The sequence below is a fragment of the Trichosurus vulpecula genome, chromosome 2 (genome assembly GCF_011100635.1).
Source record: "Trichosurus vulpecula isolate mTriVul1 chromosome 2, mTriVul1.pri, whole genome shotgun sequence".
Taxonomy (NCBI): domain Eukaryota; kingdom Metazoa; phylum Chordata; class Mammalia; order Diprotodontia; family Phalangeridae; genus Trichosurus; species Trichosurus vulpecula.
Genome location: NC_050574.1, coordinates 83420145 through 83492233, shown reverse-complemented (window position 1 = coordinate 83492233; position 72089 = coordinate 83420145). Strand labels below are relative to the sequence as shown.

Below are 72089 nucleotides of genomic sequence, written 5' to 3'. Positions count from 1 at the left end.
TGCTTGTCATTGGGGTTGACTTGCTCTGCATTGGCCTCTCTTATACACTCATTGCACGCGCGGTCCTCCGACTCTCATCTCGTGAAGCCAGGGCTAAAGCCCTGGGAACCTGTGGCTCCCACATCTGTGTCATCCTCATCTCCTATACACCTGCCCTCTTTTCTTTCTTTACCCATCGCTTTGGCCGCCATGTCCCACTTCACATCCACATTCTCCTGGCAAATGTTTACCTGCTCTTCCCACCAGCTCTCAACCCCATTGTCTATGGTGTAAAGACCAAAGAGATCCGAGATCGAGTAGTTAGAGTCTTCTTGAGAGTCCAGAGTTCTGGGGACAAAGGACTAGGGTGACGTGGAGGGAGGTGGTTAGATAACTAGACATCAACATCCCTAAGAGGAGACACTTCCAAAAGCTCAGGGAAAGCAATGAGTAAGATCAAATTTTGATATGAGTAAGAAACACCTTCCCAAGAGCCAGCTAGGCCGTTCCAGCAAACCCAGGTCATAATCATTGTCCAAGGGCTCACTCCCCTACCTCTCTTTCCTTTCTAGGAAAGAACACATAGGGTAGGTTCCCCATCTCTACCCCAGATTACCCTCAGTCGTTGGTGTCATTGCTTTACAGAGGGACTCGCTCTCATACACTGAACTGTGACATCATTTATTTGAATAATTGTATACAGTTTGCCTATTTCTCCGGACATGAGCTCTAGATATCTACCTTTCTCCTTTGATCCATATAATCTTCACCTGGATTTCAACTTCATGCTTCTACTGCTACATCTCCGAGAAGTCCACTCCTCTGCTCTCCTACCAGTCATCTATGCTCCACGGCTTCAATTTCTTTACTGTCTCTACCAGCAGAAATTTTCTGATGGGAATCATCCAATGTGGTTGCAAAATCATTAGTCAAAGAATAACAGAGCTGAACACATTCTTAGAGTCTATTGAGTGGTCTCATTTTATAGATGAAGAAGCTAAATGACTTGCCCAAGGTCACTCAGAAACTTATGGGTAGAGAGTCAGGACTATACTCTAGATCACCTACAACATGAAACAACAGAAATGCTATCAGTGAGAATTCAACTAGTCTAGCTCTTCCTATCTGGAATGAGGTCATTGTTCTCCATTGGACTGTTTGTATTTACTTCCCCGATTTCCCACCCCCCCCCCATTCCCTCCCATCCATCTTTTCCAGGTGTGGGTTTCTTAGGTATGTCTGTCCTGCTCTTTCATAGATGTCAGGTGTCAAGGGAATACTACCAAAGCTTAGCATGTCTGTGGGATGTTTGAAGCCAAGGAGAGAAAAATTAGGACAGATCATCAATGGCCACAAAATTCTCATTTTTCAGCTTTAATTTATTAGCCTCCTAAGGTTCTAATTCACTCTGAAGTCACATCCTTCCTAACTTACATAAACATACATATAGATGTGCATTCATCCACACACATCCACAGTGCATACCTGTACAAGGAAAGAAGGAAGGAAAAGAAGAATTTATTAAGTGTTTACAATTTGTCAGTTGTGTAGATTGCAATACACACAGTCAGTGAATCGCCACCACATTCATTCTTTGAAGGTACCAAAAAAATCAGATATACTTTATTTTCATTAAACTATCTAGGAAACTTATTTCCCTCAGTCTTTACAGAGAGTCAAAAAGGCTTCTTAAAATAAAGAAGTTTTATTCCCTCCTCACTGTTTTTTTTTTCTCTCTTGGTGTTGATGTCACTGCTCTATCTGGTCTTACATTAGCTTGATTTGTCTTTCTTGTTTATTTTAACCCAACATCCAGAAATGCCTCAGTGTACATAGAATCTGGTCACCAAGAATTCAGTCTTTTTTAACTTTTCTGTGTGTGGTGAGACTGAAGTTTTTCTGATAGTCAAAGTACCTAAGCCAGGTTTTTTTTTCTTCCTTTCTTTCAGCAGATATAAATAAGAAATTAATAATAATAATTTGGGTTACAAAGGCAGAGAATAAATGTTCCTCTTCATCTTCACTTTAGTTGAGATTTGGGGAATGAAAGGGCTTTCATAGCCCAATGTTCTCATAACTCTTGCGCTTTTAATTTTTGTTTTTTGCAGTTTTTTCCCTAAACACAAGGGAGTTAAATGAGAGCTATAGTAATTTCTAACCTTAGTCATGTAATTTTTAGGGACAATGAATGCTGAATCAGCTCAAGATTCAAGCAGTTAAAAGAATAGATTTAACTTTAGCTGGAGTCATTCTAATTTAACTAGGTGAATATGTACTAAAAGAAATGTCAGTCTCCTCACTTTACCCTAACACAGAGAGAATGAGATGATCAGCAGGTGACTCTGAGATGAAGAAGTCCAGAGAGAGAATCAATGACTATGAAAATAGCTGAGAGACACTGAGCAAAGATGATGCACCTAGAATAAAGCAGAGATTTAATTCCCATTATTTAGGATTCTAGAGTTTTGGTTTTGAGCACTGATCAGAAAGTCTTAATCTTGTGATGCCTTTTCTGGGGATCCACATGTGAAAGGAGATACAACTATGATTCAGCCCCTGACACCAGGGTGGGCTTCTATTGAGTGCTGGGACTGGGCCCATAAGCAAACAAATCCAAAGGAAGGGGGTCCACAGAGCACTCTGGAGGCCTGGGAAGGTTTACAATGTATCTGAGTGAGAACACAGGGATCACTCAGCTGTGATTTTGGTGATGGTGAAGATGATGATGATGATGATAATGACAATGATGATTCCTTTACTGATAACTATCACAATCCAATTCTATCCTTGGATTTCATGAAATCCTCCACTGAAGAGCTACTTGGAAGCTTCCCTCTCTCCGAAACTTTCCACATTCTATGGACACTAGTTCATGTTAATACTATATCATCTCAAATATGGTTTAGCTCCATTATCATAGGACTATCAATATCAAGTGAGACCAATTAGAGATGAACACCTAAGTTTTTGCCGCTCATGCAATATCCAAATGGAATCTTTAATCTTCATGAGGTTCTTCAGATACAACTGTCTATAAGAGACATGCTAATTTCCCCAGAATTCTATAGGAAATCCTTAATGAGATCCACAGTTTCTTAAAAGATTATCTCTGATGGTACACATAATACATAATAGTGGTGGTGATGATGTTGGTGCTGGTGGGTGGTAGTGGTGGTGATGAAGGTGCTGGCGGTGAAGATGAAGACATTTCATGCTCCTAATTTTAAAAAATGTTCTTCCATCAAAAGAACTTTGTGATTTATGTAGCGCAGATGCTCTTTAACATTTTATAGAAAGGAAAACAGTACCTACATCAATAAAAGTATGGTTATCAGTTACAGAGCCATTAAAAAGGATAGATGAAATTCAGCCCCACTTCTTACTCCAAACCACATGCACTTTGTCCTTAAGAGGGAAAACATCAAAATTTTAAATTTGGTTTAACTATAATCTTCTATTTTGCCTTGTATGATCACTTGCACCCTTGTTTGTGTTAACAATTCCACCTCTTTAAAGGAATGTAATGGAATGTTTTTGTCTTGTGAGGAAAAAAAATGAATATGATGACTTCTTAGATACTCAGGAATGCATATGTAAATTAATCCATTGTGAAGTAAGAACTGGGAAAGGAATACATGTAATGAGTACAATAATGTAAATAGAATAATGATAACAACAAATCACAATTGAATGCTATATATTTATGACAAAATTTGGCTGCAAGAAAAAGATTCTCTGCAGAGGTGAAGTTTGTGTGTGGAATGATAAATGTAATGATGATTTGGTTGTCATATTTATTTTGCTCAGCTCTTTTTCTTTTCCATTTTTTTCCCCTTCTGCTATAAGAGGTAGTTCTCAGGTAGGGGAAGATGGAGAGACATATGAGAATATATAGGCTATGTAAGCAAAAAAAAATCAATAAATATTTAAGAAAGAATGAAAAAAATAAAAAATAGCTATAGCTTCTGTAGCACTTTTACAGTTTGCAAAGCACTTCATAAATAGTTTCTCATTTCATCTTCACAACCACCCTGGGAGGTAGGTGCTATAATCTTCATTTTACCTATGAGGAAACTGAGACAGAGTCATACAGCTAGTCAATGTCCAAGGCAAGATTTGAATTCAGCTCTTCTAGATTCTAGTTCCACACTTGATATGCAAGAAGAACTCTTAGAACTCTTAGATATGGTTACAAAAGGTGTCTCCTTCTATTCTTTTCTATTTTTTTGAAATGGCACAATCTTTTCAAGTCAGGCTACATGTCTATTCTGAGTGTATGTGTGTATGTGTGTGTGTGTGTGTGTGTGTGTGTTTAACTAGTACCAAATAGCTTTGTGTTTCATATCATTGTTTAAAATAGCCAGTAATGTCTCTGCCTTCATTTTTATTTCTTCCTTTTGCTGTATTTTAAGAAACTAGACATTTTCCACTTCAACTGAATTTTATTTTTTTTCTATTTCTATCAAATATATACATGGTAAATCGACAGATACAGCAGTAAACCTGTCCACTAACTTAAATGGTAAAATTGATTATATTATGTTGCCATAGCTCAACCATGACCAGAAACTGTCTCTCCATTGAGTTATCTTCCACCACTTCTATAAAAAATAATTTTTACTTGTAATATATATCTTTCACATGTCTAGTGAAATTAGTTCCATGATGTTTATGGATTTTGTAGTTCTTTTGAATGTAATTTTTATCATTGTTTCTTCCTTATAAATTTTGTGGGTTTATTTTATATCCTACTACTTTCCTGAATCTATCAATTATGTCAATGAGGGCTTTTGGCGATTATCTAGGGTTTTCTAAGTAGCCAGCTGCTTTCCTCCATCTAGCCACTATGTGTTCATGAGTGCTTCTGTTTCTTTTGTATTTGTTCTTTCCTGCTTTTAGGTGAATGAGTGTCCTGAAATGGAATTTTCTAGGAAACTACTTTATGAGTTTGGTAGATCTTGATGTTCAATCCAGGGATCCCTTCAGAGGTTCCACTGGTGACTGAAATTGATATCACAGTCCATCAAAATGGTAGTGGCCAATGACAGAAGAAGTCCCTGAAGAAAGATGTAGAAAGACTGTCAGATAAGGCACTTGGAACTTGAGGGATGGTGATTCTCTTATGATGGAGCAAAGTAGACTCTAGAAAGTTACTTATCTATGGAGCCTGAGATGTTTAAAAGGTTTGAGAGACATAATTGAGGGGTAATTAGTTATTTTATTAATAATGCTAGCATTTTAATAAAAAAGGTGAGTGGCATTCTCCAATGCCAAAGACAATCATGACAGCAGATTCATAGCTTATATGCCCTGGGAAGAGTGCTGTTCCTGAGAGTGGCAATCAACTCAGGGTTATCTATAGAATAATTGGGGTAGAAAATCTGGGAATCCACACTATGAGTATGGGTGTTGGAGAAATGAGCCCAAGGAGGAGAGGGGTGTTATATTCATTGTATCTTGTAAAGAATCCCATACTATTATGATTGATTGTCCTTGGAATGTGATTTCTTTCTTTCTCATGTGCTTGCTAATTTATTGTTTCATGCTGTAATTGGGATGTTTGATTGGGATGTGTTTGATGAACCTTGCATTTGTGTTGGTATACCATAGGTTTTCTAGAGTTATATTTTGCTATTTGTTTCCAATATTTCTGGGCAGGATTCTGGTATGATTTCTTAAAAGACACAATTCATATTTTTCTGAAAGACCTGTGATGTTGATGTTATTTTTCTCATCTGATCTTCAAGCAAGCATTGAGCACAGGAACACCAGGCTGATGAGCAAATATGTAGTTATCGTTTTTCTGCCAAAATTACTTTCTGTGGGTTCCTTTGATTTTCCCCTTTCTGTCATTGTGATTATTTCTCTATCTGGGAACATTCTTTTCCTGATATTCTTATTGAAGAAGGGAAAATTGTAGGGTATGTCATAATATATTTAAATAATTCAGAACTGGTAGAGTGATGACCTCACAAATATCCATCACTCATTCTATGCCACTTCCAAACGAAGTTTCTGGTTGCATGGCCCTGGGAATAATGCTCCATAATGCTCTGCTTAATAGTCTTATCGCACTTGGATAAAGGTACAAGTCATATCCTTTTCAAATTTTCAGATGTTGCATTATGAGGAGATACACCTAACTCATTAGTGATGGAGTCAAGATACAAAAATACTAGGATAAGCTAAGGCATTAGATTAAACATAATAAAATTGATTTAATAGAAATAAACAAAGTATTTCATTTAGGTTTTCAAAAACCCATTACAATTTCAAGATGGGAGAAGAATAGATATATATACATACATATACAAATATATTTAAATACACTTATACAAATATATGTGTATACATATAAAACATACATGAATTTATGTAGGAAAAGGATTTAGGGGTAGTTCTGGTGTAATGGAAGTTCAATTTGATTCAAAAGTGTACCTCACCAGCCAAAAAAAGTCAATGTGATTATAGGCTACGTTAAGAAAGGCTTAGTTTCTAGGATAATTTTATAATTATTCTTGCCTCTTTGCTCTTCATAGAACACATACGGAATGTTGAACTCAGCTCTCAATGCCACCATTGGTTGAAGAAGGTACACACACACATGCGCACACGCGCGCGCATGTGTGTGTGTGTGTGTGTGTGTGTGTATGTGTGTGTGTGTGTTATCTCATAGAAGAGACTGAGTGAGCATATGATAGCTTTTTTTAAACATTTGTACTGAGCTGACACGTGGAAGAAGGATTCAACATTTTCTTAATCCAAGAGGGCAGAACTAGAAGTAATGGACTAAAATTTCAGAGTCAGGTTTAATCTTGATGTAAGAGAAGATTTCCTAAAATCAGAGGTATACAAATGTGGAATGGTTCAGGAGATAGGAAGCACTGATAAATGTACGAGATATAGCCCTTGTATATGTTGTAGAGGATGCTCTTTTTCATATTGACTAAATGGCCTTTCTAGTTCCTTCCAACTCTAAAATCCTATTATTCTTCAGCTACTGCTTTTCACCTTCTCCCTCCTTCTGGCTAGGTAGTTATTAATAATTGCTGTCATTTAAATAATGTTTTAAAAATTACAAAATACATGCTTTACATATATTAACTCAACTGATCCTCACAACAATCTAGTATGATAGTTGTAATTATCATCCCCATTTTACAGATGAAAAAGCTGAGACTAGAGAAGATAAATGGCTTGCCCATCATCACACAGATACTAAGTCTCAGAGCAGTTTTTGATCTCAAGTCTTCCTGATTCTAAGTCCCATCTTTTATCCATTGTCTCATCTAGTAACCTTAAGACACAAATAATACTACCATCACTCTGGTGCTTCCCATAAAAGTTCTTTTAGAATAGAAGAGAATGATACCATAATTTTTCATTTTGATATTGTATTTATTCAGGAAATACTGTTCCAATGTACTAGCAGGGCTTATAGTTATACAAAAGGAATAACTTCATAATTGTAAATTATTAGTTTAAGAAGAAACTATGAGATGACTATAGTGGCTTGTCGTCAAAATGCAAAATTCTATCAAAGCCATATCTCTCTGTATTTTCTCTCTTGTTGGTTTTGTGGATGTAGAAAAATAAGGGCTATATTCCTTTTGGTTTAGTCAGAGTATTTGAAGACAATACTGAATAGGAAATGTGAAGTATATAAGGCATCATAGCTTTCTGGTGGACTAATGAATTTAAGAGCATGCCAATTTCTGAAATGTTTGTTTTTTTAAATCCATCATCTCATCATTAGAAATAATATTTTAGTAAGGACTTGAGATCATGAAAGGACTTTATTTCTTAGTCTCACCCATTTTAATAGAGGATGTTTTCCGCAATGGAACCTAAAACCTCCACTGTCCTGAAACATCCCCATGGGACAGAACTGAGGGACCTTACAAAATCAAAGATAAGAAGACCCTAGAGACAAGACTTTGGAAGGAGGAGAAATAGTTACCTTTATGTTTTCTGAGGTCATTTCAATGAAGAACACAAAGAAGTCGTGCCAGACTGAATCTAAACTCCACATCTCTACACACCCAGAAGTTTCAAGTATTTGAAATAATCCCAATACAAAGGGAGAGTTGAATTTGACAGCAGAACTACATGCTATGGAAAAGAATAGGAAAAGAAGCTTGCATTTGAATGTCTCAGAAATGTGTGTTTTGAAGAGCTCCACTTGAATTCTGAATTGGGAAAAAGAGGTAAAGAAAAAGAGGAAGAGGAAGAAGAAGATGGCAGCATGGAAAGGAAGTGAGATGAGGGAGACGTGGGAGGAGAAGAGATGAGAGAGAGAGAAAGCAAGAAAGAGGGACAGGTAGACAAATAGATGTAGACACAGAGATATAGATCCAGAGAAAGACTGAGGCAGAGAGACAGACAGAGAGGCAGGGAGAAACAGAGAGATATTGAATCCTGTCTGCACCTGGGACCTGGGAGATGACTTTCATATAATGGATCTATTTTTCTATTCTCTCCTGGCAATCAACTACAATGACATTGTGGAAAAGTTCCACCTAATGAAACACAAACCCCAGTTCTTTTCAGGTGCTCACAGTAACAGGTACAGAGTTGGTTCAGTCAGCATTGCAAGCTAAAAATAGATTTAAACTTTTGCATTATCCTTCTGGGGTGATTTTAGCCAGGAGTAAACAATCACAGTGAGGTAAGAGCATATGCAAAAGTTATGGAGGATGGGCACAAGAAAACTTCTAAAGTTTGAAAATGGGGTAGCTAGGTGGCACAGTGAGTAGAGCACCGGCCCTGGAGTCCGGAGGACCTGAGTTCAAATCCAGCCTCAGACACTTAGCACAAGTACTAGCTGTGTGACCTTGGGCAAGTCACTTAACCCCAATTACCTTGCCAAAAAATATTTTTTTAAAAAAAGTTTGAAAATGAAAGGTGATGACTTGTTTTTTTCCCCAGTGTTTTGATATGCAACTGGTAGTATAGACATATTGCTATTTAAAGTGCTGAACTCATGATCAAAACCACAAAATTTATTTTACATTACTTATCCTCTGTAAAAGTCATTGATTTAGGGTAAGAAAAAAGCTAAAATAACTTTTATACCATATTTGCTTTTAGATGTCATATTCTGGAATAAAGTTGGGCAAATGATTCAAAGCAGTTTATGAACTCAAATCTCAAACTTCAAATGTTAAATGAAATCAAAGATAGATGGAAAGATATAGATAGATATAGGTGTATATGTGCATAGTGTGTTAATGCATGTAGGTGTACTTGCATATATGTGTGTGTGTGTAGATATATATATATATATATACATATATGTGTGTGTGTGTGTGTGTGTGTATGGGTGCATATATATTCAATTTAGAACTACTAAGCAGCTTCCACTGGGTGTCTCCACTGAATGGATGGAAATATAATCTTTAAAGGAAAAAAATAAATTCTGTTTTTCTGTATTTTGAAGTAAGCCACATATGCATTGTCCAAATCAGCAGCTATGCTACATTAATCCTGAGGAGAGACCGATGATTTGGGTGATGGTAGTGAAACATTAGCACCCTGATTCAGCATTAAATATAGAACAGTGAGAAAAATTCAAAATTTTGTAAATTTTTTCATAACACTTTCCCTTCCCCTATTTCATCCCCCATTGTAGCACTATCCTTCCCATTATCCCTTTTGTTGTTTGTCTTGGTCTGATATACAAGATGAGTCTGCAAAAACCTCTTGATCCTTGTTAGCATTTTTAAAAGAAAACTAATACAAGCTATGCTGTATTTCAAGGCCATGCAGAATGGCTTGCACTCATTGCACCCAAACAGTGGTTTGTGCCCAGTATTTACACATTAAAGTATTTGCTAACTATGAAGAAATTCTGTACCAAAATTTTTAGTGAAAGTCAGTTTAATCATTTACTGTGACATTATACCAGTGGTTATACCTGAGTGAGGTATTTTAATTAAATATGTTTTATTTTTCTGAAATAACATGTTAAAACAATTTTGAAACTTCTTTTTTTTAAGTTTTGAATTCTAAATTATATCCCTCTCCTCACCCCTGCCTTTGATGGTAAGCAATATAGGTTATACATATGCAATCATGTAATTAGTCATTTTGAACAAGAACATTCGAATAACAGAAAAAGAATGAAAGTGGAAAAATACCATGCATCAGCTTGTATTCAAATAACATCAGCTCTTTCTTTGGTGTTGGATAGTATGCTTCCTCATTAGTCCTTTGAGATTTTCTTGGATCACTGAATTGCTGAGACAAGCTAAGTCATTCAAAGTTCTTCATTGTACAAAGCTGTCACTACTGTGCACAACATTCTCTTTGTTCTTTTCATTTCACTTTACATCAATTCATGGAAGTCTTTCCAGGTTTTTATGAAATCATCCTTTCTTATATTTTGTTATAGTACAATAATATTCATCACACTCATATACCACAGCTTGCTTGACCATTCCCCAATTAATGGGAGTCCTTTCAGTTTCCATTTCTTGGCCACCACAAAATGAGCTGAGAAATATATATATATATATATACACACACACATACATATACATATTTACCAATAGGTCCTTTTCCCCTTTTTTGACATCTTCGAGATACAGACCTAGAACTGTTATTGCTGGATCCAAGGTTATGCATAGTTTTATAGCCCTTTGGGCTAAGTTCCGCATTGCTATCCAGAGTGGTTGGATCAGTTCATAGCTCCAACAACAGTGCATTAGTGTGCCAGTTTTCTCACATTACCTCCAATAGCCATCGTTTCTTTGTCATATTAGTCAATCTGATAGATGTGAGGTGGTACCTCAGAGTTGTTTTAATTTGAAATTCAGTTGAATGAGCTTCTTGATTGGGAAGGTCCCGATGTCAATGAAATCACAGGTCCACTTCCTATCCTTGTTCTTCCAAGGATGTGCATGATTGAGTCATAGAATTCCAGAGTGAGTAATTAAAATTAAAGGTTAACCACAGATCAATGGAGAAGAATGTACTGGGTGGGCTATAATCCATTTACAATGAAAAAATATGTGTAGAAGCTGCGATGATGTGGTCATCAGAAAAAAATGGATCAGTAGCATAATAGCCATGGAAAAACTATGGACAGACAAGTCATTTGCTTACCTGATATCTACACATCAGGATAACTGGAAGAAAACATCCAGTACCTTGTGTGGATACCCTGTGGAGGATTTACAGACAAGAGTTTTACAGGATGAACTCATGTAGGCTGATTTTGTTCTGCATCATTGAACAACATACTCACACTACTGAGAAAACAGATAATCTGAAGTATTAGAGTTTAGTATTCTTTGGGACGTATGCAGTGTAAATGGATTTAGATGGATACCATTCCATGCTTGGGTTATGATATACAAAGGGGAGGCTGGGACATAGTTCAAAGAGAAACAATTTGAGTTGACTAAATAACACAAACCCAAAGGTCAAGAAAGTGTTCTTTGTCATACTAGCACTAGTTGTTATTTAAGCTTGAAGAGGATGAGTCAGGAAAAGGACTATCTCCATATTCTCTTTTTGTTTTCGTAAACTTTTGGATTATTTGACATGTTATAGCGAATTTGAGTTTGTGTTTCTTACTGATTGATATTGTGCTTGCAGTGTAGGGCAGGGGAGAGTGACAATAGCATATGAAAGAACTAGATTTTTTATACATTCCCCCCTGGATGCATTTGTTACAGAATCCTTCATACTAAATTCTTCTTTCATCCATTTTTATGCTTAATGTTTTCTTGTATTACCTTGTTCCCATCCCTAGGGCATCCCCACTGCCATGTGGAAACTGTAGCGGGCTCCAAAATTTAGTATTCATGTATAGCATATGTGGGGACTTTTTCTTCACATATACTGAAATTACTTTGTGGGGGAGGAATCTAAGCCCTAAGATGCAATTTTACCAGCCATTTGAAATATTTGAAATATAAGCCCATGAACTATACATATGAACTAGTCCATACACTCCCTATTCCTCAAATATGCACTTTAAAAGCAAACCCACACATTCTAAGAGCCACAGACATTGTAGATTTACTTGCATTTAATCACTCACTTGTACGATTCTCTTGTTCTCATTCTCACATTAGACTTCTAAGCTGCAGACAGCTGGATGGGCAGTGGATAGGGCACTGGTCCTGGAGTCAGGAGGAACTCAGTTCAAATCCAGCCTCAAGTACTTACTAGCTGTGTGATCCTGGACCTGTCACATAACCATGATTACCTCCAAAAAAATTATAATACCATTCTTTACAAATACTTGATCACTGCTCCATGTTATGACTTTTTTGTATCTAGGTACTTATCCTTTAGCTATACCTATTCTACTGATTAAAGATATCGTGAGAGAATCCTGATCTGAATATGCTGGAGCCAGCTCTAACAAGTGTTTTCAGTGTGGGCTTTTACATGCTGGGAATTGGCAAATGAGACAAATCAGACCTTGATTTATTGTTTTCTTTATTGCCTAGCCTTAAGAAAGTGTTAATAATACAGATTGAACTTAAAAGTGAGTGTGCGTATATTTTTTAAAGAGCCTGATTGTTAAAGATTTATTGTTCTTGAGCTCAGCAGTGGTGCAGTAGAAAGGCTTGGAGAAAGAAAGCATCATCAGACTGGAGACCTATTGACTGGAGGCTATCAATATTAACTACTGCTACTGCTGCTGCTGCTGCTACTGCTGCTACTACTACTAAATTATATAGCACTTTAAGATCTGCAAAATACTTCACATCCATTATCTCATTTGAGCCTCACAATGCACTTGATCCTGATCGATATTTTCTTATCCAGGGGATAATTTACGATATCTGGATGATGATAAGTCAGTTTCTTTCCTTCGGGTCATAGCTGTTTCTATACAAAGTTCTATTGACATAAAGGATTTAATAAGACAAAATAAAATTTGCTGCTTCTTCTCTGTCCCTGCTGCATAAAAATGCTTCCACTGGATTGAAATTTTCCCCTTCTTTCTCTACACACATTCAGAGGACTCTGATTCCCTGAGAGCTATCCACAAACTTCCCCAATCCCGAGCAGAGGTATAACTAGTAATTATGCCTTAGGAGAAATTAAGTTGATGTGGGAGAGATCCAAGGACATTTTAAGGCCCTTACCAGGGAAACCAAAACTCCTCATGAAGTGGAGGGGCAGCATGGTAGGATTGCCTGTAGAGAAGTTTTTCTGGAGTGGAGCTACCATTTTGGGTGAATGCAAGCCATTTGATTGTTTCTGATTTTAACTAATTATTCATGCTAATCAGTTTGTAAGCTCAAGTGTTCCTAAACTGATGGGGTGCCCTCTACATTTTCACATTGGGAGGCAAACCACCATCACCATTGCCTAGTTACAGCTCTTTTCTTGTGCCAGTATGTTAAACTTATACAAATTTATTGGGATTTCATAACTTTCAATAGAACTAAAGATAAAATGAACTTACTGACCATGATAACATTTCCTATTTATCATTCCCTTTCTAGAAAAACGCCACCTCTGCAAGCTGTAGATTTATTATCCCATTACCAAAATGCAAGACATCAACAGAACCACTCTGACACCACCCTCATTCATTCTAAATGGGATTCCAGGATTAGAGGACATGCATGATTGGATCTCTCTTCCATTCTGCACCATGTACGTGGTAGCCATGGTAGGGAACTGTGGCCTTATCTACCTCATCTGCTATGAGGATACACTGCATCGGCCTATGTACTACTTCCTGGCCATGCTCTCTTTGTCTGATATTGTTATGTGCACCACTACTCTCCCCAATGCATTCTGTATCTTCTGGTTCAATCTCAAAGTAATTAACTTCAATGCCTGTCTGGCACAGATGTTCTTTGTCCACACATTCACTGTGATGGAATCTGGGGTCCTTGTGCTCATGGCTCTGGACCGCTATGTGGCCATCTGTTATCCTTTGAGATATACCACCATTCTTACCAACTCCATCATCACCAAGGCTGGGATCATGAACTTATTTCGGGGTGTGATGATCGTCTTCCCAATTCTTGTCTTTATCAAGCAGCTGCCCTACTGTCATGGGAACACCATTCCCCACACTTATTGTGACCACATGACCGTGGCCAAAGTCTCATGTGGCAACATCAAGATCAATGCTATTTATGGTGTGACAGTTGTCATCCTAATCGGAAGTTTTGACATCATCTGCATTACAGTCTCCTACACCAAGATTCTCCGGGCTGTTGTCAGCCTGTCATCAGCTGATGCACGACAGAAAGCATTTGGGACATGCACAGCTCACATTGGTGCCATTGTCTTTTCATATGCCCCTGCTTTCTTCTCCTTTCTAACCCATCGATTTGGGAGCCATACTATTCCCCCTTCTATTCATGTCATTGTATCCAACCTTTACCTGATCCTACCCCCTACCATGAACCCTATTATCTATGGTGTGAAAACAAAACAAATCCGAGAGTGTGTTTTAAGGCTCTTTTCAGGATCAAAGGAGAAATCTCATAGTATTTCCTTAAAAATCCACTAGAAAATCCAAGGAATAAAATATCTCTGACAAGTGAGAGGAATGACCCACCCTAAAACCCATAATCTCTCAACTCCAAGCTTGGCATGGATAGTGCCATGTGTCCAGTGAAAGAGCACATAGAATACTTTGCAGCCCTGAACCTTCCAAGGGTATATCCATTGGTCCATTCTGAATGTTTATGCTATAACGTACTCATCCAGCCCCATCCTCTCTGCTGATCTCCAATCTCAAATCTCCAACTACCTAGCAGATATCTAGAACTGGATTCTGGTAGGCATCTTAAACTCAACATGTCCAAAACTTGGCATCTTTTCCCTACTCCCAAAAGCAATACTCTGCTCCCAGCCTCTTGACTCCTCTTTATCACTCATTCCCCACAGATGGACTGTTACCAAAGTTCATTGATTTCACATTTGCAGTATCTTGTAAATATGCCCTTTTCTCTTTGGATACTACCATCACCCTGGTGTAAGTCCTCATCTCATCATGCCTGGACTCTTACAATAGCCTGTTGGGTATTCCACCTGCCATATGTTTCTCTCCACCCTTGTCCATTCAGGTGACAAAGTGATTTTCCTAATGTGCACATTTGACCATATCAAACCCCTTCTCAATAAGCTCCAGTAGCTTCCTGTCACATCCTGGATTAAATATACCATCCTTTGCTTGCTGTTCAAATCCCTTCATAACCTAGTCCTCTCCTTACCTTTCCAGTTTTCTTATACTTTATTACTCTACTCCTACTCTTTGATCCAGTGACATTGGCCTCCTGGTTGTAACCTGAACAAGATACTCCATCTTTCAGCTCTAGATATTTGCTTCCATTGTCTCCCATGCCTGAGATATTCTTCCTTCTATCTCTGCCTACTGGCTTTGCTGGCTTCCTTCAAGACCCAGTTAAAATCCTACCTTATACAAGAATCCTTTCCCAAGCCCTCTTAATTGTCTTCCCTCTTCTGGTTATATTTTTTTTAATTTATCCTGTATATAGTTTGCTTGTGCATAGATGTTTGCATATCATCTCCCTCACCACATTGTGAGGTCCTTAAGGGCAAGGACTCTCTTTTATCTTTCTCTGCATCTCCAGCACCAAATACAGTGTTTAGCACATAATAGGTGTTTAATATGCTTATTGACTGACTGACTGGAAAAGGAGGTCTAATTGGACATCTATCTATGAAACCCTTGCTGCTTTTAATCCTGTATAGGGCACTGCTTCTGTCTGTGTGCTGTGGCTAGGTCTCCATGGGAAAAGCCATGTGGATAATTAAGGTATATATCAAAAGAATTTACTAAGGGAACACAATATAGTGAAAGAAAAAGGTCTAGGTCCAAAGATCCCAGATTACCCATCTACATCGAATTATTTTATGTGATAATTACAAAGTTCTGTACTGTAATTTGCTCATAAAGTTTTCTGTTATCCCTGCATTTCCCAGCTTCCTCATTTTATTTGATCTCCATTTCTCCTCATTTTAAACTACTTAGATTCTTTTAAAATTTCCATATTTGTCAAGTTCGACTGTCACAAACACCTTATTATTTGCCTATGTGTGCCACATATTATAAAGAGGAGTACTTTCATCCAGTTCAAATTTTCATTTTACTTATGCCTTACTAATTCCTTCAAAATTTGAGTACAAATTATTAACCTTTCACATTGGAGCTCAACCCCATGGACACTAAGTGTGTTTTCCACATTTTTGTCCTATTCTAGTAGGAAAGAAGATCGAGTGAAGACCAGAGAGATCCATAAAGAAATAACCATAGAGCAGAGACAAGACCAGAAACTTGAGAGTGGACTTTAGTTTCTTGGGGGTAAGGAGTAAAGCCTCTTAGAGAACACCATGCGTTGCATGCAGAAGGGGGCAGGTAGGTAGAAACAGTAGCAAGTCTCCTGGTCTAAGAGATGGCTTTGAGCAGTGGTAGTGTCAACAATTTCTAGATTTCATGTTGCTGAGCCCAGCCCTGGAACGACAGTGGCTAAGTCTCTCCACTGTTTTATGGCCTTTGGATTGTTAAACCTGAAAATTTGGTTGAAGGAAACAACAGAGCTAGGTGATAGAAAAATCCATGTTGTTTATTATTTTCCCTTAAAGCATAGCTAAGCTAGCTTACTTGTACATACAAGGAGTCAGAGCATAAGCTCTGGCTGTCTGAACAAAGGAATGAGAGAACTTATATACGTTATTTTAGCAGAGCTAGCAAGCCTGTATTACCTCATTTTTTATGACCCCCATCTATGTTTAACCATGAGATAAGAAGAGGATTTTCCTTAATGGAAAGAATGTTGACAAAGGTCAGTTAATATTAAGCAAGGTAGTCTCTCTTGGGTTTAGGGTCTCATCCTTTAATGGCTTACTTAATGGCTTACCACTGTTGACAGTGGTAAGGGTATTTCCTGAGCAAACTTTTAGAGAGAACAAAGAAGCCCAGGTCCTGGATCTTCATCCAGTTACTCATTAATTCAGGCTCTGGGTCTGGTTGAAATTAAAAATGATATAAAATAGTATAATAATTTCCACAGGATTCACCTCATTGTGGCCATCCATAATCTCTGGATTATGGTCAGGTTGAAGGGAATCCCAGAAACCTAAAAGAAGAGTTAATCACACTACAGGGGAAATGTGGACTTTTGATGTGCAGAGATCTTGGACCCAGTCTGCTGGAGAATATCCAGGATTCTATCATCTGGTCTTCTCTAGTGAGTAGATTGGCTTTCTTGGATAAAAGGATTTTCCTATTCAGTGCTAGGATCCTGGAGAGAAGGGTAATTAACATGCATCCTTGGGGCTTGAGGAAAAGCTGGAGCCACCATGGGGAGCAAACCTGGACCTTGCCTTCTACTACCAAGTCATCTACTAGATTATCCAAATTATGTATAAAGACCCTGAAACCTCTAAACTAGATTATGTGTTCTCCAAGAATAGAAAGAATTATATGTTAAAGGAAAATGTACAAATGTAAACAAACTATGATTGCTACTATAAAATATAATACATCCAAAATATAAATATTTTACCTCCCTCTCATCATTAACCTATCCGCTCAGCACACACTCACCTATACATTTATTCATCCGTTGAGGATTATTTAGTCCCTGTTGTGAGGAGAACCCTGTGTTAGGCAACATACCAGCCACTGGTGATACCAAGGCAAAAACTAAATGGTCATTTCTTTAAAGTATTTTGCATCCTGCTACGGAGATACAACATATATATGTATAGAAATATAACATAAACACAGATAATAATATGCAGAATATATACAAAGTAAGCATAACATGATTTACAGGCAAGAGGAACACTAAATACTGGGAAGATCAGCAAAGATGGGAGGCAGCATGATATAATGGAAAGATTCCTAGCTCCGGATTCAGAAGACCTAGGTTCAAATCCCACCTCCCACCTATGTGACTTTGGGAAAGTCACTTAATCCCTCTGGACCTCAGTTTCTGTATCTTTAATATGAGGGGGTTAGACTATAGGCTCTCTGGGATCTGCCAACCAGCTTTATATCAATAATCCCATGATCCTATGAAAGGTTTCTTATACTTTGTGGGTATTTGACTTCAAGGTTCTACAATGGCCAGTTTTCCCTACTTCTGCCTTCTCCACATGCCAAGCTTTGGAAATTGGAATTGTAATTGCCTCTTCAGACAGAAGTTTTCCCAAGAAAAAAGAAGGAACACTTCAGAAAGCAATGGGGATTCAGATGATGTTAAAAGGGCAGGCAGCTCTATCAGCTGGCAGAAACCCTCTTTAGATGGTCAGTTTCTAAATGGTGAAACATGTGGTTCCACATTAATCTGCTGAAGTCGGATAAGTGGCTAAAGTAATACTGTGCCATCTGAATTAGGCTATTTTTGGAAAATTTCTCCTTTAGCTTTTGAGACACTCTAGGGAATGTTGCTTTATCCCTAATTTTCCATTTTGCTTTCTACATAATTTTGCTATCATTTGTATAGTTTCCTTTCTGCATAATTTTCCACATCATCAGAAGGAAGTTAAATCATATATTTTCACATCAATTCCTTCTGCTTTTTCTGTGACTTTCAAAAGTTCATAAAAATCTGTTTCTTAACAAACCTGATTTGTAACAAACTTTTATTGGTAATAACTAAAACCTAAAACACTTAGACTGACATTTAAACTCCACCATCAGCACCTGACCTCTCAGTCTAATCTAATCCTAAGCCCCTTCACACACCAGTTTATCAAGACTACTCAGAAACACAGAATTCAGGAATAGAAGTGACCTCAGGGAAAATTTTGTCTGCTTCCTATTAGACTAAGAACTCCCCTCCATTGAAGGACCGCAATGATGGAGAACCCACTAAGTCCCAAAGCAGCTAATCTCCTTTTGGATAGCTATAACTATCCAAACAAAGCTAAATGTCTTTGCAGCTCTAGCCATTGTTCCTAGTTCTGCCCTCTGGGGCCAAGTGGAATAAATCTACTGTATTTCACCACATAATCATTGCCAGTGCATAATGGCAGCACCCTGTTTTTGGTGGTGTTGTTTTTCAGTCCAAAAATTGGTTTATAACCTTTCATTGCATAATCATCACACAGCAGAATGTTGTTTATCACACCACTTAAAAGGTAAACAGAGCAGCAATGTATTCATTAGTGGCATATTGATATGAATTTATCTACCACACATTGTGAGCCATGAGCCTAGAATTCTCAGGGAATGTGCATTGTCAGTATATTTCCAAAAGCCAACTTGTGTGGTTTGTTCAGAGTGCTATAGTGCTAACAGTATTGTCACTAAACCCAATGAAGAGCCATAGGTTAGGCGCAAGGGAAGCAGACAGGCAAATGAAGCTGCCATGACTAAGTCACCCGATACGGTAAGACTCGCACCTTCTAGTGCTAGCAATTTGTGAAGCACTTCTTTCTGATTATGGGTTTAATCTTGTACCAATGCCAGTTTTGTAATAAATTACTTTTTAAGTAATACCAGAACAATTTTAAAAACTTCATATAATGAAGTTTTCATATACTTCACTTTTTTGCAAAAAAAAAAATTGACATAAAATCTGCAATGGTGATCGGCGAAATATGGTAATCCCTCTTTCACATAACAGACCTTCAAATATTTGATGACCACTGTGATCTCCATCTCTTATTACTCAAGCATTCTCATTTTTAGTCTAAATATTTTCAGCTTTTTTAACTTATTTTTGTTCGGCAGAATCTCAAGGCTAATCAACACGCTGGCCACCCTCTTCAAGAAACAACCTTCTCCAACCCCCCGAAGTCAAATCAATGTCCTTTCTAAAACTGAACTAAGACTTAAACACTCCAGGTATACTTGCAAAGTATAGCAGGATTATCCCCATCCTTATCCTGGACACCATGATGCTCTTAATGTTGTCTAAGAGGCCTTTATATTTTTTGATTGCCATTGTGAACAGCTTTGGATCCGCTATTACTTACTCTTAGTTCTTTTTCACATGGATAGCTTACTGTCTAACTATCTCCAATTATCTTTTTAATACAAAGTGAGTTGAATTTTTAAATATAGGCTTTGAATTTTTGCACAGGTGGGAAATGTACAAACCTGTGAATTCATTAGGATAGGAAATTCTTGGTATGGAAACCTCCTTTCATTGATGAAGACGGGGATCAAACCTATAACTTTATTTCTAAAGCAGAGACCTGGTTCTATCCTTCCTTCAATAAAAAATTTTCAGTCTCTAATTCCAATGTCAGAGAAAAAACTCTAATAATGGCCATGGCTAAAACTATGTGTCTCATTCTACTCGTTTAGTTCATCACTTCTCTGGGAGGAGATAGGTAGCCTTCTTCATTCTTCCCCTTCTGGAATTATGGTTGATCATTGAGTTGATTAGAGTTTTAAAATCTTTCAAACTTGTTCATTTTCCTAATGTTGTTCCAATGTGAATCGCTCTCCTGTTTCTGCTCAATTTGCTCTTTACCAGTTTATATGAGGTTTCCTAGGTCTCTCTGAAACTGCCCCCTTTGTCATTTCTTGAAATACAATTATATTTTATTACAATCCTACCATAATATGTTCAGCATACCCCAATTAATGGGTATCTCCTTGGTTTCCAGTTATTTATCACTGCAAAAAGAATTACTCTAAATATTTTTTATACAAATAGAACCCCTTCCTCTTATATTTCATTGGAAGTATAGGCCTAGTAGTGGTATCACTGGGAATGCACAGTATTGTAACTTTTTTGCCTATTTCTAAATCGTTTTTTCAGAATGGCTACATCAATTCACAGCTCCACCAACAGGACATGAATGTGCTTGTTTTCCTATAGCTCCTTCAACAACCATTTTTCTTTTGTTTTTCTTTGTTTATTTTTGTCAACTTTGCCAATCAGATGGAATTAAGGTAGAACCTCAGAGTTGCTTTAATTTGAATCTCTTTAACTATTTTTTTATTTGGATAAATATATTCAAATGGCTATACACAGATTGGATTCTATGTCTTGAAAACTGTCTGTTCATTGGTCATATTTCATTTGGGAAATAGAGTCAGTAATTATGATGTTTATTTAAGTTTAGGATAGTTGGAATAGCAGGAGTTTCCCAGGTGTAATTAATAAAATTTCAATAAACTGGGTGGGCTTGAGAGCTAATTGGTTAATTAAAAAGACAGAGATTACAATTTTAGTGATTTGTAAAGAAGTATTGGTACCTGCCCTTTGCCTTAGAATCTTGCTCTAAACCACTTGACTAGGAAACCTTAATTTCTGCTCTTGTATCTCTTTTATAACATTTTTATGCCATTTCTCTTATGCCATTTTTGGTTAGTAATGTGTTTTATTCATCCCATTTTCTTGTAGCACCCTTCCCAAAATACTATAGGAATCATCATCCCTTTGCTTGTAGGGGTGCAGCTGCAATTTCCCTCTACCCCTGACTTCTCAGCTTCTGACAGCTCTGCATCATTTGTGCAAAAATAAAAACTAGTATTTATATGGCCCTCTCAAGTTTCCCAAGTGTAGCGCCAATGCGATACCCACAGTGGCTACAGCGGTTTTGAATATGCCAGCATAGTTCTGAATCATAAAATGCAACAGACTCTCTTCATGGAAGACAGAACTAAAACATTTATTCCAACACCAGAAAGCCAAATCCATCATAGCAACATAGAAATCTATACACATTATCAATGCAGAGAGCACCAACACCCCCAAGCCTTCCCTCTGTTAGGGCCTTCCCACAAAAGAACTCCCTTAAGCAAAATCACTCCATCTCTCACTCACACTAATTCCTCTGCCTGCTCTCTCCTTCCCAGCTCTGACTGCTCTGTCTCACTTCCTGCACCACCCCTTCCTGCTCTACCATTCAGCAAGCTCCTCCCAACACAGGCTCATGTGACTCAGACTCACATGACTCAGCCTCATGTGACTCAGCAGGTCACATGGGCTTGTTAATAGATGGGAAAGATCTTCCTATTTTTATTAACATAACACCAAGTAAATTTTTACGTCCCTTATTTTATGTATGTATTCGATACTTACAACAACCCTATGAGATAATTGCTATTGTTACTTTCATTTTACGCAAGAGGCTACAAAATCCCAATGAGGTTATTTGACTTGTCCAGGATTTACACAACTATTAAGTGTCTGAGGCAAGATTTGAATTCAGGTCTTCTTGATTTGAAATACTGCACCTACCTGGCAACTTCCCATTGTGTTTCCCCCAAAAAAGACATGATTCACTTATTGGGGCTCATGGGATTTTGTCTGTGATGCATCATTTAACCTCCCCTACTTTCTCTTCTTCTGATTCTTGAAATTCCCCCTTAATCTTGACCCTGTTAAGGTTCTTTTTATGCCATGATGGGAGACATTTTGTTCTTTCTTTTTCCTTTATAATTTCTCTTTTAAATCTCTGTCTTTCTGTGTTTCTGTTTCTGTCTGCCTTTCTGTCTGTCTCTATAACTCTTACTCTCTCTCTCTTTGTCTCTCCGTCTCTGCCTCTTTCTCTTTCTCTCTCTCTGCCTCTCTCTCTGTCACTGTCTCTGTCTCTCTGCCTCTCTGTCACTGTCTCTGTCTCTCTGTCTCTGTCTCTCTCCCTCTCTCTCTCTCTCTCTCTCTCTCTGTCTGTCTCTCTCTCTCTCTTTCTCTCCAACACTATAACTAGACCTAGGATTTCATTTCTATAGGGCACCTCTTAGAGAGTAAATTTTTACCAATGCAGACTGGCACCTGTTTTGCAACATATAGTTGTAGAGTTTTCTGATAACACAGATATCAAGTAGCATGCTCAGGATCATATATTCAATATGTATCAGTGGCAAAAGTTGAACCTAGGTCTTCTTGACTCAGGGGCCAGTTCACTATCAATTACATCATCATTACACCATCCTGCCTCTCTTTTCTTTATAATTGTATTGATTGCTTGTCTTCCATGGCTAGTAGCTGGCTGTTTTCTGGTTACATAATCCACTTTACATTTTGTTCTGGAATACCTCAAAAATCTCTCTTTTGTTGAATGACCACATTTTGTCATTGATGATTAATAATAGATTTGCAGACTGTATCATTTCTAGTTGCAACTTGAGCTCCTCTGTATTTTGGAAGACAACATTCCATTTCTTTCCCCAATTTCTTGTGAATACACAATTGTGGTTTTCTATTTTCCTTCATATTTGTTTTTTTTTCTTTTTATGAACAATTTTTATTGAAGATTTTCATCATCTTTGAAAACAAAACACTGATACACAGTGACTCTCAGTGCCTTGTCACAAAGGCACAGTCCTTTCTCCTTTCGATCTGGACTTTCCTTTTCCTATTTGTACATGATTTCAAATCAACCTTATAAGTTACACAGCATATTTTTCTGCTTGTGAGATTCTCATTTTGTTGTCAAGTAAAAACAGTGATTACTTTTACCTATTGTGGTATGAATTTGCAGTGAGGCTTTGAGGCCAGAATTATAAGTCACATGTTTTAGAAATTGTTTGTACAGTGTATGCATTTAAGGGATAGAATTAAATACACTACATCAGTTCCTGAAAATTTGGGATATTTCCTTCCTCCCCAAAATTTCCCTGAGATACTATGATATCTTCTATTAACAGTTAAAGGGATGATGGGAATAGAGTATATATGATGGACTCTGCTAATGTGGTAAAGGAGAAACTGGCCTACTTGAATATTAATGAAAAGTTTATCTTTGAGTCAAGACAATCAAAAAAGCATATCTGGAGAATCAAAACATAAAAGGTCTTATTTTAAATATATCCATAACTTAAATACAAAACAAAATAAGGCCCACGGAGATTTACAGGTCTCAGGTTAGTATCTGATTGTCATAATAATTTTAAGAACTTCCAAGAAAGCTGCTAAGAGGTACTGCCATGACTCTATTGTGCAGCTTTCTCTATGTATACAGCTACATTATTTCCACAAACAATTATAATTTTAAAAATTTAAATTTAAACCCAATTCTTGCTATGTTCAGACTTTCATCTAAGATGTTACTAAGATCATGATCAGGAATAATCTTTAGGAGTTAGCATATTCCTATCTAGTAGAACACACTGATACTGATAAATTCAAGGACATTCAATGAGTGTTATTGAAATTAAGGACCCAAATATTCGAGTGTTTAAGAGAAATTACAGCAAACACTCTATATTCTTTGTCTTTCTTTTCTCTGACTGGACTTAAGTCAAGGAGAAAAGATTCATTATCCAGTTTGCACTCGGGCTCTGCCTGGCTCACAGTTTATACACAGAAACTATTGCTTGGATTAAGAAACTTCACTGTGAGACTTGAGATATAATGGTTTGGAAAGTTTCCTTAGCTTCTCCTGGGTTTGAAGTCCACGACTCTGTAGGGGAGTGAGGGCCATTGGAGGCAGGTGAGTTGGCCTTGGATATGGGATCTGATAATGCAATCCGATTTCAATTCCTACTGTACATTCATCTATACATTGTTTAATTAGTTCTGAATCTGTAAGATTTTTGTTTTTCTGGAACAACGTTCTGGCTTCATTTATAATGTACTGCTTTTCTCTGATAGTGTCCTCCATCTGCCCCGATGCCGCATGCCACCTCCTCGCAGGCCTGAAAATCCTGCAGTACAGACTGAGAACTTCTTGTCGGGTGGCTGTTGTCATCTAAGGAGTTAGGCCACATCAGGACCTTTAATTTTAGGGGACAGGAGAGGAAGTATGGCAGGCTGGGCAAAATTTCTTTGGGTTTATGTTCTCAGCATCTGCTTCTGTATCCACAAAGCAAAGTTCTCAGCACTCCCTGCCTCCAACCCTAGCGAGCCAACCGCGCTCTCCATCGGCCAGAGTAGACCACCTTCACCTCTTACACTTGCACTGTGTCCATCACGCCTGCCCACCCCCCCACCCCCCACAGTGCGAAGGAGGGGAGGAGGGAGTGTCGGCAGTCCCGCAGAGCCCTTTTCCTTCATATTTGAAGATTTTCTCCCTTCTGCTTATAAAATTTATTGTTTCAAGTCAATCAATCTACTGGATTTATTATGTAGTGGACCAATTGTTATATTTAACCAATACTTATATTGGAGTTTGAAACATATTGTATCCTTTTCTAATTGTGATCTATGAATTCTCACTACTTCCATATTCAGAAGGTCTGGACAGTTTTCTTGTAATATTTACTGCATTGTGGTAATAAGTTTGTTTTTTCCTTTGTTTTCTTTCTGCTTATTTTTTGGGGAAATAGATGGTCTTTATTACTGATTTGTTATTTTCAATGTCAGTACCTTGACTTCAATTTTCTTGCTTTTTCTGTCTTCCTCTAAAAAAATGTTCTACTTCTGTATTTTTGGCTTCTAAATATGTTAGTGATTTTCTCATAGCTTCTATTTCTTTTGAGAAATTCTACAGCATTTGTTTTTCTATATTGATATTTGTTTTTAAATTCTATGATATCCTCTTATAAGTCAAACCTGCTTCTCAGTAGTTCATGTATCTGTATGTCTTCATTTTTCTTTGTTTTTCTATGAAATTAATGTACTCCTAAAATAGAAAGATTAACATCCTATACAATTATCATATTATCATTTTTACCTTTTTTGTAATTTGTCTAACTTTTTACTTCAGAACTTATTCAGTATCTCATTTGTTACATATATTTATTAATGATAGAATTTTATTGATAATGGTAACTTGAATTTCAATATATAGTAGTTTATTGTCTCTCTTAAGTGTATGAACTCTCATGCAAGTATTCAACATCTTTCTTTTTATCATTGTCTTATGTATAGTAAATTTTATTTTAGCCCTTAAGTTTTACTCTATGTTTCTTAATTTTTCAAATGCATTCTTTGCTGTGCAGCAAATTATTGGGTTTTGTTTTCTATAGATCCTTCCATGCTCTCAAGCTTATTTTTTATTTTGAGAATTTATAATTCTTGTTTATTTTTTTAACATCACATTTTTTCTTTTGTTTTATAGACAATTATATTTAAATGTCTTCTTTAATCTCTTATAATTGAGCAGTAGCCCTAAACTATAAAAGTTAATTTTCCTTTTGGCTGAAGGATTTTCTCTTGTCTACTTAAAATCCTTGTTGTTTGAGAGTTGATTTATGAAATTCAACTATCACATTCTGTATTTTGGAATTTGCCTCTCCTGATATATTCTATCAATCAATATTTTATTCTTTTTTAGTACTTATGAGTAATTATCTTATTTTATTTACTTCTTTTTGGGATTAAAGCTTTCTAATTCATTACATTTTTCAAATACTATGAGCTTTAAGCAATTCTGTGCATATCATATTCAATATTAGTCACTTTGGCATGTATAGAAGTCATGTGTTATATTTTGGTTGAGCTAAGGTGGCAAAATGGATAGACTGTAGGGCTTGCAATCAAAAAGACCCGTGTTCAAATCTTAGCATAAATACTTAATAGCTTGTACCCTTGGACAAGTCACCTAATCTCTCTGTGTCAGTTTCCTCTTCTATCATTAGGATAATAATATTACCTACCTCACATGTTAAAGCACATGTAAAGTAATTTACAAACCTTAAATCACCATATAAATGGTAGCTATCATCATCATCATCATCATTAGAAGATAACTTGGCAGAACGGAAATGGAAGTACCCAAGAATTCAAAGTTAGAGGACCTGGGATCAATTCTGAACTTGCATATGCACTGTCAAATGTGAATGTTGGGAAGTCATTTAAGCTTTATTTGGACATTGTTTTCCTCATCTGTAAAGGGAGGGCACTGGAGACGATTACCTTTGAGTTTCCTCTCAGATCTAGATCCATGATCATATGATCTATGAGAGTGTCCTAAAATATTTTGCTTTGGAGCTTCCAGGGGCGGAGCCAAGATGGCAGCAGGAAACCAGAGACTAGCGTGAGCTCCCTGCCGAGTCCCTCCAAAAACCCATAAAAAACGGCTCTGAACCAATTCTAGAACTGCAGAACCCACAAAAACAGCAGAGGGAAGCAGAGGTCCAGCCCAGGACGGCCTGGATGGTCTCTGGGTGAGGTCTATCTGACATGGAGCTGGGAACTGAGATCTGGGAATGGAGTGGAGCAGAGCCCAGCATGAGCTGCACGGACCAACCAGACCAGGAGCCGGGCGGTGCATGCCTTAGCGCCCTGAATCACTGAGCTGCGGCAGTTACCAGACCTCTCAACCCACAAACACCAAAGACATCAGAGAAGGTTAGTGGGAAAAGCTGTGGGAGTAGAAGGAGTTCCCAGTTCAGCTACCAGCCCCGGGGACAGCAGAGGTGGGGCAGCTACAGCTGCTGTTGCTTCTGACCCCAGGCCCACCTGGTGGGAGGAATTAAGTGGCAGATCAGAGCAGGAGTGCACAGCCTGCTGAAGATTTAAGCCCAGTCTGGGTTGGGGGTTCTTGGGGAAGGAGTAGTGCTGGTGTGGCAGAGCTGGCACCTCCCCCCCAAACATGGAACATAGAACTCTGTAGTCTACAAGCAGTCATACCCCACTGAAAAACTCAAGGGTCAAGTCAGTTGGTTGGGAATATGGCCAGGCAGCGAAAACATACCCAGATTCAGTCTCAGACTTTGCATTCTTTCTTTGGTGACAAAGAAGACCAAAACATACAGACAGAAGAAGTTAACAAAGTCAAAGAGCCTACAACCGAAGACTCCAAGAAAAACATGAACTGGTCCCAGGCCATGGAAAAGCTCAAAAAGGATTTGGAAAAGCAAGTTAGAGAAGTAGAGGAAAAATTGAGAAAAGAAATGAGAAGGATGTGAGAAAACTATGAAAAACAAGTCAATGACTTGCTAAAGGAGACCCAAAAAAATACTGAAAAATACACTGAAGAAAACAACACCTTAAAAAATAGACTAACTCAAATGTCAAAAGAGCTTCAAAAAGCCAATGAGGAGAAGAATGCCTTGAAAGGCAGAATTAGCCAAATGGAAAAGGAGGTCCAATGGACTACTGAAGAAAATACTACCTTAAAAATTAGATTGGAGCAAGTGGAAGATACTGACTTGATGAGAAATCAAGATATTGTAAAATAGAACCAAAGGAATGAAAAAATGGAAGACAATGTGAAATATCTCATTGGAAAAACCACTGACCTGGAAAATAGATCCAGGACAGATAATTTAAAAATTATTGGACTACCTGAAAGCCATGATCAAAAAAAGAGCCTAGCTATCATCTTTCAAGAAATAATCAAGGAGAACTGCCCTGATATTCTAGAGCCACAGGGCAAAATAGAAATTGAAAGAATCCATCGATCACCTCCTCAAATAGATCCCAAAAAGAAATCTCCTAGGAATATTGTCGCCAAATTCCAGAGCTCCCAGATCAAGGAGAAAATACTGAAAGCAGCCAGAAAGAAACAATTTGAGTATTGTGAAAACACAATCAGAATAATACAAGATCTGGCAGCTTCTACATTAAGAGATCAAAGGGCTTGGAATACAATATTCCGGAGGTCAATGGAGCTAGGATTAAAACCTAGAATCACCTACCCAGCAAAACTGAGTATTATGCTCCAAGGCAAAATATGGACTTTCAATAAAATAGGGGACTTTCAAGCTTTCTCAGTGAAAAGACCAGAGCTGAATAGAAAATTTGACTTTCAAACACAAGAATCAAGAGAAGCATGAAAAGGTAATCAAGAAAAAGAACAAGAAAAAGAAATTGCAAGGGACATACTAAAGTTGAACTGTTTTGTTTACATTCCTACATGGAAAGATGTCGTGTATGATTCATGAGACCTTAGTATTAGGGTAGCTGAAGGGAATATGCATATGTGTATATATATATATATATGTAATATGTGTATATATATGTTTATGTATATATATTATATATATATAAGTGAATGTGTATGTATGTATATATGTATGTATATATGTATGGGTATATATGTATATATATATATATATATATATAGAGAGAGAGAGAGAGAGAGAGAGAGAGAGAGAGAGAGAGAGAGCAGACACAGGGTGAGTTGAAGATGAAGGGAAGATACCTAAAAGAAATAAAATCAAATTAAGGGATGAGAGAGGAATATACTGAGAGAGGGAGATAGGGAGAGATAGAATGGGGTGGATTATCTCGCATAAAGGTGGCAAGAGGAAGCTGTTCTGGGGGAGGAGGGGAGAGGGCAGGTGAGAGGGGAATGAGTGAATCTTGCTCTCATCAGATTTGGCCTGAGGAGGGAATACCATACATACTCAATTTGGTATCTTGCCACACAGGGAAGAAGAGGGAAGAAGAAACAAAAGGGGGGGGATGATGGAGGGGAGGGCAGATGGGGCTGGAGGTAATCAAAAACAAACACTTTTGAAAGGGGACAGGGTCAAGGGAGAAAATTCAATAAAGGGGGATGGGTTGGGAAGGAACAAAATACAGTGAGTCTTTCACAACATGAGTGTTGTGGAAGGGTTATACACAATGATACACATGTGGCCTGTGTTGAATTACTTGACGTCTTAGGGAGGGTGGGTAGGAAGGGAGGAGGGGGAAGAATTTGGAACTCAAAGTTTTAAAAACAGATGTTCAAAAACAAAAAAAAAAAGTTTTTGCATGCAACTAGAAAATAAGATACACAGGCAATGGGGCGTAGAAATTTATCTTGCCCTACAAGAAAGGAAGGGAAAAGGGGATGGGGGGGGGAGTAGGGTGACAGAAGGGAGGGCTGACTAGGGAACAGGGCAACCAGAATATATGCCATCTTGAAGTGGGGGGGGAGGGTAGAAATGGGGAGAAAATTTGTAATTCAAACTCTTGTGAAAACCAATGCTGAAAACTAAATACGTTAAATAAATAAATTAAATTTAAACTCAAAAAAAGAAAAAAAATATTTTGCTTTGTTTCAGTTCTGTCATGTTTTCTTCCATTTCCCTGTTTTTGAGTGGAAATGTATTTTTGAGTTCAGAGTTTCTACTATTTTGGAAAGCTGTATTGTCTATGTGATATTATTTGTTTTTTATTATTGATTTCTTCTCTGAGAGCTCTAATTTGCATCCTAATTTCTTTTATTTTTAAATGTTCTCTTTCTCTTTGGAAATATTCCAGAATTTCATTTTGTTTTTCCATTATTTTTCAAAATACTACAGAACTTGTCCTACTTTTTTATTGTTTCTAGTTCATTTTCTATCCCTGCGTAATATTTGTTGTGTTTTGTCTTTATGTGTTTGGATATACATTCATACATACATACATGTTTTCCCTCTCCCTTTTGGTGTCTCATTGATCTGCTTGTTGACTGGGTCTATCTCCAACATTTCTCTTTCAGCCTTGTTGTCTTCCTCCTTTCTTTTCCAGGTAGCTCTGTGTTAAATCTTTGCAATATTTGACCTTTACCCTCAACCACTGACACCCATTTCTCCTTTCTAGGAATGGATGACTTCAATTATTTCCTTTTTTGAGGGACTGAAGTGCTCTGCTAGCTACCTGCCACATGGAAATTCCTTCATTTATTATTACAGCTGGGTCCAGACCCACATCACTGATGAGCATTTGAAGTATGGTTCTAGATTCCTGGGTCTCCCTATTTCTCTATTTGATTGCCCCTTTACCTCAGAGATGGCCAATTTCAACGATCTCTCCTCATTACAGGATATTTACAGTGATAAGGCTGAGTCACTGCTAAAGTGAAGACGGCAGAAAATGACATTTGCGATGAAAATGCTCCGAATTAGAGGCTTTTCTGGGTCTTTGGCATTGGGCATGGAGTGGTTTAAGTTGGGACTAGTGATTAGATCTCTCAGCACTCTGATTTTATTTTACAAGGCTTGTATAGACTTTTCCCTTTTCTTCTGCCTATATATTTGACTAATGTGAATATTTAGCCCATTTTGCTTTTTTGAGTTACTAGAGATGAGTTATAGAGAAAAACACTCATCACCATCTTACGGAAGTTTCAACTGCACAGAAATTTTGAAACAACAACTCCCTCTGCTACAATTTCATTTTTTTTGAAAAAAAAGCAAGTACAAATCCACATTTTAAGAATATATGTTACAGTTTACTTGCTTAAAACTTATGTATAGAACGTAAGGGAAATGAAAGAAGGAACATACAAATCAAAACAAAAAATAACCTGTAATTGGTGAATAAGAATCAGGTCAAATAGATCAAAATCTAGAATGAACTAAGCTTTTAAATGAAGGGCTATGACAAAAAAATGTGCAGAAGCAAAAGTTAAACTATGTCAAGAGTAAGTGAAGAGGAAATGTATTAGCTTACTGTTAAGAGACAAGAGGATTATCTTGACCAATGATGGAGAAGGCATTTCATATCCATCTAGCCCATTAAGGAAAGAATTCTTTATACAAAAAACAATAAAATGGACTTTTTTTTCCTAAGCAGAATTAAAGACATTTGTAATGGGTTGCCAAGACAAAAAAGAGTGCCTGAATTTACTATTGGTTCTTATTCTCATTTCTGTATTCCTACAATCTACACAGTAAACTTTCTCTGTTTTCATAAAGGTCGAGCTATTGCTCTGTCCTCATTAAGAGTAATTCAAATGATAATTTCACTGACATGATTCCTCAGCTTTGGGAAAAAAACTAATTAATCAACAAATTGAAGGTTGTTCATTGCCCATTTTCTTATACCACTCCAGGCACTAAAATCTCTAGTCTTCACACTATCCCCTGATGTTGGCTCTATATAGGCCAAAAAATCGTGGCAAGTTGAAGCCAAGGGAATAGAGTCAAGGCAGAACCCATCCAGAGTAAGGCAGTGAGATGACAAAGCTCATTAAATCCTCCCACCTAGTAGAGAATTATATTTCTTTTGTCTTCATCAACGGATTTCTGATTCAGATGCCATGGGACTTGGCATCGTTGGATCCTGAAAAAAGCCTTATAACACAATCCCGGATCTGCTTGGTTTTCACACCATAAACAATGGGGTTCATAGTTGGGGGAAGAAGGAGGTAGATGTTGGCCATAATAATATGGAGAGAGTGGGGAACCTTGTGACCCCCAAAACGGTGTGCAAAAAACGAAAAGAAAGCTGGGGTATAAGAGAATACAATGGCACAGATGTGAGATGTACATGTCCCAAAGGCTTTTTGTCGAGCATCTGCTGATGACAGTTTGACCACAGCCCGGAGGATCATAGTGTAGGACACTGTAATGCAGAGAATATCAAAGCCCCCAATCAAGAGGGCAACCATGAGACCATACACAACATTGATTTTAACATTGCCACAGGAAATCTTGGCCACAGACATATGGTCACAGTAGGTGTGGGGGATGACGTTGCCTCGGCAGAAGGGCAGTCGCTTGGTAAGGAATGTGAATGGGGTGATAAGTATCACTCCCCTCATGAATGTAATGAACCCAGCATTGGCAATGACAGGATTGGTGAGGATGGTGGCATAGCGCAGTGGGTAGCAGATGGCCACATAGCGGTCCAGAGCCATGAGCATAAGGACCCCAGACTCCATCCCTGTGAAGGTGTGGATAAAGAACATCTGTGTCAGACAAGCATTAAAATCAATCTCCTTGAGGTTAAACCAGAAGATCCCAAGTGTATTAGGCAGTGTGCTTGTGCACATGACCACATCAGTGAAGGAAAGCATGGCAAGAAAGAAATACATAGGCCTATGCAGGGTCTCCTCATAACGGATGAGGTAGAGAAGCCCACTGTTCCCCACCATGGCTACAATGTACATGGAGCAGAATGGCAGAGAAATCCAGATATGCTTGTCCTCTAGTCCTGGAACTCCATTCAGGATGAAGGAAATTGGAGTCAGAGTAGTGCTGTTGATCCTTTGCATAATGGGTATGGGAAAGTCCTTTCAGCTTTCAGTTCCTCTGTCTTCCTCTAGTGGAAGAGAATGTGGGAAAAAAATGTCCTGTTTCCATTTCCACTTTAATCCAATATAAAAGAATTAATTAAACTCAAAGCCTTTCATAATATTTCACAGTTACCTTAAAGGTGTGTAATAATAATGTAAAGATCTTTTTAGCGTGAGTCCAGGGATTGCATTGCTGGTTTTTACTTATATATGTACAATATTGTATATAACATGTATACACATGCCATTCAGTGCATATGTAATAAAATATAAATGTAATAATAGAGACATTCTTCACAGTCTAAGCCTAGAGAATTCATGCCTGTAGACCTTTTTTTGAACATATACATGTGCATACATGTACATATATATGTATATACATTTAATATTTGCTACACCCACAAGTGTGCATATTTTTCTACTTCAGGGAGAAATTAAATCATACATTGTCATGTCAATTCCTCCTGTTTTTTCTGAGATGTTCAAAAATTCATAAAAATCTGTTTCTTATTTAGTTGCCTAATGTGAACAAAGTTTATAACTTTGTAACAAACTTTTAGTCGTAATGACTGAAGCCTAAAGTCTCCACCATCTGCACCTGACCTCTCAGTACAACCTAATACTAATGCCCTTCATTCCGTACACAGCAGTTTATCAGGACTACTCAGAAAAAGAGAATTCAGGAATAAAAGTGACCTCAGGGAAAATTTCGTCTACTCCCTATTAGACTAAGAACTCCCCTCCACATGAAGAACAGCAATGATGGAGAACTCACTACATCCCAAAGTAACTATTCTCCTTTAGGATACCTGTAACTTTCTAAGATTTTGGGGGGAGGGTCAAGGTAATTGGGGTCAAGTGGCTTGCCCAAGTACATGTGTCAAGTGTCTGAGGCCGGATTTGAACTCAGGTTCTCCTGACTACAGGGCCAGTGCTCTACTCACTGCACCACCTAGCTGCCCCAGGATAACTGTAACTTTCAATATGCTTTCCCTTAAACAAATCTAACTGTCTTTGCAACTCTAGCCATTGTTCCTAACTGTGCCCTCTGGTGCCATGTGGAATAAATCTAATCCCTCTTTCATGTAAAAGACCTTCAAATATTTGAACACAGCTGTGATCTAAATCTCTAAATCTAAATTCAAACATTCTCCTTTCCAAGCTAATTTTTAGCTCTTTTAACCAATTTTATATGGTAAAACCTTGAGGTCAATCAACAGGCTGATCACCCTCTTCAAGCAACAACCTCCTCCCACCCCCCAATTCAAATCAATGTCCTTCTTAAAACTGAAATGAGACTTCAATAATCCAGGTATACTTGCAGAATATAGCAGGGTTATCTCCATCCTCATCCTGGTTGCTAAGATACTCTAAATGTTGTCTAAGAGACCTTCATCTATTTTGAATGTCACTGTTGACTCATAAAACCTTGTGAATCCATTATAACGCTTAGGTCTTTTTCATATGGATGATTTACTATCTAATTATGCTTCCAATTGTCTATTAAACACGAGGGAAGTTGAATTTTTAAACATAGGCTTTGAATTTTTTTTTAGATGTGGGGAAAGGTACAAATCTGTGAGTTCATTAGTGTGGGAAATTCTTCATATGGAAACCCCCTTTCACTGATAAAGTATTATTTTTACTTGATTTTACCTAATTTTGCTGATTTTACCTAATGTTTACTTGAATTATTTCTAAAGCAGGGATCTGACCCTATCTTTCACTTAATCAAAATTTTTCTGTCTCTAATGCCTCTAAGAGAAAATACAAATCCTTGTGTTTGACATCTGTAACCTTGCATAGTCTGGCTCCTGCCAGTCTTTCCAGATTTATTTCACATTATTACCCCTTCACATAATCTCTATTCTAGTCGAAATAGCCTATTTACTTTTCCCCATTCATAATGTTCCCTCTTCTGCCTCTGTGACTCGGTATGGTTTTTTCTACATCTGTCAGATGTTCACCATTCTCAGCTCTGTCTCTTTCAGTTCCTTGCTCCATTTAACTCTCAGCTCCATGTGAGATCTCCTATACAAGGTCTTTCCTACTCCTCCTCAGTTTTTAATGCCCCCTTCGAAATTACTTGGATATGAATGCATGTGTGTTTGTGTCTCTACTATACATGTGGATACACATACATACATACATTCATATATGTTTCCATTTTCCACAAATAAAGCTAGTCTTTGCTTAGTTGAATTTACTGCTTGATTCAGCTTCCAGTTTTGTGGATTCTTATAATTATTTGGTATTGAAAGGATCTGGTGATCCTACTCACCAGCATAACAATCTGGAAGTTATCTCATCCAGTATGAGAAATGATTATCTCTTGTATTTAATATCTAATTGTTGAATAAGGGACCAAGGTTTTTTTTTTTCCCTTTTCCACTTCCTCATGCATAAATCAATCAGTGTGGGGAATCATGGGCAGAGACTCTAATCAGTAAAGACAGTAAAGTAATTCTAAGTTTAGGTGAATGGGTGGATTCCTGCTCATTTTGTTTGTTCAGAGATCTGGGGAAAATGTGGATTCTCCTTTTTGTCACAGGGGAGAAATGGCAATTGATAAGTCTCTTTGACCAAGATTTGGGTGTTCGGTGTTACCTACCTAAAGATCATTGGAATAAGTCCACCTCATTATAACATTCATTTTCTTTCATTACTTTTGAACCAATCAGAGTCCATTGGCACCCTCAGGCACACCCACCTTTCCAAGAGCATCTAAGCATTGAGGTGGCACGAGAGGTCTTTGGCATTCCAGATTGTCACTAACTCTTCTATTAATAAAATACTAGCATTATTAATAAAATGATTAATTACCTGGAAACTATGTCTCTAGAACTTTTAAAACAACAATCATAAGGTTACATTATTTTACCACACATTATCATCTTGTATTAAAACGACAAAAAAAGCTGGACTCATTAACGGAAATCTGAGTTTTCTGTGGTTAGCTATTCACATATTCTCTTACTACCTCAGAACAGTACCAAGTGACCTCTCTTTCTGCTTTTATCTTGTGAATTTTCTGGGAAGAGAGACAGTGGAATGTAGACATCATTCATAGTCAGAAGACCTGGCTTTGAATCCTGACTCTAAAATGTACTAGGCACATACATATTCTTGTGTCCTCAGGCCCTCAGCTAGGGGCAGCTAAGGGCTTGCTGCAACTAGATGGGGCGATAGGTAGAGTACTTGGCCTGATGTCAGGAAGACTCATCTTTCTGAGTTAAAATCTTACCTCAGACACTTAGTAACTGTGTGACCCTGGGTAAGTCACTTAATCTGGTTTACCTCAGTTCCTTATCTATAAAATGAGCTGGAGAAGGAGATGGCAAACCACTACAGTATCTTTGCCAAGAAAACCCAAAATGGGGTCAGGAAGAGTCGGATACCATGAAACAACTCAACAACAAGAGCTGGGCTTCAGTTTCCTCATCTAAAAATGAGGGGGCTGAATTCAATGGTCTGTGTGGTCTTTTGCCCATCTAAGTTGTGTGATTCTATGTAGAACAATAAATAGAGATTTTTGTACCTGGACAAAGCTCAGGAAAGGTGCTTTCTCAGCTGGGGACATATAGGGAAAGAAATCCTGGATACAAAGGTAAAATGAAGGAGGAGGAGCTCACACCTATGGATCATCGGCTTGTTTCAGTTCAATCCAATCCAGTCCAAGTAGCATTTAAATTCTTTATATGTGCAAAGCCCCACATCAGATGCTGGGGATACAAAAACAAAGCAAATTCCAGAAACAATGTCCTTGCCCTTGAGGAGTTTATAATTTTCTAGGGGGAACAAATAAGCTACTAGATACATGTACCTGTTCAATTTAGAAAAAGGCTGGAGGAATAATCATCAATTAAGTCAACAAGGAAAGCCTTGTCACCGTGGGTGGAAAGAAATAGTTGAAAGTAAGAAATATTATGTAAGTAGAATCTACAAGACTAAGAACTGAGTGGATATTGCAAGTGAGAGAGAAAAAAAAAGAATCAAAAGTGACACTGAAGAGATACGATACATAGAATATTGAACCTGGAGGCAGGAAGTCCTAATTTGAATTCTACCTTCCTAATTAAGTGGCTGCTTATATAGGCAGGTCACTGAACTTCTCAGAGTCTCAGCTATCTAATCTAGTAAATGATTTAATAATAGTGCTTAACTCATAGAGCTAATAAGAGAATTGAATGAGGTAATCTATTCAAAGTACTCTGCAAACCTTCAAAATTGATAGAAAGCAAAGCTGAAAGGATAACACTGCCATTAACATAGGAAGGGAAGTTTGTTGATTACCTGAGTTTGGGAAAAACTAATGAGCTCAGTCTTGTTCAGGTAGAGATGGGTCTGGTTGAAGATGTCCAGTAGGCAGCTGGTGATGTAGAACCTGAGTGCAGAGAACTGATTTTTATCAATCTAGAAATTATCTTCAAAGAGCCATTTGAATATTCATTTGGGAAATCCTGTGATCAGAGAAATAGGAAAGAGCAGGGAAACTGCATCCTGGAAAGAATCCTAGCACATTCATTATTAGTGCACATAGCACAGATAATGATCAAATAAAGGAGACTGAGATGGGATGGTCAGATCTGGAGGAGGAAAAGGAGGATTGTCATGAATGTTGAAGGTAAAGAGGATGGAATGGACAATAAAAACTATTGTTGCACAGAGGCTGAAGATTAGGAAAAGACTATCAGGTTTAAAGAAGAAGATTGTGGACAACCTTGGAGAGCATGATTTCAGTGGAGTGCAGAGATCAAGACCTAGATATCAAAGATTAGAGAAACCAAACAAGCCAAATATAGACTGACCCCCCCCCCACCCCTCCCCAGTTCCCTGTGGAGGTAAATTGTGAAAAAGAAAATAGATAAAAGACCAAAACTTCTTGCTTAACTAAGTATTATTATTGTTTTTGTTGCTATTAACTAGGTGTTGTAGGGAAGCCCTATGTAACCAGCCCAGGGTGGGTGTTAGGGGAAGTTCTTACACTTTTCTTGGCCCTCCTTCATCTCTACCCACACCTCAACCATTTCTGTTCACATTCAGGTATGGTCCCAGCACTCTTCTTTGCTTCCTTCTTGAAGTAGTAAGGTGGTAAAGCCTAGCTCCAGGTAGAGGGAAGCAAAAACTTGGCACTCTGCCAAGTTACAGAAGGTGTGAGAAGGTAAATAAGAGTCACCTGTCAACTGGAGCAGAGCATATATTTATCTAAGTGGTGTCCCCAACATCATCAAGTGTGGGGAGGAGGTGGAAACAAGAAGTGCATGTTTGTGTTGGGGAGTTTTAGTGATCATTCCCGATGACTATACTATGCCTTAATCTGCCTTTAAAACTCATGCCCAAACCATGTCCTAGCACACAACCTCTGCTTTTTGCTCTCCTCTCTCCCTCCCTCATTTTGGTTATTAATGCCTTTACTCATACTTTCTTTCTCCTCTTCCCCTTTTCTTCCTTCCCTCTACTTATGAAAATAACGCTGATGTTTCAAAGCACAGGAAGTCTTACTTCATCCAGTGGAATTCCTTTGACTGATGCAGTTCTTACTATATTTTTGCCTCCCCAATTAGACTGTAATATCCTCTAGAATGCCATCCCCATAAAACAGTATACTTTCCGAGAGACAGAATACTGTGGTACGCAGCTAGACTCAGATTCAGAGTCGAGTCATTGGTTCCAATCCACCTCAGATACATATAGATTAAGTCATTTGGGGGCAAATTACTTAACTCTAAAGTGCCCTAGAGTTCCACATACCAAAAAAACTAGGTAGAATAGTGAATAGAATCCTGTTCCTGGAGTCAGGAAGACCCGAGTTCAAATTCTGCCTTACTAGCTTACTAGCTACGTGATCTTGGGAAAGTCATTTCATTTCTATCTCAGTTTCCCTATCTGTAAAATGGGGATGGAGGGTAGCACCTACCTCCCAAGGCTACCATGAGGATCAAATATTTGTAAAAGTGCTTAGCACAGTGCCTGATACCTAGTAGGTACTATATAAATTCTATAGTGATTATTACTATTATTAAAAAGAATATGATTTTAAGAAAAATCCTCATAGTATTTAGTAGAGATCTGAGAATGCAGCACTTTGGTGTTCTGATACATTTTCACTGTCAGAACACACTACACCAGTGTAATTAGAACCCAGCCCTTTCATGCATTGAAATCCTAAGTCATTTTACCCATTCCTCTATAGAGGATACATCCAATATGTGGGAGGCATTTCTTTCTTTCTTTATTTTTATTTATTATTCATTACACTATCTCAAGCTAAAATACCTGAAATACAAAGTCAGTACTCAAAAAGCTGAGATAGTTTAAAAATTGGGGATGTAGGGATTTCAATCACTGGTGGCTGCCTGAGTTTTGTACCTAGCAAGCCCATATCTAGAAAGTTCTAGACATGATACACTATTTATAATACTTGGTTTGTTTTATTCCCCCAATTTTCAGCCCTTACTCCCACCACCTCTGACAATTTTTTTTAAAAATATCATTTGAATTTACTTCACCAAACATTTATTGTGCACCTACTAATGTATGCCATCTTCCATTGTTCTGTTTACATTCCATCTTTGATGAAACTATATTATTTGTTCAGCAGGTATAACATCAGCCAGTAAAGAGAAAGTGATGAGCCAACCCCGAGATTCCCCTCTGGTGAACAGTGATGCTGGGGATGAGACTTCCTACCTTTGGCACTTGGAGATGACAGAGGAAAGCCAAGGGAATTCAAGCCAGGATCCATTATCCTCCCAAAGAGTCCTGAAAATGACTTCAACTTTAAATGGTATCTGAACTAATGGCAGTTGACTGCCCTACATTCCAAGCACATAGATGACTCTTTTACCTAGTGGGTTATGCACACAAAGAAATAAGAATTTTCAGGAAGCCTCTCTCCTTTCATTCCTCTATCTCCCCTACTCAAGTGTCCAATCTGGAATCCTAAAACCAAACAGAGCTCTCTGAAAGTAGGGGAAACTGTTTGAAACCAGTCTCAACCCTCTCTGCTCTTCTTCCCATATATCAGAATTACTCTCTATTTGCTGTCCCCAACAGTCATTGGCCTTCTACTCATGGACTAGATGGCTGTGCAAACAGATGATCTTGGATTAGGTTCTAGCAGGTTGCTGTGTTATCTTGAGTAACCTAGGATATGAAAGTTTCCCCTATCTGAAAGTCCATACCCAAAATCTCCTTGCTAGAGATATTTATAGTGTCCCTTTGGGGAAGTTTCAGAGCAGCAAAGGCCCAGTTGCTCATATCAAAATCAGCCTTTTCTCTGGGGACACAGCCATTCCCACCATGCCTAAGGAAAGAGTTTAATCTAAAATAATCAATGTTTAAAGACATAAATAACAGCTAATATTTATATAGCGCTTGGGAGGTATGTGGTGCAATGGAGAGAGTGTAGGATCTCCAGTGAGGAAAACATCTTCCTGAGTTCAAATCTGGCCTCCGACACTTAATAGCTGTGTAACACCTAGTAAGTCACTTAACCCTGTTTGACTCAGTTTCTTCATCTGTAGAATGAGTAGAAGAAGGAAATGGCAAACCAGTCCAATATCTTTGCCAAGAAGACCCCAAATGGGGTCACAAAGAGTTAGACACAACTGAAATGAACAACATGAACTGAAGAACATCAACACTTGTGCCAGGGACATGACACTAATATTTCATTTGAACCTTACAAAGACCCTGGCAGGGAGGTTCTACTTTAAAGATGAGGGAACTGAGACAAAGGGATGTTAAGTAGCTTGCTCATGTTCACACATCTAACAAGTATCTGCAAGTGGATATGAACTTTGGTCTTCCTGACTCTAGGTCCAGTACTTTATCCATTATACCATCTACCTGCCCCTAAAATTAGAGAAAAATTGCAACAAACCTCTTATTTTTTTGTCCTTATCCAGTGAGTGACTGAGACAACAACTTGAAAATCTGCAAAATTGTGTTATCGCTTGATAAGTGTTGGCTGCCTTACATTATATTGAATGCTAGTTCAAAGTAAGAAAAGCTGGAGTGTAGCAGTTCTAGTCACTGGCCCCAAATAACAACTTTTCTCTGAGGGGGTAGGTCAGGACAGGATGGGGAGACTTTCTTCACTAGAGTATACACACACAAGAATAGAGGACTTGTCTTTTTTTAGAAAGGTATTAAAGAGTTAGGAAAATCTAGTGATTTGAAGAGGAATCTGTTTCATTCCACTTTGAAAACTACATGACCCTAAGTACCAAGTCATTTCTATGTTTTCAGATGACACTATTACTTCTCTTCCCCCTCCCTCTCACCCCCTTTCCCCTCAATAAATGCCAATAAGAAAGATTTCTAATTTTTAAAGGTACCAAGTTTGCCCAAAGAGAGCTTACCTACAGAGACAGAATGTGGACCTGTGATTTCATTGGCATGGGGGACTCCCAGTTAAGGAAATTCCCTCTACCAATGCAGGTCAATTACCTTCTCTGTAACTTGAGTCTTAGAGAACTGGTATCAGACTTAAATAGAAATCACTCAGCATGCCACATACTGACTTAGAAAACCACAAAGTAATATTATCTATGTTGTATTGCATCTTTATTTATTTTGTTAAACATTTCCCAATTGCATTTCAACCTGATTTCAGCTGCATTGGAGACGTTTGCAGGTCACTTACAGCTGGTGGCTGGGAGTTCGACCCCTCTGAGGAGTTAAGCAACCTCTCAGGGTTATACAGCCAAGGATGGTCAGAGGCAGGATCAAGGTCTTTGTGGCCTTGAGACCAGCTCTTATTCTTCGGTGCAGCCTATGATAGGTGGCAATCAGTGAGTACTTCTAGGCCACCTACTTGCTACCATGAGCTGGGAGTTGTCTCCCTGTGAGTTCTCAGCTGAAATGGTAGGAGAAGGGGCCATGGGGAAACATCTCTGATTTATAATTTAGTAAAAACCATAGCTGCTTTGCCATTGTTCTAGAAAAAATGTTCTCCAAATTTTAGCTTCTGCTCCCTTGCCCCCAACCCTAGCAGGTGTAATTCTTCCCACCTTTTGCCACATGAGACCCCAGAAGCTTTTGCAGATGAATGTGCTGTTGATAAGTTGAGATCACTTCAAAGCTCAACTCTGGAACTTTCCCTTTCTACATGTTTTCATCCATTTTTACTGTGTGCATACAATGTATAATCTCAGTGGCTATACTGTTGTATCACAACGTAACACTCTGTGTACTCTGGAAAAAACAGCCTTACTAAGGGAGGAGGGATCTGTGTACTGGTGTGGCCACTGGACAAGGGGAAAGCAACAACTGGACAGACGACCTTTAGAGATATGACAAAATGGAAATACTATAAATAGAATCGAGACCAGAATATCCCCGGAGCAGCAATCTTCTCTCTACCATGGAAAATTCTGACTGATGCCATCTGTACCTGATGATCAAATTATGTATTAATTTTTTAAAAAGAGGAAATAAATCAGAAGCTAGAATATAAATCAGAGATTAATATACTCCCAAAGGATTTATCAGAGGATTACTTCCTCAGACATTTACAAACTGTGTGACCCTGGGCAATTTATTTAACCTCCCTCAGTTTACTGATTTGTGAAATTGGGACAGTAATGGAACCAACTTCATAGAGTTGTGAGCATCAAATAAGTATCAAATGAGTATCAGATACATATATGCATTTGTAACCTACGTAAATATAATTATATACATATACATAGATGAGCAACTCTGTTCCTATTGGCGCACAACTGGTTGAATCACTGACTCTAATACTGGTACAGAGAATGGGAGTAATGTCCTAATTACATCCCCTTATCCCTTTTATTAGAACATACTACTGGCTTAAGAGAATGGTGGGCAATCTTATTCTTTGTCCAATAGTCATTCCAGTTAGGAAATCCATTAATTCTGCCTAGAATGTCAGTTCTCCAAACTCTAGAACTTGGGATATATGTGCAAGGAAACCCTTAAGCTGATCTGGAATCATGCCATATAGGGAATAAAAATCTCTTCACCTTTCTACTGGAAGTTTGGTGGTTTCAGAAACATTGCTCATGAATAACTCTCTCAACTGACCCCATTAATCTACTGAAACTAGTATCTCTAAATTTATCAGTTATCTCATAATTGTCACATCTAATGGACATTTCTCAACCCTCTTGACGTTTTAGTATCATTTGACTGCTAATTGCTTCCTCTTACATACTTTCTAGTCTCAAGGTTTCTGTGACATTCTTCTCTCCCCATTTGCTTAATACTTATTGCTCCTTTTCAGTTTCATTTGTTGGATTTCTATCCACATTCATCACACTAACTATGAATATCTCTTAAGGTCTTCTTCACTTTTCCTTCTTTACTATCTCTTTTGGTGATCTCATTAGGGACTATGCATTCAAAAATAATCTCTATGTAGATGATTCCCAGTTCTATATATCTAGTCCTAATCTCTTTCTTGAGATTCAGTCCCCAGACCCATCACTGCTTTTTGAACATCTCAAGTTGAATATCCTGTAGGCGTTTCAGACTCAACATGTACAAAACAAAACATATCAATTCATCCTTTTTGAAACCATCCCTTCTTTTTTATATCATGGTCAAGAGCAGCAGTGGGGAACCTGCAGCCTTAAAGCCACATGTGGCCTTCTAGGCCCTTAAGTGTGGTTTTTTGACTGAATCCAAATTTTACAGAACAAATGCTTTTATTTTTATTAATACATTTTTGTTCATCTTTTAAATTTTTTTATTTTTGAAATTAATGCACTTAAAATACCAAAAAGTAAAATGTTTCAATGAAATAATCCTCCTAAATTGATCAGAACAATTATAAAATTAGTAAGGCATAAGGGCTAAATTGACTATGGCTATGCTTGTGCTTTAGTTCTAACTATCCCCACCTGACTGGTGCCATTACTGCATAAGGCTGGTTGGTGAGAATTTATGGGGTCAACACAATAAAATCATTAAAAAGCTAGATAACTTTAAAATTGACAAATAGTTTTCATTTTTTGAAATTATTAAGTGCATGGTAGTCAGATTTTTTAAAAATAAGTACATCTAATTGAAGTTTCTTGAATTCATCCTTATTTGATTAGAGCTAAATTAATGTAGTCTTCCAATATGAAAACGTTCCCTATCCCTGGTCAAGAGTACCACCATTATTCCAGTCAAAAGTTACAACTTTTATTCTACTTTTAGAATCTTTATTCAATTTACCCCAAATATTCATTCTGCTCTCAAATCTTATCATCTCAATATTCACATCTCTCAAATAGGCCTCCTATTCTCCACTCACATAAACCACTGCTGACTTTAATCTACCCTCAACTGCCAAAATGATTTTCCTAAAATACAGCTATCACTATGTCACATTCCTACTCAATAAATTCCAGTAACTCGCTATTACCTCCAGGATCAAATATAAAATCATGCTTGCCACTTAAGGCAATTTACAACCTGGCCCCTTTCCAGCCTTCCTACACGTTCCTCTCCCTTCAAGAATTAGATCACATATGATCTATTGACGTTCTTACTGTTTTTCACACATGCCACTCCATCTCTTAACTCTGCCTTTCACTGGTTGACTCTTATGCCTTTAATAACCTCCCTTCTCACTTCCATTTCTTAGCTTCTCTGACTTCCTTTAAAATTCACCTCAAACCTTACATTCTTCAGGAACCTTCTCCTAGTCACCCCAGCTACTTATGTCTTCGCTCTAAGATTACCTTCAATCTGTTCTATCTACATGTGCAGTTATTTCTTTAAATCTTCAGTGCTTAGCACAGTCACTAGGGCATAGTAAGCATTTATGGACCATATTGCTTATTTAGGTCCTAGCCCACCAAATTGTCTCGACAAATATCCCACTCTCTTGAAATTAATATTAAACACAGTCTTTAAAAACAATCAGGAGTTATCTTTTTTCCCCTTTAACAAAGTCTTAATGGATATGGTTAAAGGAAGAGTTATGTTCATCCAATTAACTGGACTTCCCCTAATCAGCTCCCTGCCTACTTCAGCTTCCATTCTATTCTTCCTGCATCTAAGCATTCTCTCTAACAATCCATGTCACACATAGCTCCTAGGATATTCTTCCTTAACCACTATTTTTTGTATACACCATCTCCCTCTTCAGAAAATTTCCAAAATCCCAATTCATTAGCCCTTGAGATTGACAGACATACTATTAGATGGGGTTTGTTAAAAGTATGAATGTAAGTAAGTATTTTTAAGTGTTGAAAAAAATCAAAGAAACTTGCCATCTAAAGGTGACTAGAGAGTTACTAAGAGGATCCAGTATGGATGTCCCAAAGGTAAGCTCTAGAGAGACAAAAAAGAAAAAAGAAGTGTAACAAGTATTGATCATATAGAATAAAGATGGGCAACCAGTGAGTAGCTGGTTTGTTTAGATCTATCACTTGGTTTAGATTTTAAAGCCCTTTACAACTTAGCCCCAACTTACTCCCCCTCTTGTTCTCTTAATCCAATCAGATTGTTTGTCTCTATTCTTCACACATAGTACCTCATTGCCCATCTCTTTTACTTGGTTCCTTACTAGCTCTGTGACCCTGAACAATCTCTTTCAGCCTCATTTCCAAAATGAAGATAATAATAACACCTACCTCCCAGGGTTGTTGTGAGAATTAAATGAGATAATGTATGAATAGTGCTTTACACACTTCAAAGTGATAAGTAAATACTAGCTGTGATTATCAGAAATTAGGTGGAAGGAGATTTATCAGAGACCCAACTTTAAAAATAGAGACCAAATGCTATTTACAATAAACTGTGAGAACCTTCATCACACAAAGGACTCTGCTTCCCAAAGCAATTCACCAGAGACTGAGACATCCCCTTAGAGGATAGTTATAATATATAAGAAGTTTTCATCAATAGGGACACTATTTCTGACCCTATCTAACCTGGGCTTTATTGCTCTTCCTTCATGATTGGTAAATAACTCTTCCTTTTCCCTTCCTCCACCAATTTATCAGGCTACTGAGTGGCTACTCCGACCACTTCCTCACCCACTTGAAGTTCTTTCTACTGGTCATAAATCATAAGTTTTCACCATGTACCTGTAGACATTATGAAACAGAGCTTCTCACATGCTAAAGGTCCATATTTACAAGGATCTGTTCCAGGACTTTACAGTGATCCCTACAGTACTGATTGCTGCAGTCTCTAATATCCCTGTCAAAACCCAAGGTAAGTAGCAGATCATCTACTAGATGATGTAATGGATAGAACACTGGACTTCAAGATAGCAAGGATGGAACTTGAATCCTGCCTCAGACACTTACTATGTGACCGTAAGTAAATTACTTAATCATTCTCTGCCTGACCATTTGTACTGAGCATTGCAACCAGCCTTAGACTAGGACAGGGTGGTGAATATCCAGGTCCTTTGGGGGCTTCCACCTTAAATTGGTTTGTCTAAAGTAATTAGAAAATATCCTAGTGAAGAACCTCTCAGATAGTAGATGAGCCCATGGGAGCTGGGAATAGTGCCTTGAAAAAAAAAAGAAATTCTGTGAAAATGTCATTTATTAATAAAAAGGAAATGGGACTATACTAAGAGGCACAATCTCATCATGCCATGTTAAATGCAGCCACATAAGAATTTGTGTTATCTTGGTTCCAACAATGGGAAGCTTCAACTTTCAACAGGTAAATTGACTGAGTAAATGTTTAAGTAACTGACTTCTTGTAATAGGAATTTCAGAAATGAGGGATACCTGATGCAAATGCAGAGGCAAGAGATGGAGTGCCATGGATAGAAAACAGGGGGCCAATTTAGTTGGAACACTGTGTGAGGGATAAGGGAATGTTATTAAATGACTCGATATAGAGGTGAGAGATATATTTTCAGAGCTATAACTAGTGTGGTGTCCAATTCATTGCCTGTAGTAATGAAATTTAGAGGTCTTATCTACCTCTTGATGACAATGAATACCCACCCCCAAGTAATTGCAACACATTATGTTCTGTTCTTTGGAAAGACAAGAATAATAAACTTGTTAAGTTGGAAAGGACTTTTATGTTTATTTAGTTCAACCCCTACCCATAGTATAAACTTTATTTCCAAAATTCTTGACAAGTGGACATCCTGCCTCTGCTTTAAGACCTTTAGTAATGAGGAGCTCTCCCCTCCCCCTCCCCTAGGAAGTCCGTTCTAACAGCTCATGCTGTTAGGAATATTTTTCTTGAATTAAGTCAAACTCTTTCTCCTTGTAATTTCCAGTTGTTTTTCCAATTCTGCTCTCTGTGAATTAGTCTATTACTTGTTGCATATAAAAGCCCTTCAGTTAACTTAAAATCATCATCATGATCCTTCCTCTACCTTCAGCATTTACATCTTCAAGATAAAGACCCATTTTTAAAAACTTTACAAGTATAGTATAGGTTAGAGCTCAGCTGGATTACTCTGGATATTTTTCTTATTATTTATTTCAAAATTAATCTCCTAGAGTAGGATATAATATTTAATTGCAGCAGGATTATCATGCATCCTTCTAAAGCAGGGGTTCTTAACCTGGGATCCATGACCTCTGAAAGACTCCATGGATAGATTTCAGGAGGTCTGTTAACTTGACTGGGAAAAAAATACAACCTTATTTCTACTAACCTCTAACTAAAAGTTAGTATTTCCTTAATTTATTAAAAAAAAACATACACATTATTCTGAGTAGGTGTTCGTAGGCTTCAGCATATTGCCAGAGAGGTCCTTGAAACAAAATAGTTAAGAATCCCTAATACAGAGAATGTGCTTATTTCAATGTAACCTAAGATCACATTTTTAAAACATACTTGACTCACATTAAATTTCTAGCCCATTAAAAAACACCCTGCATACCTTTCACATGATTTATATTCTTTGTGATAAAGAAACAGCAATGTTGAGCAAACAAAAGAAACATTGAACCATCATTAATAGAAAATACCAAAGAATTTTGTCAGCTATGGACCAACCATTTGTGGTGTTAAGTTTTCAAGAAATTTTTGAATAAGAACTGAGAGGTCCACTTAATGGAATATCTTATTCTTAAAGAACTGATGAGCCTTTGTATTCCTAAGTAGAAAATAAACTAAAGGAAAAAAATCCACCAGAGCCAGGGCTGTATCAGTAAGGCAAGATTCATGATGTCAATGGTGACCATAAATATACCTTTATAGTTTGGAATCACAAAATGTAAGATTCTCTATGTAGAATGCAGAAGAAGTAAAACATTTATTCAGACACCAGTGGATCAAATCCCAAAACCAATCATTCCAATTCAACATAGCAACAATTGTATCCCAAAACCAGTAAGTCCATTTCAGTGTAACAGCAAGGAAATTAAAACGCAATATTGAAACAAGGAGCCAAGCCATCCTGTAACCTTCCCCTCTACCTAGGCCTTATGTAAACACTCACTCACAAATCTCTACTTTCTGCTTGCCTGTGTCCTCTCCTCCCATAGTTCTGAGAGTTTGCAGTTCTGAAAGCCCTTGCAGTTCTTAGAGCCCTTGCAATTCTCTCTATCTCTCCACCTCTCCATCTCTGCAGTCCTCTCTTTCTGTCCTTCCAGTTCTCTATCTCACCACCTCTTTATTTCTTCTAGTTCTCTGTCTCTCTGCTTAATGGCTACCTTCAGGATCTATATACACCCTTCTTAGGGCCCTAGGGCTTCACACCTACTTAGAAAAAGGGTGTGGACCTGGGGCTTAGCACCTACTTAGCAAAAGGGTATGGGCCTCCCTCAATCAAGCTTCCTTTAACTAACTCCACCAGAGTCCTGTTAAGGGAATGAATGGCTAGGGAGAGATCTTTAATCACAATTATCACCACAAGGGCACAGCTTCCATTATTCAAAATAAAGCAGCTGCTGTGTTTTCTCTTGAGATAGTACTGACCTCAGATCCTGTTCAAGGATAGACTGTACAGGACCAGGTCCTGAGTTGCTAGAGAGCCTCAAGAAATGATTTTGCCCATTTTGAGGTTTAAATTGACATTCTGGTGAAAATCACACAGGGTTTCACTCAGGCCAATCAATTTTGGAGATGATCAGCAGGACTTTGACAGAAGTCATGTTCAGGCTTTAGTTGATCAGGCAGCATAACTCCTGTCTAGACTGGAGCTCAGCTTCCCATTGTGGTTGGTCCTCAAATGTCACCAAAGATTTCCTTGAGGTAGCAGTGGCTTTGTTCCAGGGAAATCTACAAGTGTCTGCATAGCCTCAGGATTTGCAAGAAATGACAAGTGAATCATCTAGATCAGCTAGATGACATGATTGATAAAGCACTGGTATTGGAGCCAGGAAGGATAGAGCTCAAATCCTGCCTCACAAACTTACTAGCTATGTGACTGTAAGTCACTTAACCTTTCTCTGACTCAGTTTCTTCATTGTGAGTGTAATACCTCCAGAGATGTACAGGTAAATGTTTAAAAAATGATTTGTCCTTTAAAAAAAGTGTGTATAAAAACATTTTAAAGTTTAATTTTTATTATAAACACTTTCTAAAGTTTAGGCAGTCAACAAAATAATAAATCAATCCCTAATTAGCAACTCTTGCCAATTTCTGAGGCTTAATTTCTCACATTGAAAATTTAACTACAAGGTCTCTCAAGCTGGTTAGAGCTGGCTCTAGTCTCCACTCCTGCCTACCTCACAGGGTAGTTGTGAGAATCAAATAAAGTATTTTATGTAAAGCACTTGGTAAACATTAAAGCTAGATGTTATCATTATTAAATATCCCTAGTCCCTTTCATAAGAGGAAATAAAGATTTGAGGGACCTCTCTTTTCAGTCAGATATGATTACTAGATGGGAAGAATTTGAAGTTAATTTACAACAACAGTTCCATAAGTTCCATAATCATTTGTCAGAGCACCAAAATAACTGTAAACTATAGGTGAGGAAGTAAATGAACAATTGAATGAAAAAGTATTTAAGTGGCACTTGGCAGGCACTTTGCTAAATGCTAGGAATACAAATGGAAACAAGCTTGACAGTACTTGCTCTCAAGCTCACACTCTAACCCAAGAGGGCAACATATAAAAGAAAAAGTCCCATTGTGAGGCAGATCAAAAATCTGGAAGTCCTAACTGTTCAGCAGTGGGGTGGGTGTCAGGGGGCAGAAGTCTTTTGGTTATGGAGTCATCCTGCCCATACTTTGGGAAGATGAACAGACAAGAAAAGTCAAAGGGGAAAAAAGGTGATATGCCAATTTGTTTGACCTACAACAGATAGGCAACTTGGAACCAGCACTGATTTATTTTAAGTACGGGAAAAGGGGGACTTTGTTAAGATCATCATTGATATAGCATAGCTGCCATATGATACAATGCTGTGTCATTGATTACCCATTCTGAAATATTAAAAAAAATTGCAGATTGGGTACCAAGTGGTACAATTCACTGCTCTAGACACATCTGAATTAATAGAATATGTCTACATTCCTGAATTTGGTAGCTAGAGTTGCTGAGTAGTAAAAGATACTCAGGTAGATCCTCTATTCTTAATACCCATTTCACCTAAGGCAGATAAACGAGAATAGATTGGTCTTAGAGAACAGATCTTATTACTATAATATGAAAGGCAAGACAATTGAGCTATGGAGATAGAAAGGTAGCAACTATTTCAAGAAGCCTTGAGTAGTGTACCACCCTTTCTCTAATGCTTGGAGAAGGCATTGCTTTGGCAGCCAACTGTAGACATCTTGGGCTCTCTACAATGAGCAGCTGAGCAGGAAGAGAACAGGGTTTATGATTAGAGTTTAAAGAACGTCTCATTTTGCGCTGTTGCTGAGATGATTGCCATTGAAAAAGTAGGAGCCAAAGGAGAAAAATGTGGCTATAGACTTTGTGTATCTGTTTGCTCATCCTGTGTTCTGCCACATTTCCTTTACTTCTTTATGCTTCTACCAAAGTGTCATGGCTAAGGTTGTACCGTGATTTTCCTAAGGTCTAGAGCATAGAGGACTGAACAAGGTTTGATGGTTATGAATATGTTCCATGAGGTCAGCAAAATAACAACATCCTTCACAAAAGGGGTGCTCCCTCTTGTCTTGGGTTTAATTACACCAATTGTCTAGTGTGTTGCACGGGAAACTGAGAGTATTTCCTTTGTAAATTTCTATAGGCTATGGAAATTGTCTTGGCAATTTTCTGTGTAAGGTATCAAACATTGTGGCATTTTATATACATTATGTAAAGGAAAAGATCAATAATCCATACCTTGAGTGTTTTTGCTCTGAATTGCCTTGCTAATCATTCACCAGCTGTAATCATTTTAATAAGAAGTAACTGTGATTCATGTTAAGGATATACACCCAGGGAAAAACCTGTGTAACCAAAGCTAAGATGTAATCCCAGGTGAATTCCTATGTTAAGTTAGCCTTAGGAGTGTCACTAAATCATTATAAAATGTATAGCGTGTAATCATAATAATCATCTTCATATTAAAATATACTGAGCTGCCCTAGATTTGTGATGAAATCAGCTACCTTGACCTATTGTGTAAAAGATGCTCATGATTTTGAATAATGAAAAAGACCAAATCTTCTAGAAAAAAAGGACAAGTATGATAACTGAATCGTATCTAGCCCTCTTACACCAAATATGAATCAAGAGAACTATAAATAAATGTGAATCAAGAGAACTATAAATAAATGTAAATCCTATAGCTTGGGGTCTCAGACTGTACTGGGTGGCCTGTAAACCCTAAATTTGATTCTTTTAATAAAGGTGGGTTTGTTTGCTCAAAAGGGCTTCACAGTTTCTTCTTTATACCTGTTTAGTAGTGGGTCACTAAAAAGGAAAATTTGGGATTTTTTGTTTTCTTTTAGGTAAGAATGCCTCCATTTATGAAAGTTTCCAACAGTTCTCACTTCCAGATTACTGAGTTCATCCTTAAAGGGCTTCCAGGAATCTATAACTGGCAGCATTGGCTATCTCTACCCCTGGCATTACTCTACCTCTCATCTCTTGGTGCCAACCTTCTTATCCTGCTTACAATCCAACAGGAGCCCAGCCTGCACCAGCCCATGTACCAGTTCCTGGGAATCCTTTCTGTTGTAGATGTGGGCCTGGCCACCACCATCGTGCCCAAGATATTAGCTATCTTCTGGTTTGATGCCAAGGCCATCAGCCTCCCTGAGTGCTTTGCTCAGATCTTTGCCATACACTACTTCCTGGCCATGGAGTCAGGCATCTTCCTCTGCATGGCTTTTGACAGATATGTGGCTATTTGCCATCCCCTCCGCTATCCAACTATTGTCACAGACTCTTCTGTCTTTAAAGCTACAGTATTCATGGTGCTCAGAAATGGACTGGCTGTTATGCCAGTGCCTGTGCTGGCTGCTCAGAGAGATTACTGCTCCTCGAATGAGATTGAACACTGCCTGTGCTCCAACTTGGGGGTCACCAGTCTGGCCTGTGATGATAGGACACTCAATAGAATTTGCCAACTAGTCATTGCCTGGACACTAATGGGTGGTGACTTGTGCTTGATAATCCTTTCCTATGCCCTGATTGTCAATTCTGTACTGAGAATGAACTCTGCAAAATCTGCATCCAAAGCTCTGAGCACCTGTAGCTCCCACCTTATCCTCATCCTCTTCTTCTATACATCCATTGTTGTGGTGTCTGTCACCCACCTAGCAGGGAGGAAATTTCCCCTTATCCCTGTGCTATTCAATGTGTTGCACAACATCATCCCTCCAGCCCTCAACCCCATTGTATATGCACTCAGGACGAAGGAACTTAGGCTGGGTTCCCTAAGAATACTCAGGGTGGCCACAGAGTACAGATAAACCCATGGGCATGGCTCTCACAATAGACACTCAGTCCATAGGTATATTCTATGAGCTTTAGAAATTGACTAGGTTGAGGGCATGAACTGGTTCTAAGTTCTTATCCAGTGAGTGACTGAAATTGTAGAAGCTACATCATGTTAATATCACTACATTGATTTGATTATGTCTTCTAGACATGGGCCTCTATACAAAAAGCTCTTTATTGTACATGACTCTTTACTGCCTCTAAGCTGAAGTCACAGAAAATAGAGAACAGAACAAAAATAGAACAGAAAAAGAAAAAATGGAAAAAATATAAAACAGAAAAATAGAAAATTCCTTGTTACTTCAGGATCCTATTGATATCATACTGGACTATATTTAGAAGTTCATTCTAGGGATGTGGAAGCATATCCATTTAAATGTGCTTTCATGTAGTAGTCAGTGAAGTCTGGCATAGCGAAAGATGCTGAAAAAGACTTTGCAGTGATAATAAAAATAATAATGAACAAATTTTCACTCCCTGTCTGCCCCCACCTTCTTAGTCTTGTTTGGGCTTCAGTTGCTGGATGGGAAATAAGAGAGTGAGGAAAGTGATGTGTCAACTAAGGAGACATACTGTGAGATTTCAAGACAAAAGGGAGAAAATAGAAAAAAGGAAGAGAAGACCCTTTTTCCAAGGACCTACCTTTGAGTTGAATTCCTTTAATTCGCACAGTGAGCTAGCTGTAGAGAAAGCCAGTTAGAGATCTCTGTCAGTGACAGATTCTCCTATCAGTGGTCCCAGGAAATAATGTCTGAGCTGGAGAGTGGAATGGGGTGGCAGTGTTCCAAATCTATGCCTACAAACTACAAGTGTAAACAAAGTCCCAGATCCAAAGATCCTCAGTTCTTTACCTAATTAATGGTCTTACTAGATTCCACAACTTTTTAAAAACCATCTGGAAATGGTATTGTATTGCCTATATTCTTTTGCCCACTCTCAAGAAAATAAGTAGAGGCATTAAGGCTGAAACAACTAACTATATCTTTCATAAAATTTGTTGGTTTTTTAGCATGCCCCTATACTGGTTGAGGAAAATCTGCATCTAGAACAGGGAATCTCATCTGGGCTCCACAGATGCATTCCGAGGATAAATTTCAGCAGATAAGCAAATTTAGATGGGAAAAAAATATTGATGTTCACTGTCCCTAATATATAACAACTTTTGAATCTTTTTGAATCATAAATTTAAGAAATTATTCTGAGAAGGGATCATAGACTTCATCTGACTACCAAAGAGTTCCATGACACAAAAAGGTTCAGAACCTCTAGTCTAGGAGTACAAAGCTATGTGGTAGATGTTTCATTATATGTTTATTCCTTGTATTAGTTATATACAAAAAGAGTGAAACATTGTATTCAGTATCCAAATATCTGTCTGTATAAGTGGACAGTTCAATTATGTCTTGTCATGTTTCTGTGTCCGGGGCTCTAGAAAATATAGCAAATTTGGGGAAAAGTACAACTACTTTTTGGTAGGGACTCAAAAACCAATTCTGATTCGGTGAGTTTGTGCTAACTATAGCCTAGGTATTATTGAATCATCAAGTTAGAACTGGATGATCCAGGAGGTAGAGTCCAATGTCTCATTTTACAAATGAAAAACATTAGGGGCAAAGAGAGTAACTGACTTGTCCAGGGTCATACATGTACCAAGAGGTAGATTCAGGATTTTCATTTAAGTTCTCTGACCCCAAAGTCAATACTATTTCTATTTTTGTTTAAATTTTTCATATTTGTTTATTTTTCATTTTTCTTGATATTTCATTCACTTTATTTTCCAATATATCTCTTTACTTCCCCACTTAGAGAGCCATCCCTTATAAGAAGAAAGAAAATAGATTAAGAGAGGAAACAATTGCAGCAAACCAACACGTGAACTGAATTTTTCAGTTTCTACAGTGTTCTACATAGAGTTTCTCCCCAACTCCTGCAAAGAAGGCAGGGGTATAGACACTTTTATCTCTACTTTAGAGTCAAGTTTTATCAGAGTTATGCAGTATTCATTTTATTCTTTCCATTTGTATTGTTGTGCATTTTTTCCTGAAAGGAAGGTTTCAATACAACTCTTTCTAAAGCAAACCAAGCAATAACATGGACTTTGAAGGGCTAGAACAAAATTTACTATTTGTCAAGTAATTTCCAAAAAAAAACCCAGGAGTTGCAGTCATGAATTTAGAGAATGCAAAAATAATAAGGGTGTATATTAATTAAGGGATGAGAAAGAGGAATACAATGGGTGCAAAAGGAAGGGAGAGGTAGAATGGGGTAAATTATTTCACACAAAGAGGTACAAAAGACCTGTTAGAGTGGAGGGAAAGATGGGAGGTTGGGCAATGAACATCATTTGAACTTACCCTCATCACTATTTGCTCAAAGACAGGATCATATACAGAAGCAGTTGAATATACATATCTATCTTAACTGACAGGGAAGTAGGACAGGAGGAGATCAAGCAAAGTTGGGGGACTGAGAAAAGAGAGGGCAGATCAGTGGAGGTGGTAGACAGAAGCAAAACACTGATGAGGAGGAAAAAGATGAAAGGAGATAGAGGACAGATAGGAAGAAGTATAGGATAGAAGGAAATACACAGGTAGTAATCATAACTGTAATGTGAATGGGATGAACTCTCCCAGAAAATGGAAGAGGATAGCAGAGTGGATCTAAAACCAGAATCCTACAATACGTTGCATAGACAAAACACACTTGAAGCAAAGAGACACACACAAAGTAAAAGTAAGGGCCTGGAGTAGAATCTATTATGCTTTAGCTAAAGTAAAAGAAGCAGGGGTAGCAATCCTGATCTTGGACAAAGTAAAGGCAAAAATACACCTTATTAAAAGAGATAAAGAAGGAAACTACATCTTGCTAAAAGTTACCACGGACAATGAAGCAGTATCAATACTAAACATAAATACACCAAGTGGTATAGCATCCAGATTCTTAAAGAAGAAGTTAAGTGAGTGACAGGAAGAAACAGACAGTAAAACTCTATTTATGGGGTACCTTAACTGTCCCCTCTCAGAACTCAATAAATCCAACCAAAAAATAAACAAGAAAGAAACTAAGGAGGTAAATATAATATTAGAAAAGTTAGATATGACCGGCCTTTGGCATGATTTAGACATAAAGGGTGACACCATAAGAAACTTAGAAGACCAGAAATAGTCTACCTGTCAGATCTATGGGGAGAGGAAGAATTCATGACCAAACAAGACATAGAAAGCATTACAAAACATAAAATAGATAATTTTGATTATATTGAATTAAAAACCTTTTGTACAAACAAACCAATGTTACCAAGATTAGAAAGAAGGTAGAAAATGGGAAACAATCTTTACAGTGTTTCTCTGATAAAGGCTTCATTTCTCATATACATAGAGAACTGAGTCAAATTTACAAGAATTCAAGCCATTCACCAATTAATAAATGTTCAAAGGGTATGAAATAGCAGTTTTCAGATGAAGAAGTCAAAGCTATCTCTAGGCATATGAAGAGCTGCTCTAAATCACTCTTGATTAGAGAAATACAAATTAAAACAACTCTGAGGTCCCACCTCACACCTATCAGATTGGATAATATGACAGAAAAGGAAAATGATAAATGCTGGAGAAGAAGTGGGAAAATTGGGACACTAAGGCAGTGTTGGTGGAGTTGTGAACTGATCCAACCACTCTGGAGAGCAATTTGGAACTATGCCCAATTGTGGCGACCAAACTGTGCATACCTCTTGATCCAGCAATGCCACTACTAGGTCTGTATCCCAAAGCAATCATAGAAAAGGAGAAAGGACCTCCATGTATAAAAATATTTATAGCAGCTGTTTCTGTGGTGTCAAAATATTGGAAACTGAAGGGATGCCCATGAATTGGGCAATGGCTGAACAAGCTGTGGTATATGAATATAATGGAATACTATTGTACAATAAGAAATGGTGAATGGACAGATTTCAGCAAAACCTGGAAAGACCTGTACAAAATGATGCAAAATGAAATGAGCAGAACTAGTAAAACATTTTACACAGCATTAGCAACATTGTGTAATATTCAACTCACCTCTTCTCAACAATACATTGATCTAAGATGAGTACAATGGACTCATGAAGGAAAATGCTATCCAAACTCCAGATAAAGAACTGATGGACTGTGAATACACATTGAAGCATATTTTTTCCACTTCTTTCTTCTTTCCCATGTTTTTTTTCTTTTTGACATGTTTCTTCTTTCACGACTGTGACTAATATGGAAATATTTTTACATGATAGCGCATGTATGAACTATCAAACTGCCTACCATTTTCAAAACACGAGAGGGAGAAAAATTTGGAACTCAAATCTTGCAAAAATAGATGTTAAAAAGTTTCTTGACATGTAATAGGAGAAAAAAATAAAGCTATCATGTAAATTTATTTTTTTCTTTCCTCCCCTCAACATAGAGATAGCTACCATTGAACACAAATAGATATATACATACATATATGTATCTATGTATGTATACATATACACATAGATATGTAAATTTATTCTATACATAACCCTATTTATCAGTTATTTCTCTGGATACAGATAGTGTCTTTCTTCATATGTCTTTTATAGTTCATTTGGTTATTTATAATAGTCTAAATGACTTAGTCACTCAAAGTCAATCTTAAAACAATGTTTCTATTACTGTATATAATGATGTCTTGGTTCTACTCTTTTCACTCTTCATTATTTCATGCAAGTCTTTCCATGCTTTTCTAAGATCATTGAGGTCATCATTTTTTGTAGCACAGTAGTATTCCAACACAATCATATACCATAACTTGTTCAGCCATTCCCCAATTGATGGGCATCCCTGCAATTTCCAGTTCTTTGTCACCACAAAGGTTCTTTTCCTTTTTCCCTAATCATCTTTGGAAACAGAGCTTATAGTGGTATTGCTGAGTGAAAGGGTATGGCCTTTCTGAATTTCTAGATCTTCTTTAGTAGGAATGCAAACTAATGCAGTCAAGAACGAGAGCTAAATGAAAGGAAAGACATATCTCCCCCTTTTTCACAACCATATTCTTGACTTTATCATGTATATCTATCTTCAAGAAAATACCCTGCATTTGTTCTGTTTTCTGACTATCATAAAACCTCTCTTTTTTCCCTTTAGGTTAGGATCACAGTGCCTACAATGATAATATTAATGAAATGTGTTGATTTTGTTGGGGGTTCAGGAGAATTAAATATATTTCTTGTTCTGTGTTTTTCTTGGGAACCTACTTTTAATTAAACAAAATTAAAGTGACCTGAAATACTTGCTTCCAAGTTAGCCTAGAAGACCTCACAGTAGATTTTTATGGACAAAGTAAGTGGCTTTTCCCAAAATTCACTTGTGTTTGTAAACTCAGTATACCTCCTCCTACAGGCCTGCTTGAGAAGCAGAGTAATCTCTAGGAGAAATCAAAGGTCCTTAGAGACAATGAATTTGAAATGTAAATTTAAAGATTTTTTTTAAAAGAATAATTCAGGACATAAAATTTTAGAATTGTAAGATTTAATGCTGGAAAGGACCTCTTAATTTTACAAATGAGAAAACTGGGGCCCAAGAAGTTTAGAAACGCCCCAAAGTCATATATTAATTAAGTTCTAGAATGCCTGAGAATTCAAGTTCAAGTTCTCTGCCTCATATCCATTTGTCTTCCCATTATGTATTTGATGAAATACTTCAAAACAGATTAAGGATTTAGGAAAATAACTCAAATCTGGGAGACTGCAGACAATAGCTTTTAAGGTATTCAGTTTTTAAACTGAATCCAAATATCTAAGCATTTCTTAAATTATAGTTGAAGTCAGTATAAGTTGCATATAAAGGGAATGTAGTAATGTGATATTGGAGGAGTGGGGGGAGGAGAAGTCAAGTCAATAAGCATTTATTAAACACCTACTTGAGGAAGCTAAGTAATGCAGTGAATAGAGACATAGGACTAGAGCAGGGATGGGGAACCTGTGGCCTTAAGGCCACATGAGGCATTCTAGGTCCTTATGTGCAACTTCTTGACTGAATCCAAATTTTACAGAACAAATCCTTTTATTTTTATTAATACATTACTGTTTGTCTTTTATATTTTTATTTTTAAAATGAATGTATTTAAAATACCAAAGAATAAAATAAGTTTCAATGAAATAATCCTCCCAGATTGACCGGAACAATTAGAACATTAACAAGCCATAAGAGCTAAACTGACTGCAGCTACTCTCCTGATTTAATTCTAACTTTCCCTGCCTGACTGGCACCATTACCACACCAGGCTGGTTGGCAAGAGTTTACAAGGGTCAACACAACAAAGTCATTAAAAGATTAGTTAACTTTGAAATTAACAAATGGTTTTCATTTTTTGAAATTATTAAGTACATAGTAGTTTCAATTCTGCTTTGCTCATAGAGCACATTACCTTCTCTGATGTGGGCATGCCATGCCAAGCAGTCCTGTGCCAGTATTTCCCATATCACACAATCAATTCCAAAGTTCTTAAAAGAAACCTTGAGAGTGCTCTTGTATTGCTTCTTCTGATTACCATGTAAATGTTTGCCCTGTGTGAGTTCTCCATAAAATAGTCTTTTTGTCAAGTGTATGTTTTATATTCAAACAGCATGGCCAGCCCATTGAAGTTGAAGTCTCTGAAGCAGAGTTTGAATGCTTGGTAGTATAGTTTGACAAAAGACCTCAGCTTCTGGTACCTTATCTTTCCAGGAGATCTTCAGGATCTTCCTAAGACAATTCAAATGGAAGTGATTCAGTTTCCTGGCATGCCACTGGCATACTGTCTAGGTTTCATAGGCATACAACAATGAGGTCAGCACAACAGCTCTGTAGACCTTCAGTCTGGTAGTCAGTCTAATACTTCTCTCCCATACTTTCCATTGGAGCCTTCCAAACACTGAGCTAGCTCTGGCAATGTGTGTATCAACCTCATTGTCAATGTGTACATCCCTGGAAAGTATGCTACCAAGGTAAGTGAACTTATCCACAACATTCAAAATTTCTCCATTTGCTGTAACCAGTGGTTCCACATATGGATGGTGTGGTGGTAGCTAATAGAGCACCTGTGTTTTCTTGGTGTTAATTGTCAAAATTTGGTCACCTGGAGAAGTTCATCAACATTGCACATCAATTTTATGATGGCATGCTTGCTGGAGTTCTAGATAATGGGACAATGCTCTCATGCTTTCCCAGTCACTATGGAGTGAAACAAAGCTACGTTCTTGTTCCCATGCTTTTTAGCATGATGTTTCCAGCCATGTTGTCAAATGCTTCCAATAAGGATGAATATGGCATCAAGGTCAGCTACCACAATGATGGTAAATTCTTCAGCTTGAAAAAGTTACAAGCCAAGATCAAAGTGGAGGGAGTGATGGTGCATGATTTTTTGTTTGCAGATGATTGTGCACTAAGTGCAGCCTCTGAAGCTGAGATGCAACAAAGCAGGATCAATTCTCTGCTGCTTGTGCTAATTTTGAGAGGGAAGGCACTAGTATTATAGAAGGTAGGGAACGGCTTCTTTCAAAAGGTGAGATTTCAGATGGCACTTAAGGAAGCCAAGGAGTGGTGATAAGGAGGAAAGTATATTCCAGGCATGGGAGACAGCCAGTGAAAATTCACTGAGTAGGGAGGGAGCTAGAGTGTTTTCTAAAAGGAACAATTTCCTCATCTGTAAAATGGAGATAATAGTACCTACAGGATTATTGGGAGGATCAAAGGAATTAGCAAATGGGAAGTACCTGGCCAACCTTAAAGCGCTATGTATAAAAACTGTTGATGATTATTACCAGTAAGAAGACCAGTGTCACTAGATCACAGAGAACAGCGAAAGGAATGTATCATAAGAAGACTGGAAAGGTAAGAAGAGACCAGTTTATGAAAGACTTTCAAAGCCAAAGACAGGATTTTATATTTGATCCTACAAAAAATGCAGAGCAACTAGAATTAACTAATAGACTGACAAAGCCAGATCTTTTCTTCAGAAAGATCACTTTGGTAGCCAAGTGGTAGATGGTTTGGATTAAAGGGGAGACTTGAGGTAGGGAGACCAACCAGCAGGCTATGGGAATAATCCTGACATTCATAAATGAGGTCCTGCACCAAACTGGTGGCAGTGTCAGGAGACAGAAGGGGGCGCCAAATCGTTGCAGACATAAAATCAATAACCCCTGGCAATAGATTGGATGGGAACAGGGGTGGCAGTTAGAATGATGCTTCTAGGATAAGATCTAGGTTTCAAGCCTGAGGGACTGGAAGTATGTTTGTACCCATTATAATAATACGGAAGTTTGGGGGAGGAAAGAATAATTCTATGTGTTGTGGGACGAGAGAGATGATGAGTTCAAATTTGAACATATTCAGCTAGGGTATCTGTGGGACACTCAGTGGGAGATGTCCAGGAGCAACTGGACATGTAAGATCAATGGTCAGAAGAGACAGTAGGGATGTATAAATACATCTCAGAACAATCTACAAAATGGTTTCATATGAGCTTGATAAGAATAGGAAGAATATGCTTTATTTGCACTAGGAAGTTTTGTTTTCAAGAAAATTTGCCATATGCTTCCTATAAGTAGTGAATAATCCTCATGAATTTAAACATGACTCATGAGAAAAATTGCATTGGCACACATTTCAGTAGCACTCACATTTTATAGATCAAAGAATTCTGTGCTGCATAATCAGCTTTATAATTAAAATCATTACCCCTGATTTAATCTGCCTCCTGAGATTACCTCCCTTTACATCTAGGAGAGTAGTACTGCCCTGAAGGAGGTGGTAACCTTTTTCAGTCCTTCTTCCTCCCAATAATCAGGTGACTCATATGATTCCTATCCCTCCTTCAGCCCATTGAATTGCTTTCCATGGTCTATAAAATCCCATTTCTCACCTGTAAGTCTGCAGTTGCTGTTAACTCTGGGTTCAACTCAGGTCCTTGACTCCTGTAAGCTGATTACTGTAGCCTCCCACATCTCTGTCAATGGTTATGGTGAGTACCATATTTCTAGTCTTCTCAGATTCTTCTGGTAATTACCAAAGACTGGGCTGATGCTGGTGGTGGTGAAACTCTTAGTCTTTTTATCCAAAATTGACCATGAAATATGCCAAAGAAGGGAGGGAATCAGCTGCTACAAAGGGAGGGGCCTTGGCAAGGGGGGTCTGGCACTGAAATAAAGGAATTCTCTGTGGGCCAAACATCAATCACTTAACAATCTCCTAACAGAAAAATTAAATGATCACAAAACATTCCATAAGACTGAGGATTCCTTTAACCAGATGAGAAAAGGGCAGAATTTTGATTCTATTTCCTAGAATACAAAGCTTCCACTTTAAAAAGGAAAAGTCCTAGAGATGTCAGAACCATCTGTTTGATTCAGCGTAGTAAGTGTCCATGCCTGAAGCATTGTGCAATTATAGAATTATAGAATCTTAGAGTTAGTTTTAGTTAATTATTTGATTTCTGCAAGGATTTATTATCTTTCCTTTCCACTGTACCCCAATAGAACAATAAAAAATATAAGACCTTCATAATAAATATGCATAGACTATCAAATTACAAAGATTCAAATTGGTCAGTCCAAGTCCATATGAATCATTCTTGATTTGAATTCCATTGCTTCACTGCCAGAAGATTTGTAGGATGTTTCATCTTCAGTCCTCTGGACACATGTTTTATTATTGCATCCACCAGAGTTCTAAAGTCTTTTAAGATTGTTTTTCTCTATAATGTCATCATTTGTCCTCACTTCAGTCTGCATCAGTTCACAGAGATCTTGTCAATTACCTCTGAAATTGTCTATTTTACTATTTCTAATACAGCAATAGTATTCCATTATCTACATACTCCATAATTTTTAGCTATCCACCATTAGGAGAGTACCCCTTTAGCTTCCAGTTTGGGGCTACAATGAAAAGAATATGTAAATGAAAAAGAAAATGAAAAGAAATGACAAAGAATTTGTACATTTGGTCCCTTTCATGTTTTGTTGACTTCTGTACTCCACTGCCTCACCTAAAATACTATGCCCAGAGCAGGACTTCAAGCTCCAGATGAGTAAAAACATAGTCATGGACTACAAGATTATCACCTCTATCATACTTTGATTATTGAAAGCTAAGATTACATTTATTTTTTTCTAGATTCCATACAATATGACTGACTTAATGAACAAGCAATCCACACATCTTCACAATTAACACCTTATCTTCACATGTAATGACTTCTGTTACACATTGACTATAAAACTGAGTAGCCATTGCAAAGGATCATGTCTAATTTAATTCAATAAACAACTATATTGAGTTGCTACCATGTCTCAGATGATTTTAGGTTTGGGGAACATAATAAGCTTAATAGCTGCCTTAAAATATTATGTAGTGTTTTATATATGTAAGACATTTGTTCCTCTCTGCTACCCTGAGAGGTAGGTGCTATTATTATCATCTCTATTTTACAGATGAGGAAACTGAGGCTAAGAGAGTTTAAGTGACTTGGCTAGGTTCAGTCAACTAATAAGTATCTAAAGAAGCATTTAAACACAATCTTTATGATTCTAGATCCAGTGCTCTAATGCACTATACCACATAGGTCTATGATATATAACTAAGATAATAAAGCATGACCCCATTTATGTTATCAAGGAGTTTATACTCCAATTGTTTGAGGAAGGAGGAGGGCAACAAGTACACAGATAAGTTTCATGTGGAGAGGGGGATAATGGCAGTAAAGGAAAAACATAAACTAACTGATCTAGGAAAATTTGGAGACATAGGAAAATGTCAAGGAATTCTGCTTGTTAACAGTAATTTTTTTGGCTGACAAAATTATCTTAATGGCATGAACCAAGACATTGAAAGAAGACATTAGAAACCTATCATTGTAGTAGGGTACCATATAATTAGAAATATGGAGGATAATAGAATGCGATCCTGGACCCTTTTAATACTACAGTGCACCAATGAAAGGGAGAAAGTCCACTGAGAAGAATGGTAGCACTGATACAAACTTGGGGCAGTGGTAAGGGCAAAGGTGGGTGGGGGTAGGATCTTTTATGTTTTCACTTGGCACATGTTTTCATAGAACCATATTCAAAAGCACATTGGACAATGTGAGGTTCAGGTTGGCTTGAATGACTGAGATAACAATATTGACTAATGTGAATCAGGAAGATGGCATGGGTGTGTGGGTATGTATACCACTATTATGGAAGAGAGCTAAAAGCAACAGGTCAAAGTGGAGCAAAAGGAAAGGGAGGAAAGTCCTGCTAGAGATAAGGTAGTTGAGCTAAAGAGATGAGAAACAGAGCTGTTCCCTTCCACTCCCCAAGGACAGTACCAGTTCTGCTCCAAAGCCACGACAAATGTGATTCAAAGACAGATCCAAAAGACAGCCAGCACCATAACTTTTATTTTAAAAGCAAGTCCAATGCACTAATGCTTTAGAGTTAATTTTCATGAAATAGGGAATTATAGTAGCCAGAGATAAAGATGTTCTTTATACCAGAATAGTGGGGCCTTCAGGATCACGTTCTGTGGTAATTTTTTCCTTGTATATTAATATGCATGCTCTCTTTAGTTGGATGTGACCCCAGGGAAGTATTGTATATTAGGTTTTGCTTTAAGTTACCTATAGTTTCAAGAAAAACAAACATGGAAGGGATGATCATGATCAATAACAGTACATATAGAACAATTTCACGCATGGAAAAGCCTTTCACCAATTCCCACTTCTATTGGCCATTTCTGTGGGAGTGGGCTCAGAATCTGGGAAACTAACAGACTCTGGGTCTTTGCAGTCTGTATGTCAGAATCCTGCTATTTCTTAGAACTGCAAGGCCTTAAAGGGCAGAGATTTTCTTGCCAGAATTCTGTGTGTATATTTAGAAATACTATACCCCATGCAAAGAGGCACCTAATAAACCCTATTGAATGGCAGAGAACATGTTGTAGAATAATGATTCTGGGGAACTTTTCTTTACAGGGAAATTCTTTACTCTTCAATGGATCTCACTTCCAAGTGAAAGAATTCATCCTTATGGGATTCCCTGGAATCCATACTTGGCAACACTGGCTATCTCTACCCCTGGCATCACTCTATCTCTCCTCCATCAGTGCCAATCTGCTCATCTTTATCACCATCTGGAAGGATCCCAAATTGCACCAGCCCATGTACCAATTCCTAAGCGTTCTGTCTGTTGTGGACATGGGTCTGGCCACCACCATCATGCCCAAAATATTAGCTATCTTCTGGTTTGATGCCAAGGCCATCAGCCTCCCTGAGTGCTTTGCTCAGATCTATGCCATACACTGCTTTGTATGCTTGGAGTCAGGCATCTTCCTCTGCATGGCTTTTGACAGACATGTGGCTATTTGCCAACCCCTCCACTATCCCACTATTGTCACAGACTCTTTTGTCTTCAAAGCCACAGTTTTCATGGTGCTCAGAAATGGACTGGCTGTTATCCCAGTGCCTGTGCTGGCTGCTCAGAGAGATTACTGCTCCTCAAATGAGATTGAGCACTGCCTGTGCTCCAACTTGGGGGTCACCAGCCTGGCCTGTGACGACAGGAGGCCTAACAGCATTTACCAGATGATCCTGGCCTCACTGATAATGGGGGGTGACTTATCTCTGATCATCCTTTCCTATGCCTTGATCTTCTGGTGTGTGCTAAAGCTGAACTCAGCAGAAGCTGCATCCAAAGCCCTGAGTACCTGTAGTTCCCACCTCATCCTCATCCTCTTCTTCTATACAGTTATTGTTGTAATTTTTGTCACCCACCTGGCAGGGAGAAAGTATCCCCTGATCCCTGTGCTCTTCAATGTGCTACACAATATCATTCCCCCAGCCCTCAACCCTATTGTCTATGCATTCAGGACCCAAGACCTCAAGCTTGGCTTCCAGAAGGTGTTTCTGTCAGGCAAAAAGAGTAGATGAGCTCAAAGCAACCAGGCTCTCTGGGGACAAATTTCCAATGTATACAATCTCCACTTCATCCAGATAAGTAGAATCCCATTAAAACAACAGTTTTAATGTCCCACAACTGTTTGCTATATCTTTAGAGTGTTTCCTAGCTTTTATGATTCATTTTTGCCATTATGTCAGACTAAAACAAGGGAATTCTGATGTCCTGAAGAATTTTATACAGATCATGACTTATTGTAACCCCCTAAGAATGCCTTGGATTAATGCAAATAATCCCTCTTGGGTTATAATGAACAGTGGAGGCTGGAACACTGTACACAAATAGGATCTCATATATTCATTTATGGGAAGCTAGGTGGTGGAGTGGATAGAATGTAGAGCCTGGAGTAAAAGAAAAGAATGATCTTCTGCATGCAAATCTGGCCTCAGACACTTACTAGGTGTGTGGGTTTGAGCAAGTCACTTAACCCTGTTTGCCACAGTTTACTCAATTGTAAAATGAGCAGAAGGAAGAAATGGCAAATCACTCCAGTATCTTTACCATGAAAACTGAACGGGTCAGAAATGACTGAAAAATAACAAACATTCATTTTTGAATCCATGTAGCTTCCATCCTTTTAGTCCTTAACAATGTGTTGTTGAATAAAGACTCTGTATAGAAGGACTTGCTTTGCATTGACAATAATAGTTTCCAAACTTCAGGCTTGCTGAAACCCAATTGGGCTGGTGAGACTCCAGATGATACTCATTCTAAGGTCTTGACCAGTAAACTCCAAGTCCTTTTTTTTAAAATCACACATCACTATTTGGCAGTGGGGAAAAATTTGAAGTGGACCTTCAATATTTTTTAGTTTACATATTTACAAATGCTCTAGTGTGCTAAGAATTATATACATTATAAAACTTATGCAAAACAAAAAATTTAAAAGATCAGATAAAGATGGAATAATTGATCTAAAGCCCCTGAAATTTTGTGAGGAGAGTGACATGGTCACACATACCAATGGCCTGTGTGTAAAGATTGTTGAAGGGAGAGACTTGAGGCAGGGAAACCACTTAGGAGATTCTTAGAATAGTATAGAAAAGAAGTCATGAGTCCTGAAGCTGGGGGTCAAGAGTCTATGTAAACATAGAAAAGGTGAGAAGATTGAGAGATGTTTTTAGAGGTAGAAAGAACAGATTTGGCAACTGATTAGATAGAGTGAGGAAGTATTAGAAGTTGAGAGTGACACCAAAGATTTGAATTAAGATGACTGGAAAGTTGCTAGTGCTTTGGACAGTAATATGAAAGTTCTAAAGAACAAGAGGTTTTGAGGGAAAGATGAAGTAATGAGATTTGTAAAGTAGACTGCAAACCACTCATGCATATCTCTCCTCTGATACTCACACTTCAACACCAAAAAATTTGAAAATTGCATTCGTGCTTGTGGGCATGAGAGGGGAGGGCAAGAAAAAAAGGGATAGAGACAGAAAGGAAGAGAGAGAAGCCAGGAGAGAGTCTTAGTTTACACCCACACATATAGGAGAAAACATGGATGATTGTCCACATAATTAAAATGATTAAAAAGAATCATATAAGTAAAAGAAATAAGAAAAAAAAGAAGAAAGACTAAAAAAGGAAGAGAGAAGTTGGTCAATAATGTTAAATACAACAAAGAAGCAAAGAGCTTGAGGACTAAAAATTATCTGCAAGCAGGACCTCACCTCTCCACATCCTGAGTCCTCTTTCAATCTTACCATACATGAGTAGGACATTTTTAATGTCTCTCTCTAGGTTTTTATGCTCTGTTAGGGTGTGAATATGCCCAGCAATAAGCCACAATTTGTCAAATGGCTGGTGCTTCAACCTATTGAGCTTCTAATCTCTCCTAACTTGGTGTGACCTGAAAGGATTTCTAACTCATATGCAACTTAACTGGACTGTGTATTCTGAAGCAAACCAAAATAACAACACTGGCTTTAAAAGTCTTGTCAGCAGGAAATCTGATGATCCTAATGTGGTCTGAAATCTCAGCTCCCTCATCCATTCTTCTGCACCCATGGGGGTACAACATCATGACCCCCTACACACACATACACATACCAAAGCATTATCATCCCTAATGGAAAGATGCCTAAACAGTCTCTTTCTCGGATAACACTATATGTGCTTCATCCCATCTGACTGGACCTCCATTGACTTTCCCTTGCTGTCTTCTTAGATTCTTCAGGGGCTTTCTAAGTGGCAGTTAAATGAAGCTCTGCTAGATATCTCACAGAATGATCACAGGAGGAACCCACCATCATGTGTTTCTTTGAGATCTACTCCCACAAGTCTCTAGAATATTTCTTAATCCTATTCTCACAGGGACTCCAAACTCTTACCAAAATATCTGGTAAATTGCTGTCTGTAATCCCATATCTCCCGTGGCACTTTAAAAGAGCTGGAAAAATACAAAATAAGCTTAAAAATCAAGTAAACATTTGTTAAGTGCATATTACATATCCGACACTGTGTTAAGTGTTGGGATGCAAAGAAAAGGAAAAAAAATCCTGCTTTCAAGAAGTTCAAAATCAACGAGGAGAGACAACATTCAAACAAAGATGAACAAACAATATATGTACAGGATGGATTGAAGTCAATTAGAGAGGTAAGGCACTAGCATCAAAGAGAGAACAGGAAAAGCCTCTTGAGAAAGAAAAAGAAATTTAGTTGAGACTTGAAGGATTCTATGAAAGTGAAGGGGCATAGATAACAGGGAGAGAATTCAAGGCATAAGAATGGCCAAGTTGGAAGATGGAGTGTCTTCTGGGAGGAACAGAATGGAGGCCAGTGTCAATGTTTAAGGAGTAGATGGAGGGAAGTAAGGTGTAAAGAGTGATGATAAGAATAGCAAAAATTTAAAGAATACAAGGGAAAGATACTGAGATGTAAGTTCATAGGGCAAAGTTCATCTCAGAATTTGATTGGACTTACTTTCACATGAAGATGGAAGCAATGAGATTGAGAAGGTAGCTGAAAAAAATGAACTTGTCCCCTGGGCAAATTCTCTCTCTGTACCAGTTTCCCCATCCAGTTATTCACATGAGAAAACTGAAGAGCCTTAATGTTTAAAAACTGAGGAACCCAAACACCTGATCTGTCTGGTAGTTATTGAGCAAATATTAAAACTGAGCTTATAGTTTAGTATTCCTAGATGAAGATTTGGGAAGGAAATGGGAAGGTAACTAAGCTAGGTTAAAGTTTCTGAGTACGGGAAGCAAACCTTTCACCGAGAAGAGGATTTCAAAGAAAGGGTGAAGCCTTTATGTTTTAGCAAGGAGAGACCACTCTGATCATTTTTCTAAATAACTTGGTATTTAGAGCTAATAATGTCCTGCTAGGCAGATGAGAGAGTCAAGACTTCAAGGTGACAGAACAAGGGAGGCTTTCTGCTGGTCCTAGTTCATAGTTTCTTAAGTCAATAAATCAACACACGTTTGTTAAGAGCTTCCTATTTGCCAGGCACTGTGCTAAGCTCTGGGGATACAAACACAGTCAAAAAGCAAAAGAAAGCTTTAAATGGGAATAGAGGAAGGACAATACATTAGAAGGAGTTGAAAAGCTAAGGTGAGAGGGATGGGGGAAGGTACTTTCCGGAGTGTATGGGGACATTGCCAGAGTCAGAAGCAAAGCCAGGAGAGGAATGGAAGTTGGCTGTCTTGAGCCCTTCCTCAAAATGGAAGTTCTCAGAAGACCTTACTAGTGAGAGAAGTGGACTACAGTGGCAGAGAGATTTTCCAAAGAGAAAAGGCCACAGACACAGAGCAATGATCCAGGACAAGGAGAACATCAGCACTAAGGGAACTTTCAGGGAGAGAAGGTAGTTGGCAAACTCGAGAGAGACAGGAAAAGAGCCTTTTCTGAGCACTGGGGAAAAGCACAATTCTAAAGGTAGAGACTGAAAGACTGATTTTGATTAGGTGAATCTATGCTAACCATAACCTAGGGATTATTGCATCACCAATTTAGAGCTAGAGTATCCAGAAGGTTGAGTACAATCTCCTCATTTTATTGATGAAAAAAATGAGGCCCAAAGGTAGTAATTGACTTGGCCAGGGTCATATAGGTAGGAAGAGACAGATCCAGGATTTGCATTCAAATTCTTTGACTCTAAAGTCAATGCTATTTCTATTTCTGTTTAATTATTTTTCCAATTTAAAAATATATATATATATATATATTTAAATATATATTATTATATATTATATATATATTAAATATATTTATATATATCACCTTCATTGTCCAATACATCGATTTATTTGCCCCACTTAGAAGGCCACACTTTGTAAGAAGGAAGACAGTAGAAAAAAAAGAAAAAAGAATGCAGTAAAACTAACTCACCAACTGAATCTCTCAGTTTCTGCAGTGTTGTACATACAGGATTTCTTGGCCACTCTTTCAAAGAAGGCAGGGATATAAGATTCTTTTATCTCTACTTTATAACAATGTGAATGAAAGGAACAAAGTAAATACTGAATGCTGCACAAATGCAATGACCACACTTCACTCTAGTGATTATGCATTTTTTTCTTGAAAGGAACGTTTCAATACAGCTGGTTTTAAAGCAAACAAAGGAACAGAAGGGACCATGAACAGTCAGGACAAAATTCGCTATTTGTCAGGTAATTTTCAAGAAGCAGGAGTTGCAGTTATGACTTCAGATGATTACCATTAAATAGACATGGACTATGATAGAGGTGCTAATTGTGTATGGCCAGCAAAACTCTGAACGGTATCCTGAGAGTAAAATGTAACTGGGAAGTGTTTAACTAAATAAGTAAAAATAGAGTACAACATACACAATGTTAAATTGTGGCTCTCAAAATCAAAGTGTGGGGGCAGCTAGGTGGCACAGTGAGTAGAGCACCAGCTCTGGAGTCAGGAGGACCTGAGTTCAAATCTGGCCTCAGATACTTGACACACTTACTAGCTGTGTGACCTTGGGCAAGTCACTTAACTCCAATTGTCCTGCCTTCCTCCCTCCAAAAAAGAGATACACAAAATCAAAGTGTGTCTCATAGGAATCTATTTCTATTTCAGTTTGACACCAATGCACTAAGTAATAAAGAATCTAAACTCCCAAATCAAAAACTAGTCATACTGTAAAAGTAAACATTACTTGGAGGAGATTTTAATGTTCCTCTTTCAGAGCTAAATACATCCAAAAGACAAATCAAACAGAACATGTAGAGCTGAAAGCACTGTTGAAAAACTTAGATTTTAAAAACCCTTATACTCCTTGGAAAATGAATATATATAAGCCAACTTCCATATAATTTAGTAATACAAGGTATCATTAGCAGGGTAAAAAAAACTGATCATGTGATATAAAGAGAAAAAAACATGAAGCATAAGCTTCACGGACAATTACAAGGTAAAAATCATTAACATATAGAATAAAAGGAAAATAAATGGAATTCATTTGACACTATATAATGACAGCCTGAGAAATGATATTTTGGAAAAATAAATAATAACTATATAAAAGAGAATGATAACAATATGATAACATATCATTTTGGGGGGGGATGAATTGAAAGAGTTCTTCTGGGAAAAAAAACTTCTCTGAAAATTTAAGAAGCCCCAGAAATTTGACTTGCCCTCTTTTCTCTTCGAATTTTTCCTCCTCTCAATGTTTAAAAAAAATTATTTGTAGACCAAACAGAAATCATATTACTATCTCAATAAGTGCAGAAAAAGTCTTTGATAAAATAAAACACCCATTCATATTAAAAATATTAATGAGTTGGAATAAGTTGACCTTTCTTTAAAATGATAAGTAATATCTATCTAAAACCATCAGCAACAATTGTCTGTGATGAGGATAAGCTAGATGCCACCCCAATCAGATCGGGGTGAAGCAAGAATGCCTGTTATCACCACTCTTACTGAATAGTGTACTAGAAAAGCTAGGTATAGCAATAAGAGTAGAAAAAGAAATTGAAGTATTAGAATAGGAATAAGTAAACAAAACAATGACTCTTTGCAGATGATATCTGGTATACTTAGAGAATCCTAGGGAATCAACTAAAAAATACTTTAAATTCTGAACAACTTTGGCAAAGTTCCAAGATATAAAATGAACCCACATTAGTCATCAGCATTTTATTTTTTACCAACAAAGTAAAGCACCAAAGGGTAGAGAAATTCCATTTAAAATAACTGCCAACAATATAAAATACTTGGGAGTCTACTTGCTAAGAGAAACCCAAGAATTATATGAACATGATTACAAAGCATTTCTCACCCAAATAAAGTCAGATCTAAACAACTGGAAAAATATTAATTCCTCATGTGTAAGCCACACCAACATAATAAAAATGACAACTCTAAATAAATTAATCTACTTATTCAATGACATCGCAATCAAACTACCAAAAATTATTTTATAGAACCAGAAAAAATAATACCAAAATTCATCTGGAATAACAAAGGGTCAAGAATATCCAGGGAATCAAAGAAAAAAATTGTGAAGGAAGGTGTCCTAGTCATACCAGATCCCAAATACTATGTTATGAAACAGTAATCATCAAAACAATCTGGTACTGGCTAAGAAATAGAATGATGGATCAATGGAATAGATTAGGAACACAATACATTGTTGTGTTGTTAA

The 72089-nt window shown here is 37.7% G+C and overlaps 6 protein-coding genes across 6 annotated transcripts in view; 4 read left to right on the top strand and 2 right to left on the bottom strand.

Moving 5' to 3' along the window:
* Window positions 1-350, top strand: part of LOC118839816 (putative olfactory receptor 52P1) — a 966-nt gene extending 616 nt beyond the window's left edge. Inside the window, exon 1 of the mRNA XM_036747329.1 lies at window positions 1-350. This exon is cut by the window's left edge and continues 616 nt beyond it. Coding sequence (XP_036603224.1) covers window positions 1-350 — 350 coding nt within the window.
* A 13148-nt stretch (window positions 351-13498) lies between these two features.
* LOC118836526 (olfactory receptor 52N4-like) lies at window positions 13499-14476 on the top strand. The gene has a single exon (XM_036743785.1). The coding sequence runs from the start codon at window positions 13499-13501 to the stop codon at window positions 14474-14476; it is 978 nt and encodes a 325-aa protein (XP_036599680.1).
* Window positions 14477-24225: 9749 nt separating this feature from the next.
* Window positions 24226-24594, bottom strand: LOC118839770 (LYR motif-containing protein 1-like). Its single transcript, XM_036747292.1, has one exon. The coding sequence runs from the start codon at window positions 24592-24594 to the stop codon at window positions 24226-24228; it is 369 nt and encodes a 122-aa protein (XP_036603187.1).
* Window positions 24595-31737: 7143 nt separating this feature from the next.
* Window positions 31738-32703, bottom strand: LOC118839270 (olfactory receptor 52N4-like). Its single transcript, XM_036746718.1, has one exon. It carries the CDS (start codon window positions 32701-32703, stop codon window positions 31738-31740), a length of 966 nt encoding a protein of 321 aa, XP_036602613.1.
* Window positions 32704-51536: 18833 nt separating this feature from the next.
* LOC118836525 (olfactory receptor 56B1-like) lies at window positions 51537-52496 on the top strand. Its single transcript, XM_036743784.1, has one exon. It carries the CDS (start codon window positions 51537-51539, stop codon window positions 52494-52496), a length of 960 nt encoding a protein of 319 aa, XP_036599679.1.
* Window positions 52497-61577: 9081 nt separating this feature from the next.
* On the top strand, window positions 61578-65463 carry LOC118836523 (olfactory receptor 56B1-like). The gene is made up of 2 exons (XM_036743783.1): window positions 61578-61601; window positions 64510-65463. Exons 1-2 carry the CDS (start codon window positions 61578-61580, stop codon window positions 65461-65463), a joined length of 978 nt encoding a protein of 325 aa, XP_036599678.1.
* The last annotated feature ends 6626 nt before the right edge of the window (window positions 65464-72089 follow it).

What these genes read in the sequence shown, in the direction of transcription:
- LOC118836525 (XM_036743784.1), top strand. Translation starts at nt 51,537, where the DNA reads ATGCCTCCATTTATGAAAGTTTCCAACAGTTCTCACTTCCAGATTACT.
- LOC118839270 (XM_036746718.1), bottom strand. Translation starts at nt 32,703, where the DNA reads ATGCAAAGGATCAACAGCACTACTCTGACTCCAATTTCCTTCATCCTG.
- LOC118836523 (XM_036743783.1), top strand. Translation starts at nt 61,578, where the DNA reads ATGCTGGTGGTGGTGAAACTCTTA. An exon ending in TGGTGGTGGTGAAACTCTTA is followed by an intron (nt 61,602 to 64,509) that starts GTCTTTTTATCC and finishes TTTTCTTTACAG; the next exon opens with GGAAATTCTTTACTCTTCAA.
- LOC118836526 (XM_036743785.1), top strand. Translation starts at nt 13,499, where the DNA reads ATGCAAGACATCAACAGAACCACTCTGACACCACCCTCATTCATTCTA.
- LOC118839770 (XM_036747292.1), bottom strand. Translation starts at nt 24,594, where the DNA reads ATGACAACAGCCACCCGACAAGAAGTTCTCAGTCTGTACTGCAGGATT.